The 72,089-nt window shown below is 38.0% G+C and overlaps 1 protein-coding gene across 2 annotated transcripts; it reads left to right on the top strand.

Moving 5' to 3' along the window:
• Positions 1–39,709: 39,709 nt before the first annotated feature.
• Positions 39,710–70,226, top strand: tmub1 (transmembrane and ubiquitin-like domain containing 1). 2 transcript variants are annotated; one of them, XM_088918867.1, is made up of 4 exons: positions 39,745–39,797; positions 60,603–60,659; positions 63,039–63,618; positions 69,286–70,226. In XM_088918867.1, exons 3-4 carry the CDS (start codon positions 63,080–63,082, stop codon positions 69,635–69,637), a joined length of 891 nt encoding a protein of 296 aa, XP_088774993.1. In that variant the 5' UTR covers positions 39,745–39,797; positions 60,603–60,659; positions 63,039–63,079; the 3' UTR covers positions 69,638–70,226. The 2 variants fall into 2 exon arrangements, with proteins under 2 accessions (XP_088774992.1, XP_088774993.1); XM_088918866.1 differs by lacking the exon at positions 60,603–60,659 and having other exon boundaries at positions 39,710–39,797.
• The last annotated feature ends 1,863 nt before the right edge of the window (positions 70,227–72,089 follow it).

Genomic DNA, 72,089 nt, shown 5'->3' with positions numbered 1-72,089 from the left:
GGATTGGATTTTATTTAGCCTTTTTTTAAAAAAAAACCTCCTTGCTTACTATGCTGTTAGACACGTTCTTGTGTTTTTCTTCCTTTAAATATCCAACTAAATCAAAAGAACAATTAAATTGGTTACTGAAGTCCAGTAAGTGTGGGTAGAAGGGGGATATTGTAAATGTTCCATAGTTGTATCAACGAAACCACCTTGTTATCATTAACAATGAAGAATCACACTTGACATTGGTCATAACCAGCACCAGGTAAAGGAAACACAAATCAGAGATTGAACTGCAATCTCTGGAGGTTTACTACAGTATCATTCTCTGCATTCATAAGGAACTTTAGAATCTCACAAATTGATTGTAATTTATAATTTATCATTAGGAACTGTACTAATACAGTTATTAATAATTCTAAAGCCTTTGCGATTAGGAATGTGACTAATATATTGCTTAACAAATGGTTACCTTACTTAGTTTCTAACAACCCTGGGCTCCTAAGACTGTCATGCTTTGAATGGCTAAAGAAAGTTAATCTTTTTACTTATGAGCAAAAGAGACTATGAGTATTACTCAAAATTGCTCCAATGGGCTTCTTTAGAATGAACTGTGAAAAAACACAAATGTAAACTAAGAGGAAGTTAATTGAAAACAGACAACAGGAGGCTTTCTTTTTAGACAAAGGGTATCAAACAAATTGTCAAAGCTGATACCATAACTTCCTCCAAGAAATGGCTGGGTGAGATCTTCAAATCAATTACCACTAAAACCCAAAGGAACCGGATGTGTCAAATGGCCTCCTCTCATTTGCAACCTTTTTATGCTCTTACATACCTGTGAGACTCACTAGGATATTTCGTTTCTGTTCAGTCAACAGTCAACAAATGTGGAATATTTTCCTCCTTTTTCCTGAACACTAGGTAAGCAAATATGTATTCCCTTCGTAAAAACACAGAATTGTCTAGGCTAATTCATATTCAAATATTCCTTCTGATTTTTATTTATTTGTAGTAAATAGTAAAAATCTAATAATAGAAATTATAAGGGACAATTGTTGACATTGTTCTATAAGCATTTTTATGGGATGTGGAAATTTGTATCCCAGGGTTGCCAAAGCAGGAAATGAAGTAAGGGACCACAGCATCACAATTTCAAAGATATGCACCAGAATACATTTTCTTTAGGAGAGGTGGTATTCTGAAATGACTCACTATCCAAGCACTTAGGAATGTGAGACTGTGATACTGTCTTATTATTCCAAAGCAAACTCCACTGAGTTTGCTCAGCTCGTGTATCTTCAGAAAATAAAGCCAAATATAGACCTCTTGAATAATACAGTGAATTAAAGAACTCTTCCATTTGGATTTGTCAGGAAAAACATGATCTGAAATGTGGTGAAATCAATGGACACTCCCCAATTTTCAATTATACTGATCTACAGTCTATTATTCTGTGGCGATAAATATTTTCTGAAGACCTGAAGCTGCTTGAGAGATGCTGTTATGTGTATGTACAGTACAGTATATCATTATGATGCTTTCCCAATTTTTGATATTTTATGAGAACCTTGCAATAAAATCTGATTCATTTCAAAAGTTATAAACAGCTAGTGTCATTTTATAGCACAGCTAATGCATTGTGACAGTAAATTGTGTTATAGTACTAGAAATGTGATTAAAATAATTCAGTTCTTGAAGTGCTGTGTTTTTTGTACAGACTATGGTGACACAAACATTAGTTCTCTAAAGGGTAAGTGTCTTCTGAAGTTATTTGCCCTTTATTATGCCTGGATCATGTCCAATTCACACTGGTTATAAATTGCTCTGCAAGACCCCCATCCCCACTGTGTGAATTATTTAAGGAAATTATTAATGGAAAATTCCCTGCCAGAGCTTTTGTGACACTTCCACGGGCTCCCTGAGGACCTCTGGAGCAGTGACAGTTATTTCAATAACACTGGCATACTGACTGTAAGACATTTTTTTTAAATCAAATAAGCTTCTTTTACCACATTCGGAGAGTCAATGCAAAAACTTTATTTAGAAATATAAAAAATAATATGAAAAGGCTTCTGTATTAAATGAGAAGGGAAAAAGTATGGAACAAAATGAAAACTGAAAAATGAGAAACAAAAAAAATATTATTGATAGCCTCAGACAACTGCTAACACAGGTGTCTGACCTTTCCAGATTCACAGAGCGGGGGCTTTGTGGGCAGCCATAGTAAGACACTGCCCATTTTACTCTGAGGAAACAACCGCCATGGAGACTGAATGTAGCAAAGATTGTATAACCCTTTTAATGCAAGAAAAAGAAGCATGATTACATCATTAAAAATGAAAAAATAGCAGAGGCAACAACAACTTTTTACAATGTTTTAAAGAAATCACAGATTAAAGATGGGAGATTCAGCCTCTTTGTAGACTTTCTACTCTACGAGGGTTTATGTGGCAAGCATTTCTATCAGAGGTATAAATTAAATCTTTTATGAAGGGTAATCAACAGGAAGATTAATTTGCAGTCAAATAAGACTGACTGCTGAAATATTCTCCTATTCAACCATTCGTGACATCCCCTCTCTAAATCTTAAAGCTCTTGGAGCAGATTCCAACTGTACAGAACGTTGTGCCTGTAAAAAGGTCTCAGTTTTCTGTATTCAAGTGATTTAAACGAATATGCATAGACTGCTTATTCTGTAGCAAATTGATTACAATGTCTTGACTCGTAATTGGGGGGACATGTGCACCAGAATACTAATCGGTATTGATTGAGGCTCATGTGCCACACTGTCATTCCAGCTCCTCCATTTTCTGTGATTCGCCCTGAGGGTTTGTTCCCCTATGCTCCTCACTTCAGGGAAGCCTCTCTGTAACCATAACTGGGCACATGCGGGCCATACACCACTGTATTCTTAAATAAAATATTATAATAAAACAAAAATCAAATATAATATTAAGCTCTCACATTTTTAAAGCGCCGAACACTTTACTTAACACTTACCTGTAGTTCCCTTACAGCTGCTATGATTTTGGAATCATAGATGCCTTCACTACTGTATGCTTCCTCTATATTTAGTTAGACAGTTTAGAGACGGTCTACCTAAACATCTGCTCCAGCTAAGTGCTATTGAGTGAAACAAAGTAATTGTCTTTGCGTTTTTCTAATACTCTAGACCAGTGGTGTCCAATCTTGGTACTGGAGGGCATATGTCTTCAGTTTTGTTAAAGTTTCATTAAAATTCCAGCACCTAAAGAGTTAAATTACACAATTTAAATTACACAAATTAAATTACACAAATTAAGTCAATAAAAATGATGAACCAATTTAGGTTGTTTAAAAATGCTTTGGAACACAAACATACAGAGAAACAGACCCTCCTGGAGTGAGAGTATATAAAATCACTTTATTGGCCATATACTGTATAATATCTTGTATTAGGAATTTGTCTTTTCGCATACCTCAACTTGCTCTCCATGAGACACACAGACAGGGAGAGAAGCTTGGGATCTGAACACAGGGTGTCACGATTGTAGTCCCTCCCCCTTAAGGGCGCTCCGTCTCGTTCACTTTTTAATTGATTTTGTGCACCTGCTCCCCGTTCCTGCCTCCCTACAAAAGCCAGATGCTCACTCTGTTCCAGGCTCTGCATTGGTTTCCTGAACCAGCCAAGTCCGGGACCTGGAGTGCCTGGTTCCGTTCTCCCTTTTGCCCCCGACTCTTCGCCGGATCCTGCTCCGGTTTTTAACTTTGTCATATCTGTCTACAACCCCTCACCGGATTCCACTCCGGCTTTTAACTTTGTTTTGTTCGTCTTGGATTTATCATCTGGCTCTGGACCTTTGCCTGCACTGGACTTCCCTTTGGACTCTCTTTTGGACTGTTTGCCTGGACCACGCCCCCCTGAGCACCTTCAGCACGCCCCCCCCACCATTTCCTCTACCAGCCCAGTTCGTCGTCTCCTCCCTGTGTGTGTTCACACCCTTCTGGATTGTGTCCTCTGCATAGGGTCCTAAAAGAACGCTTCGTAACATAGGGTCAGCCCTTTATACAGCACCCCTGGAGTACTTGGGGTTAAGGGCCTTGTCCAGGGGCCAAACGGAGCAGGATTCCTCTGCCGGCCGCGGGATACGAACCGGCAACCTTCCTAAATTTTATTGTTTTTAATCAGTATTGTTTGTAATATATCATCCTTTGCCCACTCAAGAGAGAGTGAGATTTGATGACATGTTTCTCTGACATGCTTATCTGCAGAATCATTCATCATTTGACAGGCTGCAAGTTACATAGTGCCTAACAGGAGACTTAATACCTTTTGGAGGAGTAACCTATCTGTCATTACAAGCCTGCAAGTACCTGGCGCATTACATGAGTCACTGTTTGCCCAAAAGCTGTGAAAGCCCTGGCAGATTAATCCCAACTGTACCCTGGCAAAGCTTTGTGAATTGTTCACTGCCACTTGGGGAATCCCAGTCACAGTTGGCTAGTGACGTGACTTGGCCTGTAACTGGCAAGAAGCATTTCTTGATCAATCCTGGAGCTAGTCTATGTCTCTATGCACAACACAGTCTGACTTTAGGACTAACTTGCAATTCATGTTCCCTGTTTGATTCATTTTTCTGTTTGAGTTTGAATTAGAGGTTAAGGGTGAAGAAAACTAATTATGCAAAACTCAGAAATCCTTCAGTCTTCTCATATCCCAAAGATAAGACAGTGGAAGGTCCCAGTAGAAAGCATAAAAATTAGGGAGATACAGATACAGTATGTCAATCTTTCAAACCTATGTAAGGAATGTGCATTTTAGTGTTACTCCATGCCCCCAGAGGACTCGTCATTCCACCTCGCATTCCAGCACTGTTCCCAATTAGCCCATTTACCCCAGCCTATTTAATGCTGCTTCACACTCTCCACTGTGCTCAGTATTAGGGTTCTTCCTGGCTGGAGCTACTTTGATTCTCGCGAAGTTTTTCGACTAAGTCTCCTGGTTTTCGGTTTTGGTACTTTGATTCTCGTTCTGGTTTCGACTCTCGGCTTCCTCACAGTTTACGGCTTCGCTTCTGGTTTGTACTTTTGCACCGGCTTGTCTACCTACGGCTTTCAGACCTCAGATTGTTCTATCGACTACACCTCTGGAGATTGCACTGGTTTTCTGTAAAGGGTCCTCACTACTAATTCCTAACATAGACTGTTAATTACTGTTAAGATTAGTGTTTCTTTACAGAAAGGGTTGTGGGTTTCTGTAACAAGCTTTCTAACCATTTTGCCAAAGCAGATTTTCTAAGATCCCTCAAGAAACAGCTGCTTAAGGTCTTCAGATCTTGCTTGCACCCAAACATGTCAAATAGACTTTTCTCATTTCTAACCTTTACATCCTTGTGTCCCTAAAACTTTAAAGAACTGAAAGAAATGCTGTCTTAGCTGTATTGCAGGACTGACTATAGATGGAATGTTCTGAATTTAAAGTGTAAATTTCCCAATTAATTTACCCTTAATCCCTAATTAAAATAATCAATTATTACTTATTTCCTCTAAAACATGGTTTGCTCTGAGAATGAGTCATCAAGCAATGTGTTCTTGTCACACTTCAAACCATAACAGAGAAGATTAAGTGCCATTTGGAGGACAGCATGGATTGCAGTTGTGCAGCATGATCCTGTTGGCATTTATACTGAGAACAAAAATGATTCCCCAGCCAAATTATCCAACCTGATCACAGACTTCCTTTATATAATCACATGTTCAGTATTATTAAGGACTGTTTAGCTCATAGTGTACAAATGCTCAAGGATTTTAATTTGAAAGCCCAAAGAATAATGCATGTTACATTAAACCAGCAAGCTTCAGTTTTTAAAATATTCTGATATAGAAAATAAAGCAACACTATTACTACAGTATATACACTGAATAGAAGGATTTGGGATAGTTTTATCATTATGACTAAGATAAATAAGCAGCAAAGTACAAATAAATTACCTTAATGTTTCAATAGGCTATCTGTAGAAGAGGAATGTATAAAACTAGAATAGCACTTTTTTAGTATTTTAGTCAAGTCCTTATGGTGGAACAATATTGTATAATACAAAGGTTGACATACAGCTATTCAGGAGAAAAAAAACTTCTTTCATGAATTAAGTAAATTTGATATTTAAAAAAGCTAATTGTGTCTGACCATAGTCCATTAATAAGAAAGGCTGAGAGCAGTGTTGCCTGATTTTTCAGAGACCAGATCTGCTGTCTTGGTCTGCTTGGTACAGGAATGGGAGACTTTTAAGGATAATGGAGGTGCTGCTATAGGTGGTCTTGGTGGATGATAAGGAGGTACTCTTCTCTTTGGACCTGTTAGGAATCCAAGTGAGGAAGTAGGAGGATGCTATGCAGATGAGAGAGAGAAAGAGAGAGAGAGTAGAGGCAGCAAAAACACAGGTGTCCAATCCAAATCCAAAAGAGGATGTTTGAAAGAGTATTCCACAAGGAGCTCTCTAGGAGAGAAATCAATACTGAGCAAAGAGCAGAGCGTTCAGAGAGTTTAAATAGCGATGAATGAAAACGGCACAGCGGGTGGTGATGATTAACAGGTGCGGTGGCCCTTGTTGTGATTAGTCAGCTGCAGTAACTGGTTAGCTCGTTTGTGGGTAGATCTCTGATAACTGACGGTCGTGACAGTACCACAAATTTCAGAATAATACCTCATTGTTTCAATGAGACAATAAGCTGAGTGTTACGGTTGCCAGGAAAGTAAAGGGGAATCCTATCAGAATATAATGCATAGTTAAAAACACAATCCTAAATCGTAACCCAGAAGTTCGTAAATCCGTGTATCCTAAAAAACAGTACACAGAGGAACAGAGACAACAAGCCAAACACGCAATCCAGAAAACTTAGGTCAGAAGGAGAAAGACTATTTGAAACCAGAAAAACACCAGACAAATAAAGAACACAGCGTATATGGAGGGAGAGCTTCCACAGTACTGAGCAGGGATTGAATTAACCAAGACTTCCTGAAATAGTGAAGTGCAGGGGGTGTGGTGACGATACGGGAGAGGTGAGTGGCTAGGTGCTCAAGGGAGATCTACGTCTTCTTAATATGAGGTGGTGGAGGTCGAGAGAGAGGACGTGAAAGAGAAGATCGATGGAATGGTTTCAGTAGAGAGACATGGAATGTGGGATGAATTCTGAGAGTGTGGGGTAGTGCTAAAAGATAGGTGACTGAGGTGATTTGTGCTAAGATACGAATAGGTCCAATGTAGCGGGGACCAAGTTTATACAAAGTCTTAGCAGAATGTTATGTGAAGACAACCAAACTATCTGCCCCCATCGGAGTTGAGGAATAGAACAACAAAGCCTTTTAGCACATTTTCTTTGCTTAATAGAAGTGTGTGTGAGAGCTCTCCTGTCCTTGTCCCAGTTTCTGGAGGTTCGCAATATATTCATTAACTGCGGGGATTGGAGTATCCTGAGGAATAGTGGGAAGAAGGGATGCTTGATAACCAAGTGCACACTTTGGCGATAAAGGGTGATAAAGCAGAGGTGGATAAAGAATTGTGAGCATATTCGGCCCAGAATAAGAAAGTAACCCAGTTATCCTGAGCAGAGGATATCTAGGCTCTGAGTAAGGTCTGGAGATCCTGATTAACATGCTCCATTTGGCCATTAGCCTGGGGATGATATGCTGATCTGAAATGATCTGAAATGCCATCTCTGGGAATTTCATGTAATCATGAATCACAAAGAGATCAGCCAGTACTTTAGCAGAAAGTAGAGCCGGTAGAGGGATGAAGTGAGCAGACTTGGAAAAATGATCCACAATGATGAGAATGGTGGTGTGTCCTTGCCATTCAGGGAGATTTGGTGATGAAATCTACCGAAATGTAAGACCACGGACGTTATGGTACTGGCAACGGTTGAAGGAGGCCAGCTATCTTTTGTCAAAGAGACTTAATTCGGGTACAGACACGACATGCTCTAACATGCCCAGAGATGTCTTCCTTAATAGTGGGCTGTTAAATGTTAATAGAAGTGTCTGTAGATAAACTTGGTGGTACAGTACGTTGAATCCCAGGATGCCCAGCAAATCGGGAGTCGTGGCCCCAACTAAGAATCAAGGATCTGACAGAATAAGGAACAAACCGTTTATCAGGAGGACACTGGGGGGGGACTGGGTGATTGTTCTGAGCATGCCTGATCTCTTCCTCAATGTCCCATCTGATGGCTGCTATGATTTTGCAAGGTGGTATAATGGGTTCCGGCTCCTGTGTCATTTCTGGAGGGTCAATTTGGCATTAGAGGGCATCCGCCTTGGAGTTCTTCGAATCGGGAATGTAAGTTGAATTGGAGCTGCTCCCAGTGAGTAGACCCAATCTGGTGGGAACGTACACAGGTTTGCCAAGAGATGAGTCCAGATGCCATGGTGGATCCATCAGAGTCCGAACTTGTAGAGGAGGATTGACAGGCAACAAAGGTATCTTCTTTCCCTGTGAGGGTGGTATCTAGGAAGTTACCGGCCACTCCTGAATCAATAAAAGCAGATTGGGGTAAACTATTACCAGACTAAAATAACACAGCCAGAAGATAAAGACCATTAGAATTCTTAATAGGGGTTGAGGGTTGACTTACCTGGCCTGGGGAGTGAACCTGTGATCTCTGAGGTCATAGGGCAGGAGGCTCGAAGATGTCCAAAACGTCCACAATAAAGACAGGACCCTCTCTCTGGCGTTTGACTTTCTTCAGGAGTAAGGCATGAGTGAGCTATCTCCATGGGTTGTTCAGTACTAGAAGGAAGGGCTGGAAGGGAGAGAGCCAATTGCGACCACGAAGTTTCTCCTCACGCTGTTGACAGATTCTGTTATCAAGTTTTGACTATCTGATCGATTACTTCATCCAGTGAATCCTCCTCCATGAGGAAAAATAGACAGATGATCTTTGAGTTCCTCTGAGAGTGTTTGTCGACATTTGAAGGATTGCCATCATACCCTTCCGGAGTTACTAGCGTCGGTACGAGGAGTGGGCGATGGAGTAGGAGCAGAAGCAACAGGAGTTGCAGGCGGGGTCAGAGCGTTTGAAGTGTTATGCAGGCTAGTTAGCTGTTCTGAAATCTGACTGAGAGAGGCCTATAATTGCATAAGAGCCTGTGACTACTGGTCCATTAGATTCTCCATGGCATCCAATTCTGCGGGATTCATATGCGGCTCAGTATTATGTTATAGTTGCCAGGAAAGTAAAGGGGAATCCTGTGCAAAATATAATGCAGAGTCCAAAACACAATCCTAAATCGTAAGCCAGAAGTTCATAAATCTGTAGACAAAAACCAGTAGACAAGGGAACCGAAAAACAACGAGCCAAACACGCAATCCAGAAAACTTAGGTCAGAAGGAGAAAGACTAGTTGAAACCAGGAAAACACCAGACAAATAACGTACACAGAGTATATGGAGGGAGAGCTTCAGACTTCCTGAAATAGTGAAGTGCAGGGGGTGTGGTGACGATACGGGAGAAGTGAGTGGCTAGGTGCTCAAGGGAGATCTACAGCTTCTTAAGGGGATAGTGCCTGATGTATCACTGAGCTCCTGACTACTTGGTTACTACATAACTATTAGTGTCTTCCTATAAGTAAAATATTCTTGAATTCTTTGGGATAAAGATAACTATATAAGTCAGTGTTGTATTGAAGTAGTTCTTCAAAAAGCACATAAATTCTTTTAAAAAATCCTTTTGAAGACATAAATAAATGCAGCAAACTTACTGTTGAATAATTCTGTGGCGTTCCTAATATTATCAATCAGGAAATTAGACCACCCCAGGAAGTCACATGTTCTTATTATACCCATGCGAGTGACACTGGTTTAAAATACATACTGTGTCTTTTATTTTATAATTTCTCATTTTCTATAATCCTAGATAATGAGTGTTAGGACGATGCCATTAGTCAGGCTAGTTGAACAGTTTCTCATGGTGGCCATAACACTGATTAGTAGTTGCTTAGCAATGATGGCACCCAGCAATGATATTGGATCAAGGAAATTCCAATTAGAAACATTAAAATGGTTCACATTTGCAGTTTAATTTACACAGGTTATCTGATGAATTTAAATACAGAACGGAAGCTCTTTTGTTCACATAAAGAACGAATCTGAAAGTGGTCCGAAGATTGCCAATGTGTACAATCCATTATACAATGAGTAGGATAGGTGATGAATAAACTATCCAAATTGCAATCAGTTTTAACATGGTGCATTACTGTATGAATGTAATTATTTCCTTAAAAAAAATGAAAGCCCAGCAATTATCATTTAAAAATGGTCAAGAATTAAGTGAACCATACTGACTCTATAGAATAAGATAGCTGACAGCTGCACTCAGTATCATGCAAATACAAATTTGTAAATATTCCACAAAATTCTGCATCAACATATGCCACTCATGAGCACCTCATTATTTTAAAACTAAAAGAACTGTTTATTGAATATTAAATCACTATAACAATCTTGTGCAATTCTAACCATAATACCCATATGTTACCTATAGTCCTGACAAAAATAGGTAAAAAATATCATGAGAGGAGATGCCATACTTCCAAGAAACAAAAGTTGTTCCTGTGATGTTTGACAGCATGTGTTATTTCCCACCAAGTATTTTTTATTTTTAATTCTAACATAAATAACAATTTATAGTACTCACTTATTAATAACAATTATACAATTTAGGTGGTAAGATTTTAAAGGTTTTGTGCTCCGTTGATGTGCATTTGGGTTTTTTATTATTGTTATTTTACAGTATGATACTCTCCTCCAAGACATTATGTTTAACCTATCTACTGTATATGATTAAAACAGTTTAATAATTTGTTCCTATGTACATGTGGAATGTAGTGCTCAACTCCAACACTAATGTAATGTGATGGAAAATCAAAAAAAGAATAAACTTTTAATAAAGTGGCCCACAAAAGCACAGTTCTATTAAACACTATTGCTGTACTATTAGCTTACAGCAGCATTTTATGGCGAAAAGATAAGTGTTAAACAAAATTTCTCTTATATTCTTCTTTAGAATTCTCATTTGTATTATAATATAACAAATGGATTTATGGAAATAAACATTCCTTTAGTAAATCCATTATTTGTTTTTTTTTTAATAAGAAGTATTCTCATAAAATCACAGTACAATTTTAGTTTTAAAAACAACCCTTTGGGATCTGTTTACTTACCTTCCTTACTGTTTACTCAGAGTGTGATTTGGGGAAGTTGTTAAAAGGATTATAAAGAAGTCAGGTGAGTCTTCTGTATTGTGTATAGATGGTGAAATTTAATGAATAAACACTGTTTTGTGTTGTACCAATTCTGCATGTGGAGATCTGCTGCAGCTGCATTTAGGTAAAGAACCAAATAAAAAATTTAAGTGGAAAACTACTTTTTTTTTTCTGGCATCGGATTATGCCTAGGCAGTGGTGAAACTGCAAAACCCTTGGCTTGAGAACAAAAACCAGTTGGAGGCCTGTCTCTTATTGAAAACAAAAACATGGAGGAGAAACCAAGGGCAAGCAGAAACAGATTGTGTGGCAGAGGCCAGTGACTGTGAGCAGACCCCCCTTTGTCCCAAAGCTGTCCATCACTAAAAAGCAGATCTTTCCAACTTCATCATGGCAAACATTACGTGTGTATGCCATGTACTTGCATAAATATTCTTTATATATTCTCCGAGATGCTCACTTACACTACATTCTTTATTTGTGTATAACTCACACCTTTCATACCTTATTTCCTTCATCAAAATTTAGGACAGTATATCCATCCATTTTCTAACCATTTCATCCAATTCAGAGTCACAGGGGAGCCAGAGCCTATCCTTGCTAGCAATGGGCACAAGGCAGGATACACCCTGGATATACAGATGCAGTGCAGACACAGACACAAACACAAATGCTCTCGCACCAGCGCCAATTTTCCCAGTAGTCAATTTACTTACCAGTCTGTCTTTGGACTGTTTAGAGACTGAAGCACCTGGAAGAAACCCACGCAAACAATGAGCGAACTCAGAAAGCCACCTACGACAGTAAATATTCACAGAAAATCCACATTTTCCTATTATTTAATCATGGTAATTTTCCTACCATTTATGTCAGTCTTCTTCATACCTCTTTGTGCTTTACCATCCTTTTCCCATGACATTGTTTTGTTGACAACCTCTGATGTTACCATGGTATGCCACGTTTTCAAGAAACAAATGATGCTACAAAAAAATTACCTCCAGTAGTGATTACAGGTGCTACACATAGCGGCATCAATTCCATATGATATTCACTGATGTACCTGGTTATATAGGACCTCTCAGGCAAATGGCAGTTGGCACAATTCTCTGTGAGGGTGTGGAGTTGCTCACTTGCTTCGAGTGGCATGAACATGTGCTTGGGGAGCTGAATTGGGAAGTGGAAATAATTGAAATGTGAGTATAGCAAGAGTGGTGATAGGCTCTCCTTAACTCAAAAGTCAGGACCAAATACTGTTAAGGTGTAAGCTAAAAAAGTGTCATTTAAATGTCAAAAACAGTACATTATGATGATTTGGTAGGAGTAATACTTGTACCAACACATTCTCTGGCATCACACCCATTGCAGGTTCCTTAGGCACAGGAAAACACCCATTTAGAAACACTTCAAATTGGAGGTTCTCATCATCTCAACCCAACAACAATGGTCTCATAAATCAATATGCAACGATGGCCTACGTCTATTATTGTGGGATCTTCCATCTTTAATTGTTAAGTACCTTTAACTAGGAGGTTAACGTTGTGAGAGGATGTTGGCATACATTGAGTTCTGCTTTTTACCATGTGTTTTACTTTTTTAGTCACTTTTATCTTTTCACATAATACTTCAGAACTCTGTATGGAAAAGAGTTTTTTTTTTTTGGGCTGGCCTAATCTTTCAATCTCCAGTGCTCTTATCTCTGGTAATTTGGTATTTGCAGATGTACAGTATGGTATGTGGAGCTAGGGCTACTCTCCATTTGGCTTTGTATATTCTGTTAATGGCCAAAGACTCTCACTGTTCAGCTAATTACTGCAGCCTGCTGTTCCTAGTGAACTGCAAGCAGCTGTCAGTTCGCATCTCTGGATTCTGGCAGACTCTGTGAGTGAAGTGAATACTAATCATCTTTAACATTGCTCAGGGGTCTCCAGGGCTAGACCAAGCAACATTTCCTGTAGTACCAGCTCATGCTTAACCACTTGAAGAAGGATACTGAATAGAAAAAAAAATATTTCAGGTACTGTAATTTTAGACTTGCAAGATATACCAAACATGGTGTTATAATATAGGTCAAATGCATTTAAGTAGAAAAGAAGAAACAATGAAAAAGGGGACTGATTTCCGGACATTTTCTATATCTGCCACTGTATTGTTAAGAATTAGAGATATAAAGCAAAAAATCCAGGGATGGGGAACAAAACTGTATTTCTCAGCAGCCAGAGACGAACAAAAGTGAAAAGCATTTAATTTAATTAATTGATGCATTTTTTCAAAACATCATCCATTTGTATCCTTATGTACTTATGTACCTTACTCAAGAGTATATAATAGTATCTCACTTGGGATCCAAGATTTGAATTTGCAAATTTCCAGCTCTGGAGCCAAAGCCCTGTCCACTCTTCCCCACAGCTGACATATATACTTTCTTCAGTAGTCAATCATAATGTTCTTCTCATAATGTTCAGAAAACTGAGCTATAGCACAAGCTTAGGTTTCTCTACAAATATGGTGAAGACTAATTACAGCTAAATTACCAGGTAGTTAGTCCAGGAGCTGTCACAGGAGTCATGAAAAATAAGCAGGACACAAAAACCCCAAAACCTTGACTATTTTCAGAGCTGTTATAAAGAGGAAAAAATCTTTATAACAGAGAAAACACAAAACATTTCACAAAAATAAACTGCTGTTTCTCCAGGAAATGTCCTATTGATTGTTTTAATGTGTCCAACCTACTATAAATCCAAGCACTACAACAGTATAATGCACAGACACAGATACACTTACAACAAAGATTAAAACTAGACTACATTGTTACACAATTAGTAGCAAGTTAAATACACCAAGCTCCACCTCCATGTGCCCTTGATGGAAAGGTAAAAAATTATTTAAACCAGAGGCGAGGCAGGGTCTGTCTCATAATCGTAATCCCTCCTCTTAAGGGTGCTGCGGCTCTTTTCTATTTTACCTGTATACATGCACCTGCCCCAAGTCCTGCCCCTCCTTATTTTTTCTACAAAATATACTTTATGCCCTAACAACATCTCAAAAGTGAACATTCTCACACAAAATAAAACATTGCATACAATAAAAACATTCTAAATGGCAGTGATTGTCCGTTATTAATCCATGCAAGTGGGGGTGGATTTGCGCCATTAAGAGAGTCCCTCCAAGCCCTACCACTTGCTATTGTCCATTAGTCCCTGTACAGGGCCCAAAGTCCTTTCCAGTGCTCCCTCGCTGTGGGGAAACCCCATTTGGCAACATCGCGCTTCATCCTCCTTCTGAGGTCCACCAGGATCCTCTCCTCCAGCTCCCTTGCTCCCCACTTTATGTTGTGCTGGATGAGAGTGTTCCTCTTGTCCCACAGGCCATTTTTTGTGAGGGACAGCAGCAGCCACAGTAGGAACTGCGTCCCCTTGTCTAATCCAGTTGGTGCCAGTCTCAGCAGAATGTACTGGTAACTGAGTACCGCTCCCGCTCCCAGGAGTTGCATAATGTTGTCCATTCTGCCCCACACCGCTTTGGCGAAGGGGCAGCTCCAGAACATGTGCTCCTGAGTCTTTTCGATGAAACACGTGTCCCGGGGGCAATGCGGGTTCCTGGTGAGCGAGTGTCTGTAGAGGACCTCTCTGGTAGCCAGTCTCTTGTGTATGGCCATCCAGTTGAGGTCCTTCAGTTGGTTGTCAAGTTCTTTTGGCTGTGTCCTTTCCCAGACTTGTCTGGGAACCTGCAGCCTTTCGTCAGCGACCAGTTGTCCCCTCACCTCCTTGTACAGGGCTCTGTGGTTGGTGCAGAGCTCTGGCTGTCTCGTGGCCTCGTACCCCCTGCTCCACTTGACAGTGTGGGTGTAGAACTCCGGTTGCCTCTCTGCCTTGGGCCCAGTGTTTGACCAATGGACCAAGTGCCCCATCAGGATGGAGAGCCACAGCCTGACAAAGTACTGGTACTTGTGTCCGATGGGCTCCCGCAGCGCCTGACAGAGGTTGCAGAAAAAGATGTAGTCGAGTTTCAGGGGGAAATGTGGAACATCTCTACCCCCTTCCTCGACCAGCTGGCACATCCGGTTCCTCATGATGTACTCATACCTGCAGCCCCAGATGAAGCCGAAGATCATCCCTTGCCCAGCTCGTCTGAGTCTGGCCGGAAGCGGGTACACCACCGCCAGGTAAACCAAAGCCGGCAGGATGTCTGCTTTCAACACCATCACTTTCCCTGTGTAGGACAGCGACCGCGTTTTCCACAGACCCAGCTTCGCGTTCACCCTGGCTATCCTCTTGGTCCAGTTGATGGTCTCATTGTTCTGGCTCCGAAACAAAACCCCCAGTATTTTGAGGGGCTTCTTGCAGAGCTCGAGACCCTCAGGCGCCGTCGTCCTGTCCTTCCAGGGCCCGAAGAACTTCAGTTTGCTCCCTCCTTGTGCCATTGCTGCACATTCTTGCAAAGTGATTTCTCTTTAGCAATACTTCTGAAAGCATTTTTGGGGAGCACAAATTGTTAACATTTGCACTAGCAAAACATAACCAGGTGGCATTGCTACAATTAATGTGCATTATATGGAACATAAACATATATTATATTCTCTGGCATGTTTATCATTATCAACCCACAAAATAAAGCACTTCCTATAAACCTTAACAACTAGGCACTAGATACAACTTTTATTTCCTTTAAAAGTGCTATATTAAATAAACTTGACTATGACCTGTCACGATCGTAACTCCTCCTCTTAAGGGTGCTCCAGCCCTTCCTCGTTCTGTCCCATTACCCACACCTGTTCTTTATTCCAGCCCCTCTTCTGTTCCACCTTATAAGCCAGATGCAGACGTCATCCGGGGCTTCTCATTGATTTCCGCATCGTGAGAGCCCGGGTCCTGCTGCGTCTGGCTCCGTTATGTTTTTAACCTTCAGTTCCTGATTCCCCTCCCTTTGCCGGTCCCGACCCGGTTCATGGTTTTTACCCCCGGATGGATTGCCTGGTTAAGGACTCTTGCTTTTGTGTTGGATTCCCCGTTTGGACTTTACATGGATTGTTTGCCTCGGCCACACCTCCCCGGATCACCAGCACTCCCCGGACATGCCCCCTGTCTCCAGACCCTTTTCCTGCATGACCATTTTTCCCCTTGTGTCTTCACAATTCTGGATCGTGTCGTCCGCATAGGGCCCGGAAAGAACCGGATCGTGACATGACCATGCAGTTAAAACTGCTACTTCAGTGGAGAGAGATACAGTATACACACAAAACTTTACTGGTGTCCCAAAAGTCTGTCAAATATTTACTGATGGTGACATAAATGTTTGAATGGACTGTTCTCCAGGTTAGGTCAGCCACGTTCACTTTCTTAGGTAATAGCTAAGCATAGTCCACTGTGAATGAAGAAGCAGCTGCTAATCAAAACAAGGTGTAGTGTCTTCATGAACATTTCTTGCTGATTTATTTGTTAAAATCTGCAAGTCATATTGAAGAAGTCAGGTCATATATAAGAAGGTAGCAGGACAAAGGCTCCCGGATTTCGAATCTTTTGCACTTGGCATCAGTTGTTCTTGAAATTGTGTAACTATTGTACATGTCTTCCTTATAATAATGTATAATTCAAAATCTGTTTCCCTAGATTTAAAACAATGTGGCACTTTCCCTCTTTTGTGTTTAATGTAAAGAATTTGCCAGTTTACCTAAACTGTGGCTTTCCATATAGTGACTTGCAGGATCACCTCAAATCATTCACGCAAGACCTGTGCGGTAAATTACATACATTAGTCTTTTATTCTACATGCTATACACATACAGTACACAATTACAATAAACATCTGTGTCTCTTAACCTAAAAAATTAACAAAAAGTTAATTGACAGACAGACAGAAGTAAAACAGCTGGAGGCTATTTGTGAAATTGACTGTACGCAGATTGCCAGGTGTCACGGTGCACCGTTCCCCTTGCTTTTTCTTCTGTCTTTCTTCTCTGTCCATGTGTTCATAGTCAAAGTCTGCTCAGCAACCCACACATCAGATCTCATCTCTGACAGTGTAAAAATTGATAGGTGTCTAGGCAAATGGTGTATCTCTCTATCTGTGATGATTGCTCTCTTCTGTAGTGTGTACACAAGGGTGGCATGTAGACCTTAAAAGGAGAAACAGGTGGAAACAAAAGAGGAAAAGAACACACCACATACCACTGAACAAAAACACTGGCCTTTGTACTGTATGTGTAACTCAGGTAAATACTGTATAACCCCCAGACTGTTGACCTGCTCCCACTTCTCTCACTTTGTGTTCATATTATAGGTTTATGTGTGTTATTTAATCTTGTGTTTACATTTATCCTGCAAATGGCAACAAACACTACTGTATATTTTCAATATTTCCTGTGATGCATTACATAGTGATGCTACCATTAAAGAGTCTTTAAATAACTGTTGTGCATTATCCACTAGTGTAACATTAGATTACTTCCCAAATACCAAAATAAAAAACGTTATTTGATTCAGAGTGGTCAAAAGAACAGAAATCTATAACAAAAAGTGGAAAGGTTGATCATCATGTATTCTGCACCCTGTGTGGCTGTGATGTGGACATTAGCAAACAGGGAAAGAATGTTTTTCACCAACACATGCGCAAATTGAACAATCAAAGTATAGATACATCATCTATGTTCTCTTTTAAATCCTCTGTGACGACCAAATTTGCTGCTGTTGGATTTTGAAAAGTCTACCATGCTGAGAAGCATCACCAATCCTATAGAAGTGTGGACTGCAATGTGAAAGTTACAGTGACTATTGTGAAAAATTTTATCAAAAGCTTTGTGGGAGAGCATTCTTGACAATTTTCTGTCCAAAAGCGCTTGGATTAGATCAAATGTAATCCACTGACCTGATAACCTGTTTTTATTTTGGCAACTGATGCCTCTAATGAAAGTGCATCAATATGTTTCCCTATACTTTTTTGAACATTTTCACTTTGAGATGGAAGTTCAACAAGAGCCTTTGGGTTTTACAGTGACAGTCAGAAGACCTCAGATGAAAACATAACATCTGGAGAGGAATATATTTTCAGCATACTGCATGCAGCAGACATTGCAAGTGTTAATTATGGAAAGCAGTGTGAAGTGTGGTACCATGATAACCTAGGATGTGTGTTACTGTATATATTAATTTAAGCAATGGGTATCTGTTTATCTGTTCCTGTTTTTTCCATTAAATGTTTTTTGGGGGGGATTTGGAATGCACCAGTGCAAAATGCTGACAGGCATTTTTTTAAACCAGCATGTATAGCAAAAAACGTATAACTGACGCAATATTATGATCTTTCTGTTTTGTCAGCAATAGAACCAAATTCAATTTTAATACAATGTTCTTCACTTTCATAGCTGAACAATTCACTGACACTAGACATGGCAGTTTACTCAGAGATCCCAGAAAGCTTTTCATACATTTGCTACAGCATTTTCTGCTTTTTTTCTTTATATAATCCTTTTCCCAATTTTTGTATTCAGCAAAATGTCACCTCGCTATTAGTTCTGAAATACAAGTTTGTCATTCGCTTCCGGATTTTAACATGACTTTCATTCAGATGCTGTTGTTGTATTTTTGTTAGTGTCGTCATTTTGCACTTTTTTCTTGCCTTATGAGTATTACAGTATATTTACAGTGTGGTGAAAAGTAAGTATACCCGCTTAAGATTTGACATTTACCTAGATCTCACCCATTGAATACTGTTGGCCACATCTGGGTTCCCTCTAATTTGTTAGTGCTGCTAAAATCTAGTGATAGTGGACCATAAAGGAGCTAGAGATCTGTTGCAATCGTTGTGTCAACAATATTCCCAAACTATTTTTATTTCCAAAATATTAATTTTTTACAATGTTTTCGCATAGTCCATCAACATTGTTTGCCTTTATGCGACACACAACCTCTGAACTTGATAACTCACAGGTGCCCAGTACATACAGTGTGGTGAAAAAATAAGCATTTCCCCTGAAGATTTTACGGTTTAACATATTTACACTTGTTTGACCTTCATCTAGTCCTCACCAAGTCCTAATAGTAGGTAAAACTAACCTCATTTGAAAAATAACTCACAAAAATTCAGATTTTCCATTATTTATATTAAACAATCAGCCAGCATTCAATATCTTTGTGTGAAAAAATTAATTCAATTCAATTCAATTAAGAGGATTCTTATGTAGAATTAGGAGTACCAAATGTACAAATGATTGGGTGATCATCAGAAAATGATTCCACCTGTACATACAATCCTCAAAATTGTTAGGTTGGTCTTAAGCACTCCAGTTTGTGATAACACATCATGCCCAGATCAAAAGAAATCTGTGACAGTCTTAGAACTACCACCTGAAGAACAATCAACAGCTGAAATGTAGAGTTTCACCTTTGTACTTTTCAGCACAGAATTAACATTTGCTTGTTCCTTTGCAGTCAGTGCATAGTTATACAGTTCTCCACTCAACCCACATATGTCAATTAATAAGGAACAAGTAATAGGTTTATTCCATGCTGAAAAAAAGAAGAAACAGAACACAACGTTTCGGCCGTGGAGCCTTCTTCAGGCCGAAACGTTGTGTTCTCTTTCTTCTTTTTTTCAGCATGGAATAAACCTATTACTTGTTCCTTTGCAGCCTACGCATGCTGACGCAGCTACCCACCTGAACTATGTCAATTAATGACCAGTAAATTGAACAGCATGTTGAATATCCCCATGCAAAGTCTGACAATAACAACCAGGGTGTAATCCCACCCTTACCAGGAAGAAGCAGCTTTTTGATAATGGATTGATATTCATGCTATGAAATAGGACAACTCTGCCTGTCATGTCTGTGAATTCGTTAAGGAGACTATCTCAATTATGATTTCAGGAAATATGTAATTTCACCATAACTGAAGAGTTAAAAATGTGTTGCATTCCTGAATGGCTGTGACAGGTAGTTGCGCCAGAGGACCTTTTCTGCTCTTCTTACTTCTCCCTGAGCTAAACAGAAATCCTTGCTTTAAGCAGACAAGTACAGAAAAACTGTGTGGGCATAAAATAAAAAATCTAAAGATGTAATAATAAAGAATCTAGTTTTGATTGTGGGCTGTAAATCCCAAGCCTGTTATATTTATTGGAGGTAGATTATATTTCTGTCAAATAAACTCAATTTACTTACTCAATGAGATCATTACTTTTTTTCTTTCCCTTTCCCTTTGAACTTTGATCTTTAGGTTATGTGCTTTAAACCAGGGCTTTACAGACACCTTTCTTAGATAACTGCCTTTCATATTTTTTGTGAGGCACTCCATGCAGGTAAAACTGCAATTATGATGTTCTTAAATAATGTTTAATAATGACATTGAAATATATCAGTATATTATATTTTAAAAACTGTTTGCTCGAATTAAATGAAAAAGCAATGATATTCCTTGTAGAAGACAGGTTTGAAAAAAGACTTTAAACTCCGAGGCAGGTTCAAAAATTACTTTCAACATTGAGCAAAGAAAAGGGTGAGTATATATGTCTGAAGATGTTAAAATATTCAAAGTTAAAAGTTTAGTCCTCTCATCCCTTGGTCATTTAGTATTTTTCATCAAAGGGAGAAACAGTGGAGTTAAACCTTTGACATGATTCAGGACAGAAGGTAGAACAGATAACTTTCCTGTACTGAAAAGAGCTTAACATGTCCTGAGCCACACTATGCAGTAGTTGGATTTAATTCCATTACCTTTGACTGTTTTTTTTAGTAATTACTAAATTTTTTAGTACTGCAGGTAATCTAATTGTAAGATATGGGACGTTTATCAAAACAGATTTAAGAATCTTTACTTTGCCCTACGCCTACTTTAGGAAAAACCCTGGCCATTTCTTGTGAACCATATATAAATATATAAATATTCCTACATTCAGGTTTAGAAAGTATGGAGTTCCAAAATCCATGTTAAATCTTATTTACTGATAATGAAAACAAAATTTGTTGAGGTAAGTAGACTTAGAAATACTAATTAAACTTAAAAGCAAAAACACAAAAATCTTTTCACACCATACAGATCCCAACAAAATATAATGTTCATGAATCCAAAAATATTTCTTCTGTACCTGTGATCTGAATTTGATGTTACACTTAAATGTTACACCTTATCCCACATTTTACCTCGGTCATTTTATTCTAATAAGCGCTTAAGAAACTGAAGGCGTTTTTTTACCTCAGGAAAAAAGATTATGATCTGAGGCTTTGATATAAGATAAAAAGACTTTTTGAAGGGGCAGGCAGTTCACTAGATACTAGATGGATGGAGGAAAATAATGGACAAGATTTCACACCTGCATTACAAGGACATTTTAATAATATGTACACTCACTGTTTATTGAAACAGATCTTCAAGCATAATTCTTTTTTGCCCTTTAATTCTAGGTAGTGCAAAACTCTTATTTATTGTTTTTAATCAGAATTACATTTTTAAATTTTTGCTTATTTTTTTATTTTTAAGTGTTTTAAATATGACTTACACATGTACAGTATATTACTATATATTATATATGATATAAAAAATAAACTTAGCACTGTGAGAATTCACATAGGAATATATGCACAGTAATACATGGTTAATTCCCTGGGGCCTATGTGTGTGGACGTCTCCCATGTTCATGTGGGTTTCCTCCAGTGCTGGTAGGTTAATTGGCCTTAGCAAAATCAGCCCTGGTGTGAGTGTGTGGGTGTTTGTACCTGCGCTGTGATGGACTGGCATCCAATCCACGGTGCACCTCATCTTGCTCCCATTGCTTGATGGGTCATGTTAGATAATTAATGGATGTGTTATCAAATATATTTGATAACGGTCACACTTGGGAGTGGAAAATGCAGTCATCTATCTGCTACACAGAGCTAACTCTCACCTAGAGAAGACGGGGAGCATTGTGAGAGTTATGTTCTTTGACTTCTCCAGTGCCTTTAACACCATCCATCCACCATTACTGAGAGATAAGATAAGGACAGCGCAGGTGGACACTCCCCTGGTGTCCTGGATTATAGACTATCTGACCTGCAGGCCACAGTATGTACGGCTACAGAGCTGTGTGTCTGAACATGAAATGGTCATGGACTTCCGAAGGAATAAGTCTCCGCTGATCCCTGTTTCCATCCAGGGTGAGGACATAGAGGGGGTGCAGTCCTACAAGTACTTAGGGGAACACCTGGATGATAAGCTGGAGTAGTCTGGTAACACTGACGCCCTGTACAAGAAAGGTCAGAGTCGACTCTATTTTCTTAGGAGGCTCAGGTCCTTTGGTGTGTGTGGAACACTGCTTCACATTTCTTATGAATCAGTGGTGGCAGCGGCCATCTTCTACACTGTTGTGTGCTGGGGCAGCAGCATCATGACAAGAGATGCAAATAGGCTCAATAAACTTATCAAGAAGGCTGGCTCTGTGTTGGGGCTGAGCCTTGACCCCCTGGAGGTGGTGGCTGAGAGGAGAATGCTGACCAAGCTCACAGCCATCATGAACAACGCCACTCATCCGCCTCATGGGACTGTTATTGGGCAGCGGAGCACTTTTAGCAACAGACTATTCCAGCTGCAGTGTTCAAGGGAATGTTTCTGCAGGCCTTTCCTCCCGACAGCTGTCAGAGTGTATAACCCTGCCCTAGGCTAGGACTATTAGCCCTTCATGTGCTCGTCTATGGACAGCTTGTTGCTCCATTGTACATTTTTTTGGACACTCACTCTGTATATACCTATGTACATTTTGCACATATTGTATTGTTTTTACAGTGACTATGAGCATATTTTGAACACATCTATGTATTTATTTTTATTTATTTATTTTGTATTACTGTACGTATTCTAATTTTTCGTCTATTCTGATGTCTGTTTTTTGCTTGTCTTGGGATGGACTGCTGTAACACACCAATTTTCCTTCGGGAGCAATAAAGTCTTATCTATCTGTTTTAGAAAAAAAAATAAAGATGAGCTATTTGGCTTTAGTTTTTGATTAATACGTTAACCGTGATTCACCATGACAATGTCAAGTGACTTAGCTGCATGAGTACTAAATACCTTCATTAGTAAGAAGGCTTGAGTGGGGAGATATGTCAGTGTGCGTTGGCTGCAAAGGAATAAGTAAAGGCTAATTCCACTCTGTTCTTTCTTCTACTTTTCAGCTTTGACATAAACTGTACTTGTTCCTCCGTGAGTGAGAAAGTTGATTGGGCGCTGCAACCTAGTAAAAAACACAGATTTGTACCAATGTGCACATCTTTAGTAGTTATTTGTTCCATCAGTGTTTTGAAGACTGGACTAATAAGTGTATTGTTGCTTTCTGTCTGGAGCATTCACAACCAGTAAATTCTAACCTGGCAAAATGTTACAGCTGGACAAAGTTCATCAATGCCAGAACATCTCATCAAAATGGATGTCAAGGTCCTAGTGTAATGGTCTAACCAGGTGTCACTACAAAATTCCACCCATATTTATTGATACCTAGGACTTAGATATCCTAGGACCTTTTTATTGCATGATAGGAATGTCATTATTATGCTGTGAATGCTTTACTCACCAGACCAGAGCTCAATTGTACATTTGTGGAGTGGGCAGTGATAAAGTCTGTGATTTAGGATGCAGAGACCAAAGAACAGCCACATGTTTGTCCAGGCTCTCTGAGAAGAATGGACCTGGTGCAAAAGCACATTATATCTGAGTCATAACTGTACAGCTTGCATTGCTTCCAACAGCGACTTTATTTCCCAGAAAGCTGTGAGGAAGGACTTTCTGTATTTTGTTACCTGACCAGACAGAATAAGATTGGTCAGGTGATGGTTTAAAAGAAATGCAAGAAGCACAGGCTTCCAGAGTCCTGCTTTTGATGTCTGGGAACAAGAATTAGGTCCACTGAGATGCACTTCATCATTTAATGAAAGAGCAAAACAGAAAAGCCAAACAAGTTCTGAGGTTTTGAAGTCTGGAACTTTGAGCTCTGAGAGCTGAAATTGCAAAATGCACAAGGTAGAAGCTTTTTCAGAGTCATCAAATAGCTAAGCCATCTGACTACTACTAAGAGTCTGCAGAAGAGTCTAAATGGGTGTTGTTTCTGTTTGTATATTTCATTGTCACTAAATAAAATGAGGATTTTACCTTTACTGTGTCTGTGATCCAGGACCATCCTGTTTAAAGATCCTGCTTCTGTACCATTTTTCTCATTAGTGTTACCACCCATGTTAATCAGTATAATTAATTTAACTATGTCACGTCAGTTCAATAAGATATCTATACACCGGATATGAAATTCAGAATTTTTACTGGTAAATTTGTTTTTTTTTTGCAATTGTAAGTGATACATTATGTACACTGGACATTAAAAGAAACAGTAGTTCAGGTGGGTAGCTGCATCAGCATGCGTAGGCTGCAAAGGAACAAGTAATAGGTTTATTCCATGCTGAAAAAAAGAAGAAAGAGAACACAACGTTTCGGCCGTGGAGCCTTCTTCAGGTGTCACACCTTAAGAAGGCTCCACAGCCGAAACGTGGTGTTCTCTTTCTTCTTTTTTTCAGCATGGAATAAACCTATTACTTGTTCCATTAAAAGAAACATTCTAGTTGATGTTAGTTATTGTATTAAAGACCTCTTTAGGAATTGAAATACTACCCAAATGCTGGAAAGATGTTTTCATTTATGTATTAAGAACATAAAATTGTAAGTGTTACCCAGAGAATACCAATGTTTTACTGTTTTATAAATGTCATCTTGAGCTCAAAACCAAGTACTGGACCTGGACAGCAAAAACATTTCAGATACAGTATATTATGTATTTAATGTTCCTACTTCCTACAGAAACTTCAGTTCACTCCCCATAGAAAGCAAGAACAGCTTTATAGATACAAAAAATGACTGTAAGTGCTCTCAGAATCCAGATTAAATGACCAAATACACAGAGGTATACAGTACATGTACTTTTAAAACTAAAAGTATTTTTGTCTCATCAGGATTTTCAGAAACTTTGCAATTCAAGTTAAATCAGCAGCAAGCAGAAATTAGCTTAGAGTTGGATAGAAATTCTTATATTCACAGAGATTTTTAATCAATGTTTTCATTAAGTGAGAGCTGAATGTGATCTATTCTTCACCTAAAATGTGTGCTTTTTCACTGACGTTGTAAGAATGCGATTACATGAATTGGTAACATGAAACCAAGCTCCACTATATGCTACACATTGTGTGAAAGTACAACAGAAAGACCCACAACCTTGTTTTATCACCAATGGGGATGAAATATCCTAACAGTCAGGACTCATAAAGCACAGTGCAAGGAGTGCTACTGAATTCAAGTTGAGAATTAACAGCCTGGATCATCAATGTGCCTTAACATCAATGCCTTGGGGAGCTTCTCCATTCCTCAATGAACAACCGCTGCAAGGGGAATGTTGATTCTTAGAGTCAAAGAGGTTCACCCATGTTCACCTCCTGAAACTCCTCCAGACCCATTGTACCTTCTGGCCCACTCCCGCATAGAATGTTAGCCACCACATTATGTACTTGTACATATGCCTCTGGGGTCTAGGTTGTCTATGGGGCATATGCCCTCTATCTCAACATGGGTAGGAAATGGCAGGCCACACACTCTGCAATTCTGGGATGTTTTTGTGGGCAGACAACCATAAGTAAATCAGTAGTCGGGACCTCTCTCCTAATGATCTGCCCTACAGCCATGCCAGAGGCAAATCAGTCTAGGTCTTGCCACTTCTACAAAGCCTGGAGACATGACTCTGACACATCAAGGCACCGTGAACCATCCTTGTGGGAGCCCAGTGCCCAGGAACCGAATTTGCACTGCAGGGAACACGTGCATAGGAGGCTGCTTCTGTAAGGCCCAGCTGCTGGGAGACAGGTGAGGCAGGGAAGGACACATCTACTGAAAACTATGTCAGGAGTGAAAACTGTAGGCAGTATCCCTGATATCAAGCACAAGACCCATTGGACCAGCACGGCATAAGGTGACCAGTGGGCTTACACTAGCCTGCCACAATAGGTTGCAGGGGTCCAACACTTGGCAGAAAAACTCCTTTAATCTCTGGGATCTACTAACTAGGTCATTAAAGTTAGTCTGAATCTGCATCCTGATTCAGGGTACAGACTGGGTACACTGAACCCTTGTCCACATCTCCCATCTTACTCTGGCAGATTGTAGGCACGCTGTGATCAGTGTACCCAGTGTGCCCCATACAGTAGTTCACCCATCTTTGTTCAGACCCAGAGACACAGAGTCTTGATAAGGGCCAAGATAGTGGAGCACTGGCCCTGGGTCACCTCTGAGCTGCCAAGGGGCAGGAATGGAGAAGGTCCTGAGCATCCTCATGTACCATCTGAATTTATTCAGTCACCTGGTAAGACCAAAGTTTCCAAGAGCAAGAAAGGGGTAGTAATGGTTGATGTAGTTCAGGTGGGTAGCTGCGTCAGTATGCGTAGGCTGCAAAGAAACAAATTATAGGTTTATAACCTGGTAGTTGGGGAACCTACAGGAATTTCTCAGTCGGCAAAGTAGAACATCTTTATTGAATGTGATGTGTAAATGTGATGTGATGTGTGTTTTAGATGTGAAACATCTTTAGACGGTTTCTGTCGCATACCACATTATTTTATTTACTGTATAAAGGTTGGGAAATCATAGCAGTTTGATTGTCCACTGCATTGCAGTATATACTGAGCTCAGTAAAAGTAGAAACTGCACAAGACTATCTCCTGTTTCTCCCTTAAAGAATTTTCCATATGCTTATAACAAGACAAAGAACATGCATAAAATACAATATTAGAAGTGTAAATCTCATCAGTGCTGAGGCTAAAAAGGCATAGAATTGCCCTGTCAACCTGATTTCAATAGCAGAGAACACGTGCACAAGATGACATGGGATGACACGAGTATGACTCTGCACTGTGCCACACCAAACAGTGTATTACCATAGTTCAGGTGGGTAGCTGCGTCAGCATGCGTAGCCTGCAAAGGAACAAGTAATAGGTTTATTCCATGCTGAAAAAAAGAAGAAAGAAAACACATTTCGGCCGTGGAGCCTTATTCAGGTGTGAGCTTTTTTTCAGCATGGAATAAACCTATTACTTGTTCCTTTGCAGTATATTACCATGGCAATTTAACCAACACTTTAATTCCTAGATTGTTTTAATAGTAACCATGACCTGGGGCAGCACAGACTTGATTTACAGGTTTACTTTAGATTGGGTGTTTTGACTTTTTTAAAAATGGGTTTTGCATAGAACAACAATGTATTTCATCTGAAGCAGTGTTGGCTTTTGCTAAGATCTTAGGAAAAAGTATTAACATTGTTAAGAATAGAAGTCTTGGTATGGTGATATGAATGACTGGAAAGGACATAAGCAATAAGGATTACTTCGGACGAAGTTCTGTGTCCACTGTTACAGTACGATTAATACGTTTAGGTTGTTTGTTTAGTTTTACGTTTCACGGGAGTTGATTCATGAAATAAGACTTTATGGAATGTCATGCTTGGTCACACGGCATCTTTGTTCCTGAGACAGCATAGTTTTGTTTGAGTTAATAAAAAAATAATATTAATCCATGCTGATTGCACTTAAATTATAATTACGATGGACATCAGGCATGACTTAGCTCTGTGCAATGCTATTAGGATTACAGCATGAAATGCTTTAGAGTTTTTAAACAGGGCACATTTTCTGTAAATCTTCCTGTTATATAATGTTTTTTTGTTCCTACATCTGATTGGTACTGTGTATCTTTTAGTAATGTTTTAACTCGGGTGAAAAAACAGGTATGTATTAATATCCTACAATCAGTGCAACCCATCTTACCTGCAGATCCAGGAGGAATTTGACACCAATGGGTGTCTTCTGAAATGTGTTGCAATGCTGATGTAAGATTCAGTTCAGGGTAAGATTAGTTCCCACCGGTATTATATAACCAATTGATGCAGAGCAAGTACTAAATACAACAGCAACCTGTAATTGACCCAATCCCACTAGCACTTTGCAGACTGACAGTAGAGACACTCAGTGAGTCATACATGGGATGTGACACAGTCTAAAAAGGAAACTGTGGTTTTTGTACCTTAAGGACACATCCTGTACACTGGACACAAAAACACATATGAACATACATTAAGAATGTTTAAAAATCAGATGATGCTATGAGACCTATCGAGTTAATTTTCTTTTAATTAGCTAATTGATTGAAGGTTCTCATATAGATATTTTTGAAAGAAGCTATGCTATCAGATTAAATAAAACAGCTGTGTAACTTGGTCCACAAACCCAAACTTTACCAAGCAAGGCACCAACCCCGTCAACCCCCACGGCTCCTTGAATTAAATTCTTAAAGAATTGTCTCTTAACTTAGAATATGGGACTTTGGAATATTTGTATGATATCTAGCACAAACGATGAAATACAGATCTAATGAGCAAGTACTGTATTTTTTAATTATCATAGTACGTGACATACAATAATTTCCCTAGCTTGGCAGCTCATTGATTTATAATCCTGGGCTGTGATTCATGCTCAGAGAGAATCCCAACATGTAGCATGCTTGAGCTTTTTAAATTACTGTGAAAATATTATTATTTCCATGTCAGTTAAGGTCTTCCCTTCTCATCTTAGGAGAACAAGGATTTTATTTAGATGTGAAAATGTCAGCTGTGAGACTCGTTTATTTTTAGTTTATTTGCTGGGAGAACAGAAAACAAGGAATGTTGCTGTAGTTAATGTTATCTTTTTTTCCCTGCAAGTTAATATAGAGAATGATAATAACCACATGGTTCTAACACACAGCCAACCCTATAGTTTCTTCGAATGACAGTTTATTACGTTAAACAGGTAAAGACAAATATCATGAAAATCAAAATCCTCGATAATATTTTAATACAGAATTAGAATTAACTCTAATAAATATAAAATAAGGTCACTCTCAAAACAGAATACCAATATCCCAATTCTTTCTAAATAATTATCTACCAAAAATGTATTGTATAAGCATTTTTACCAGACCTGTATAGAGAAACATTTACACTCTTTAAAATGAAAAGAAGACGCATCAAGTTCCAGTGCTAAAATTTGCAAATGACAGGAAACTATTCAGCCTATTACGTTTGCTTAGTTCCTACAGTACTAGCTGAATGACCAGATATTCTCATCCAGCTATTCCACAAAAGAAGAGCTTTAGCTTTGGCTATATGTCTGGGAAGCTTGCCCCAGCTTCCTACAGCCATTTGCGTAAAAATTACTCAGATCCGTGCACTTGGAAATGATCCATTCAGATATTCTCCATTTTTAAAATGCGTATTGTTCCATCAGGCTTTCATTTTCATATCTGTCCCCTTTGATGGGGATATTTCAATGATTGCAGGTGCAGAGGCCCTCTGATCTTAACAATGAAATATTATCATGCCTTTTTGCTCTGAGAAATAATTACAATATAATTATCATTGAAATTATTTTTATATGATTCTTTAACAAAAGTCAATTAAACTATACTTTAGAGCTCATTTACAATATTTACAATAGAGTCCATAATTAAACCAGCTCATATTTCATTTTAAAATGTATTTTCCTATCAATGGAGCATTTTAAGATCTGCATCAGATTCAGATCACAACCAGATTTTAGTTACAATTATAGCCAGCAGGTATAAGCAACCAAGTGAAAACGTCCATTTTAGTGCTTTCATGCATAAACCCATCTAATTAAACACATTGGAATTTCTGTCTAGTTCTACCAATTTTGTAGAATTATTCTATATCAGTATATAATTATAAATAATGCTCATTAATTTCACAATCTAGTGGGGTCTTCATAATGAAAGGGCAGATTTCCCTTACTAGATTAAACACCAATGAATACTTTTGTAGTATTTAGTGTATTACATCTATGTTTGAGCACTGCTGAAGAATATAAAATACAGTATTAACAGAGCTATTTCCTTATTATTTTAGAAAACTCTGGCTACAATACTGTAGATTGTAGCAAGGAATACTAGACCTTGTCTACTGCATGTACAGCAGCAGTCGATTGTTGCTTTTTACTACTGTATTTTGTTTTTTTCTCCATTTCATGATGACCACTTTCTCTCCCACAGGCGGGTGTCCTTTTGCTCATGCATTTATTTAGAATAGATTACAGCAGAGACCTATTTCCTTGTCAATTCCATTCCAAAAATTATAATAGAAAGAGTAAAATATTTCAAATACACAACATATCATCTCTGCAGCCTTCTATAGACACAGTGTGTGACTGATGGAAGGAATCAGTGGTTGAAATGTCTGGCAGGAAAAGTAAAAGAAGAGGTGAAAATGACTGGAGGTTAATGTGAAGGAACAAGGAGACAAAATCCAAAGGGAAATGTGAAAGGTAGAAGTCTGTGAATTGAAGGGACTAAAAAGGAAGCAGGTTACCAAGCACTAGGAGAATGTGTGAAACCAGTCTAATGATAATACTGACCTCTGGTGTCTTTCTTGCACAGGAATCATTGAGCACCTGTGAAAAAACATACATACAGAGGTCAGAGTAATCATGAGGAATCAATTAAGGGATTATGTTGGACAATTGGCCTGTACATGTCTTTGATTTTCATTGCTTTGACATGTTCCCAGGCTGCCAGTATTCTTCATGCTTTCCCTATATAAATGTCAGGACAGTTTGTACAAGCACAAAGTCCTCTGGGTGACCCTGCAGTGGCTAGTTGGATCATGTACAGTATATATTTTCTGTTGTATTTGCAGGGCATAGAGCTACATCTGTTGCAGCACCAGGTGTCTGGAAAAGACAGTGTCTGTTGGTGGTTAAAGATACTTTAGATGAGAATGGTGTATACATCAGATAGTCTGCATTGCAAATGGAAAACATCCTTTTCAAAGGGTCAGCCTATAAAATGAAGAAGTTTTTTTTACCCTAGGAATGGATTGGGTTTTGCTGTTTGAAGTTCAATGAAAGGGTTGCACTAACCACCTGCCACTTGACACCATCACAAACTCCCCCAAAGATGTTTCAAAACAATATCACCTGAGATATACTGTAATTAAGTCACTGATTATATATATATAATACGTGTGTATATGTAGGTGCGTTGGTCTTGTATAAATTAATATATTATGGCAGAGATGGTGTTTAATGGGGAGAGGTGTTCAGAGTTTGCATAAAAGTAAGCAGTTTAATTTTGGAGTTTGTTGCAGGACGTGCTTGAATCATTGAGCATGCTGGACTGGTTTTACATAACCATTACAATGTCTTAGCTTCCATTACCATTTTGTTCCCTGGAAACAAGATAGCCAGCCTTGCACAAAGAGAATTCCAGATGTTCTGAACATTCTGTAACAAGAACAGAATTGGAATCAAAAGATTGCAAGGGACATGCATTCTGTGGCAAAAGAATCTGTATACATACACAAAATTTCTTTTTTTAATAAATGAAGAATTACCTCCTGCTGATAATCATCTTATTGAACACTTTCCATAATTTTCAATTCAGCTGCAATTCAGCTGAAGATTCACAAATCTGACTCATGTCTTCTCTTTCCTTGCTAGCTTAATGCAACCAGTTGCAGAGGGTCTGCCTTCATATATAAATGATAATAGACATACATTCCAGCTGTGTGTCATACTGTACCTTCATTGTGGATAATCGTATATCTCTGTAAACCCTCATTCCTCATGATGATGGTCTCACAGCTCTGAAACACAGGATATCCCACCTTACATCCATATTAGATGTCACCCTAAATGCTTTTAATTGTATTAGTTTCTACTACAAGATCAGGGAGTCACCATGGGTGCCAAGACAGGACAAAACAATGTTAACTCCTTTACTGGCTGGTTAGAAGAATGTTTCTAGTCCTTTTGTGATGCTTGCTTTGTTTTTACAGCTGTAATTAATCAATTCATTGATGAATGTGAAGGTATTGCCACCTGCTGTAGCAATCAACTACCAGAATTTCCATATCTCCACAACTTCCTTCTATCTCTTAAGTTCATAGTAGATGTACCTTCCTCCACTCTGGAGTTAGAGTTGGACATTCCTTTGAGTCCAAGAATGTATTTGGTTGCTCTTCTCTGAACTGATTCCAATTACTTAAACTGTTTACAGTATTACAAATGAGCTTTTACTAATACATTGTTTACTTTTAACATAACCCCTTGATTAAAGTCCTGACCTTTTAATGATATACTCTAATGTTGTTTGCCTTGTGTTTTACATTTAAATACACCATATTGCCTGGATAGTGAAAGTGACGTGTCTACAAAGATACTTAAACTCCTCCCTGCACTTGTCTCCAGTTGCCATGGAAACCAAATAACAGGAGACCCAGATCACCTGGATGCAATTATCATCTTGCCTGCTTGGGTGTTTTGGGGAAATATTTAAGGGCTGCTCGGACTCTGCTCAGGGCTCCATCATAGAGTTCTGTTTTTGAGTCCCTAAGAGCTTTGTACTCCCTAGTCTCTAGCTTTGTTTTGTCTTCTGTGCTTTGTTTTCTGACCTTAATACATGCTTTTGACCCTGATACCTTGATGTCCCCTTGGCTGTGTTTATGCCTCCCTGTGTATATCTGGATCGCCCAATTTCTGAATCAGTGCTATGACTACATGCCCGCCTGACCATCCCACTTGATTTTCCCCCAAAGTGCTTTTACTTGTCTCCACCTCAGTAGTGTGGCTGACTGGCTGTGCAACTTGGAGTGCCTGCCTGTTACACCACCATCCCACCCCTGGCTTTGAACCTCTGCCTGTGTGCAGCATCTGTCTGGTCTCCATTACTCTTGCAGCTGCCTAAGGGCACCCTGGACTACACAGTCACGGGCAGAGCTCCCAGACGGAGCCCGGGAACAGGGAAGGCTCTGCTGAGAAACAGGAAGGTGGTGCTGGAGAGAAAGGAAAACAAAGGTGAAGCGCTGCTCAGGAATGGAGCTGGGTAGCAGTAAGGAAGAGACAGCAGGAGAGATGTCTGGGGTTCCAGGTGGAATTGAACTGCTTGGAGTTAGAGCTGACTCGGCAGGTGTACTGAGGCAGTCCACCATGAGTGCCGGTGCTCCTGGCCAAATGGTATTTCCAGCTGGACGGGACTGCATGAAAGGAAGGCCAAGTTAGCTGATTACATGGGGAGTTCAAGTTAAGCACTGGGTTCCCGGAAGAGTAACACTGCACAAAGTGAAGGCTGCTTCAGTAGCAGAGAGAGGGCAGTCCTAGACAAGCCTTTGGAAACCGGGCAAATGATACTACTCAGGAAAAAAAGCTGAGCAGCGACGAGGATGAGATAGTCAAGGAGAAATCTAAGGTTTCAGGCGCAGATGGCCTGCATGGACTGAAGACTGATTCAGTAGCTGTTCAGAGGGAGTTCATTCTGAGTGCTAGAATATGTGGCAGGACACCACTACACAGAAAGATGAATGCTTAGTAACAAAATAGAGACTGTCCAAAGTGAGTTCTAGAAATCCAGGTAATTAAAGCTGCTTAGGAGCTGGGTAGGTAGCAAGAATGAAGCAGGTGAGATGGTATGAAGTCCGGGGTTCCAGGTGGATTTGGACTGCAAAAAGTGAAGGCCGCTTTGATGGCTAAATGAGGACAGTCTGAGATGAACCCTGGGATTTGGGATGAATGATGCTACTCAGGAAAATACCTGGGTAATGGCAAGAGTAAGACAGCAGGGGAGAGGGCAGAGGTTTCAGGCAAAAATGGATTGCTTGGAGAAAAACCACTGAAGAGTGAGTTCGAGAGAAAAAGCCGTAGGGTGGGGTGGAAGGGTGTGTCGGCAGTACAACCAGTGAACTGTAATGATGAAGCACTGCAACAGAGGCACTTCTGAACTATGCATGGAAAAGAGGTAATGGAATCATTGGAGTCCTCATTAGTGTTAATAGAGAACAGGCTGAAAGAATGTCCAGATTCTGGTAGGCCATGGAAAACTGATCCCTTGTGAGAACGCTCAGTTTCTCAGGGCAGCCACAGGCTGCAGGACAGTGGTTGTAATATACCATATCATTTGCTGTTCTTCAAAATGATGTGCTACATGTATATTTGCAGTAAGGCCCTCTATTGAAAATCAGACAATTTTGAGAAAATACAGCTACATAGACAGCTACTGTATGGTCCTTTGTACCACAAAAGTACGTACAATATGTGTCTGGAGGACAGGGACCCCTGTATAGTTAAATCCTATGCTGTGATTAAGGAGGCTAAAAAAGACTTTTCAAATGTCAGAGAAAAATGATTTGTGACTGAATTGCATCACATAGGCAATTTTTTTGCTTGACTGAAAATTCTTGCTGGGGAATTAGAACACCACTTTGGACAGAAAAACAACGTCATACTTCATGTCAGAGTTCTCAGACCTCCCAGGGTGTTAGGAATAAGTGATGGGAAGTGAAAATTAAATTGATTTGAAATTGAAATTGAATCCTGAAGGTTTGTGAACTATTATATATCTAGTGTGCTGTCAACTAAAATTATAACAAGCGCTGCTGAAATTGCCTACACAGTAGAAAGTGAACAAGTAAAAGTTTTAACAGTCAAGAGCGTAATAAGAACTTAAAATAAAGCTAATTGTGAAACATACCATAATTTATTGGGATCTCTAAATTAATGTTAACACAGAATTCAACTCTTCCCCAGCACTGTAGACATCTGATGAAGTGCTTTTTTAAGCGGCCTGTTAAAAGTCTCCAGACATTCAAATTTATGTAAATTACTTCACGAAAAAGCAATCAAAAGTTTGAACTTTGCATTTAAAAAGCTAGATTGTTTTACTCTTAAAATACAGTATATGTATATGAGGAATTCAATTATTAAGAGACAGCCAGCAGCTCATGCAAATTGAGAAATATAATTATTCAGAACTTTAATAAAGGCAGCAAATTAGGAAAGTTTTGTATGGAAGTAATTTATTCCCGCATTGCAGTCAGTCTCAAAGTCTCAGAGACTTGTATAGCAGAGTATGAATCCTACTCTTTTAGATTACTTTGGTCTGGAATTAACTTCATAGCCATCAAGAAATTCTGAATAGTTGTTCCATCTTATAGTAATATAAGATAAGAACACATCTGTGAATATTCTTAATACAATATTGGCAATATTCCATGTACTTAATGTGGAATTTCCACTTGTTATTCTGCTTATTAGGAATACCACCTCATTACAATTCTAGTATTTTGTAGCTTTGTGATTTGTTCTTGACTTTTAAAAACCACCACGCACACTTCTTGTGGTAAGCAGCATAGTTTTGATCGTCATGAAAGGCAACTTATTTTCAACAGTTGAGCAGTGTATAAATGGACCAAAATGAAACATCTTGGACTATAGAGTAGTAATGTCATGATAGCGTTCTTTCAGGACCCTATGCAGACAACACAATTCGGGGAGGAGTGAGAAAACACGGGGAGAAAAGCATGCAAAGGGGCTGGAAGGAAAACAGGGGGCGTGTTCATGGTGCGCTGGTGTTCGGGGGAGGTGTGGGCGAGGCAAACAGTCCAAGGGAGTCCGAGGCAAATCCATGAGTGTAGCAAAAGTCCAAGACCAGGTAATCCATCCTGACAGACAAACAGAGTTAAAAGCCGGAGAGGGACGGGGAAATAAAAGGGGGGTCACAGGACCAGATGCTCCCTAATCCGGACTCAGAAGGTCAGGACGCCGTGATGAAGCCTGTGCTGCAAGTTGCTCCTGGACTCGCAGATAGGCGGGCTTCCGGGCGTCCATCTTTCAAAGCTTAGCCAACACCAGGACCCCGCAGACGGCACTCCGGAAGCCCGGGACTCCATCTGGTTTTATTTTTCCTTGTTTTTTGTTTAGGGCTTTGGAGCAACCCTGGAAAGGAGGGGGGTACTGTCACGATCGTAAACCCCTCCTCTTAAGGACGCTCCAGCCCTTCCTTGTTCTGTACTCATCCCCTGCACCTGCCTCCAGTTCCTGCCCCTCGTCCTATAAACGCCAGGCGTTTCTGCCAATCTGGGCTCAGCTTTGGAAGATGGATGCCTGGAAGCCTGCCTATCCGCAAGTCCAGGAGCGACTCGACGGCACAGGCTTCATCACGGCGTCCTGACCTTCTGAGTCCGGGATTAGGGAGCGTCTGGTCCCGTTATCCCCTTTTATACCCCCGACCCTCTGCCGGATCCCACTCTGGCTTTTAACTCTGTTTGTCTGTCAGGATGGATTACCCGGTCTTGGACTTTTGCTACACTCATGGATTTGCCTCGGACTCCCTTGGACTGTTTGCCTCGCCCACACCTCCCCCGAATACCAGAGCACCATGAACATGCCCCTTGTTGTCCTTCCAGCCCCTTTGCATGCTTTTCTCCCCGTGTTTTCCTCACTCCTCCCTGGATTGTGTTGTCTGCATAGGGTCCTGAAAGAACGCTATCGTGACAAGTTAGGCTTCAACATCCTTTCTTCAGTTATTGAATCTTGACAGACATTGACAATTTGCAACACATACAATTTTTGGAGTGCATCATTACATCATTTCATCACTTTTAAGTTCCTGTTTCTAAGAAAGATACTGTGGTGAGAGCATAATATTTATAGGGAGATGTTTCAATTTTGTACAGCCATAGTGATCTCCATTCTCGGAGATTCACTTTTCTATACTGTATGTAGTTGAATCTAGATGCCTTCAGATTATATCTAGTTGCTCTTTCAGGATCACATATTGTATATTATTAAACACAAGTAAGCAGTGTTATAGGATGAGTACCCTAATCACCATGTTTTAACAGTGTTGATGCTGACGGGGTGGGGCTATATGTTCCTTTAATATTTTAAATATGTTATTTTTAGCCCATGGGTAGCATGGTGGTGCAGTAACTAACATTTCTGTCCTGCAGATTCGGGACCCTGGTTTCAGTTCCAAACCTGGGGTGCTATCTCCAGGGAAATTTTATGTTTTTCCCATGTTTATGTGGGTTTCCTTCAGGTGCTTCAGATTCCCCCCACAGTCCAAAGACATACTGGTAGGTTAACTGGCTTCTGGGAAAAAAGCCCTGGTGTGAGTATGTGTTTGTCTGTGTTTGCCATGCAGTAGACTGGTGTCTCATCCAGGGAGCATCCTGTCTTGTGCCCATTGCTTGCTGGGATAGGCTTTGGTTCCCCAATGACCCTCTATTCAATAAAGTGATAAGAAAATGGATCAAGTCAAGTCAAAGTTTATTTATCAAATGCACAACAATTCGGCGTGCAGCAGTAGTTGCTGGCAATGAAATGACTTTGCTGGCAATGAAATGGAATTTAAAAAATATTAAAGTCAATTGTCATAGTTCTGATTGTCATAGATCTGTTTTGTATACTGTCAGAACAATACAAATACCTGATTTTGTAACAAGTGATCAAAGCTATATTTTAGGTGTATTGCACAACATTAAATTTACTTTTGAAATACTGCTGTGATTATTGATCTGTGCCATTAAGTATATGTACTTGCATTCTGTTTGCCTTTTTCCATTTATTTTTATTGTTATTCCATTACGTAGAAAATAGAAATGAATTGTCCACATAAACTAATAACATTGAGAAACACAGAGTTTAAAGAAGCTAGCTATGAAAAAGAACTAGTTGTTCATGTTTTCGTAACTGCATTTAATAGTCTGCATTTGTCTCTGTTGTCTTCTTACAGACATTTGCTCAGTCATCCACTCCATCTAAATCTTTTTGAAGTTCCTTTGCAGCTTCTGCAGCATTTGCTAATCCACTGATTTGGTATAATCCGTGAACCTGACTAGTATACCAATTATTAGAATTACATTTACAATCTTTTTTATCTATTAAAGGTATCATTACACATTATATATGGCACATTTATTACAAATTCTAAGACATGAGAAAATTATTCTTCTCTTTTGCATTCCACATTTATTTATTTTGATGGAGAAATCATAAATAAAACTAGAAGTGAATAGCATTAGGTATCCACTGACCTGCCTGAAATGAGCTGACTGACTTAATCTTTTCTTTAAATTCAATTATTAAAAAACATAGTTAACCACTTGATTCAAGAGAGACAGAAATTGGGTCAGAACCTTTACTACATCCTCAATAGACAAAAACAATTAAACTTCATACGGCTTACACCTGAAGAAGGCTCCACAGTCGAAATGTTGTGTTTTCTTTCTTCTCTTTTCAGCATGGAATAAACCTATTACTTGTTCCTTTGCAGCCTACACATGCTGACACAGCTACCCACCTGAACTACTTAATATGGTGATGTTTTAGACTCAGGGCTAGTATGACATATGACAATGTACTTCAACTAAATACAATGTACTAAATGAACACAATAGATATTGTAAGTAAGTATTTCAAATTACTGTAACTTGTAAGATGGTAAAGGCATTTAAATAGACAATCATTATTCTGTACAGTGTAATAAAAGCAGCAGTCATGTTGTATAATAGATTTAGTTGAAGACAGTGAAATTTTCTAATAAATATTTGACCTGTCAGTGGGATAAAGTGGTCAATGACACCAAATGGAAAGAAGTTTGCAAGAGAAACAACAGATAATGTAGCATGTAAGCATTCAGTTAAAGAATGTTAAAGTTAAAGATCATGTTTTTCTGTTTTATCTTGAGAAGTTATTTAGAAAGTTATTTAGAAATAAATATTCTCATGTACGGCTATGTACATGGCCATTCAGTTTTAAAATTGTCCTGTTTGGGGCAAAGCCCTATATTCATGAAATAAAGCAAAAGAAAATGTCTCCCATTCAGGGTTCATCTCCTTTCAAACAATTCCTCCAACCACAGAGATTAACAGAAACACGAAGTCTTAACATAGTAATGATAAAGCCCAGCTGACTATAGACACAAGAGATAAAATTCCATTGTTATCACCATCACTTTCAATAAACTGCTTTTCCAGCTCATGGTTGATAGATGAGATCAATGTACAAGCATCATGATTACTCAATCTCCCTGTTGTGTAAATGTGAACTTCCTAATTGCCCACGAAGATAAAGCTTTGTGATGTCTGCTTGGAGGTTTTATGTTCTCCCTGTGTTTGCATGGGTTTCCTCCAAGTGCTCTGGTTTCCTCCCACAGTCCATAGACATACTGGGAGGTTAATTGGCTTCTGGGAAAACTGGTCCTAGGTGTGAGTGTGAACATGTCTGTGTGTGCCCTGCAATGGACTGGTGTCTTGTACAGGGTGTATCCTGCCTTGCTTGCTGGAATAGGCTCTAGCTCCCCTGTCCCCTGCCAGTTCCCCTAAACCATGCTAATTTACACATAGACCCTAATTTACCCCTAAATCTAAGCTTTGCTTGTATATTTAGTTTTGTTTTTAATTCATGCATTCAAAATGAATATGAAATATCATATTCATATGGAAATATCTCAAAACCAATTTCAAAGATAATTAGTTAAAAAAATAAAGTGAATACAATATTTCGATATTAAATTAAAAAAAAACACCAGACTGAAAAAAAACCATACATTTCAAATTTCAGATTGAAAGTGGTAACTCGTGAGAGCACTACAACTCCCAGAATGCTCAAGAACTCTGAGTCACATCCTGCTCGACTTGCACTCAGGAAGTGTGAAAGTGGAGCGGAGTGAGAATTGTTTGCGATGGAGTCGAAAACATTACCAGTAAGTTTACATTAATTATAGTAATTTATGCTGTAGTATTTAGTATGTATTGTTGCGTGTTAAATGCAATACTGTTACTAACAGTAATGCAGTAGAGAGTCGTTAGAGTAAAAGTGTTCATGGTTACTTTTTATGAGAGATGCATCTTATTTGGTTGTACGTGGAGTTGCTAAAACAATCTAAATTTATTGTATTCAGCATAAAATACGTCCCTGTTGGAGTTCTGTTCATTTTATATATTATCTTCGCATCACTGTTTTTCTTTTACGGCCTGTCTTTTTTCTGTGTTGGGTGACTGTTCTCAAATATAAATCATGGCATGTGAACGTGAAGGGCCTCTTGAAATCAGGTTTTCTGTTCTAAGGGCGATATTTCCGATAAGCACGAATCGAGTAGATGTCTCCAGATTTCTGTTTTGACGTGTCCATAAACCGTCGTTTTGTATGCCGCTTAAAAAACACTGCAATTTTCCGTGCGGTCCATTCGAGTATTATTCTCCACTCTTTCCGGAATGTAACCAGTGTCAGATTAATAGTGTTGCATTTAAATGTCATAAAAGTATTTTAAAAATAGAATTTCAAATTAATACAGTTTGTTGCACATCTATATTTAAGTGGCTCGATAAGCTCACGTAGCTGTTCAGCAGGTTAATTATACTATATACTTTACATATTGTAGAGAGCAGATACCTTACAATAGTTAAGTAAATTCTTTTCACTGAGTTTGAGTTTACTCGTTTGCCCAGTATTGTTTTTTATTTTTCTTTACAACGTGTGTAGTGTTTGTTAGCTCTCTTCTTTTATTATCTTTTGTGAAAGTGATTCGTTTGCTGATTTTACCCGAATTTAGGCCAGATCATTTATATCAGTAAAAAGAGCAGTGCTCCCAACAGAGATCCTTGAAGTATTCCACTTCTTACCTGAATTTTAGCATCCAATCTGATCTGTTTCCTATGCAATAACCTGTTCTCTGTCAAAATGCATGCATTGGTTTGAAGGCCAACTACCTGCAAATTAATAATCGAAATGTAATAATTGGAAATGTAAGAATACTCTATTTTATAATCAGTGTGTATCATTTCCTCCTGTAGCATATTGAAAGATCTGCGTTTTCTTAATTCATGATCACCACCCCTTGGAAATGACTCCCACATAGATGATTCTCTAGCAATCTTTATATTTTGGGTTTCATAACTTTACATGAAATAGAAGTAAGTGGAATAGAAAATCATAGTTTCCTTTAGAAGAAATGGTAGAATGCAATTGGGCCCTGGTGATTTATCTTAAGTGTTTCTAGTATCTGTAACACTTCTCTCTATTGTTATAATATTGTATGACAGAAAACTAGACTTGAGTTAGACTTAGATCCCACGGTTTCTCTGTATCTTTCAGGTCCACAATTTAAGGACAGTATTTCAGTTCTGATGTGTGCATGGTGCATGTGTGAACTGACATGGGTTAAAGTCTGCCTGTCTTCATGGCTGGAGCTCTGCAGGGGAAGATTGTATGATTGCAGATATTTTTTGCTTGACTTTGGCATCAGAGATTCAAAATGCATGAGTCACAATGCGGTGCTGAAATATCCTGGGTATGAACTCCATGTTTTAATAACTTTCACCTATCAGCCATCCATGAGAGTTTGTATTTTATGCTGATCATTAGAAAAATCATCATTCATCCTAATGTTTGTCCTCATCCTCAAAAGCAGAATAAATAGACCATTCCTGTGTTTCTGGATCTAATTACCCATGTTCCTGTGCTTCAGCTTTCTGGTATTTAATTGATATAAAATGTCATTCTTATGTTTTTGCTGTTTTAAGCTGGACATGTTTGCTTTTGTAATTAATTTAGACATGTGTATATTATGGATGTTTAGGCTCTCATAATTTGAACTTTACAGTTGTTCCAAGAAATGGCCATAATAATGACTGTACTGAATTTGTTATTCAAAGCTGCAGTCTTAGACTAAGAATACACTAGTTTATTTTTTCTAGCTTGTATTTACTTTTTTTTATTTCCATGCAATTTTATGATTTGTTGTCAATTATGACTGTATGAAATAGAGTAGGGAATGGAAGGTAAATAGTAGTGTGTCCACCTTCTAGCCTGATCTTGTCAGATCTCAGAAGTTAAGCAAAGCTGGGCCTAGGACAGGATCTGGGACATCTCTAAGGCAGGTGTCCTCAGATCCTTTCCTTGAGGTACACATACCTAAAGTTTTCCAGCCAAGTTCTTTACTTCAGCTCTTTACTGAACTAAGAGTTTGCTTGAATGGACCTTTTCAAAAGTTGGAGATCTTAAATTACTTATAAGCCTATAGCATGTTTAGAAATGGTTAACAAGGACTTCTTATATAATATTATAATCATTTCAATTAATGGTACAGTTTGGTAACTGAGCTGATCTGGAATAAAGCACAGCAGATCTGTAGGTCCCCAGGGCCAGGTTTGGGATCTCCCGCTCTAAGGAGAAATAGGTCCTGCTTTCAGTGGTGTTGGTGGATTAGTAAGTGGCACTCTCTCATCTGTCAAAATTTCTCATTCTTTTTCTCAGATGGTACTCCAGTACTGTGACTGGGGATACTGTGCAGTAGGAGGTGTTGGCCTTTGGAAGAGAAGTTAAGTCAAGGTCCTGACTACTTAGTTAGGAAAGATCCCACAGTAATGCTCACTAGAGAAGTCTTAACCTTGGTATCCTGGCTCGTTGCACTCTGGGTTTGCACAAGCCGCATGAAATTAATCTAACTGAAGAATATAGCATACTAGCTGATACTTGAGAAGGCACCACTTCTTTCCATGTTATGTAGGGCTGTAAATGTAATAAGCATCAATAACAACAAAATAGATGCTCAAAACTGGAGGATAAATATTTCACAGGTACTATCTAAATCTAACTGTTGATAGAGATCATAAACTAAATTGTACACTTTCATCAAATACAGTATGCTTTTATAAATGTTTGTGAAGCTAATATGTTGCTAGATTAACCTAGTGTAGTAACCATCTGTTCTTATAATGAATTATTGCAGTGCTTTGCAAAGAAAGTGTTTGACTATTTCACTTCTTCTTGGTTTATATAGCCTACTGTGGCATATATGACAGGGCTCTATAAATCCAATCTTTGTGCATTGTAGCGTCTTCTAAATCCCACCCCCAACAACTGTGATAAGAAAGTTGAGACATTTTTAAAACTAAATGTTTTGAAGCCTGGTCAGTGTGTCATTTTTTATTAATAAACTACAAATTGACATTGAGGTAGTAATGGTGGGTGTATCAGAATGAAGATTTTGTGTTTGAAGTCAGCATCTGGAACGACCTTATTGAATGCATTTGAATGAGGGTCTTTCAGTTGAACTAATGGGAAAAACATTTAAAGCCTTCACTTGCGGTAATATTGGAGCTTTCATACCTGCTGTGTGCACATGATTTCACCTCCTGCAATTGTCTCTGAAGTAGGCCTAGGATCTTGATTTTTGTGTGAGGCAGACTGCACCAGTTTGGACTGATTTCTCAGTAAGCTTATTTTTTTATGCATTATTTTCTAATATGGGACTCATCACTAAAAGTAATTACTGTATTTGGCATTGTATTTCCCTCCAGACCTCTGTGCTGCATCTGTAAGCTTTGTAAGAGTTTAAGATTAATAATTAACATGACCCGTTTTACTCATCTACACAAATTTAAACCATACTGTAGATACCTAGAGTTTTGAACACGTTTCTAAAAGCAGAGTAAAAAAGAATCATTAGAAGTAGTTTATAATACAGTATAGTATATGAACTTACTGTTTCATGTTCTACATTTGATCCTGCTGTCCGGTAGTGGTGTATAATATCACCACTACACCTGAGCAGTAGAACTTGGACAGTTTGTTCCTAGGCTGTGTTTCTTTGACTTTTCACATCTTTGATTGGGTGTTTTGTTTTGTAGGCAGATTAGTTGTTTTACATTGTTGCCTTGGGCTTTATAGTAACCTAACATTCAGTGGGTGTGACTCAGAAAGCAGCATAAATACTGGGAAGTTGTTGAACTGATGTGTGGTACCAGATAAGCCGGTTCTCTTTACAAAAACAACCAATGCAGTCTTGAGTTACCCCATGTCTTTGGGGTCTTGTGACAAGTACAAAAATCATTCTTATGTCATGTATTTAAAACATTATTACACAAAGAAACATTTATCAGATCTTCTCCATGTTTTGCTGCTGTACCTGTCTCATTGTGATAAATGAGTGCATGTAATAGTGATTAGTTAAAAAACAAATCGATCTGGTTGTTACAGTTGTGTATATGAATTCCAGCATGGCAAATTGTCAGGCCTTGTCAGAATCAGTCAGAACCCCAAAAAATGGGTCATATCTGGATGATATAAATAGACTGTGCAGCTGTATTCTTTTCTCTCTTGAACAGTCATGGTTACAGAAAACTAAAGGAAGGGAGGAGACCAGAGTTGTGAGCATCAGTATCAGTGGTTTTGAAACCCCCTTAAAAGCGTGTAGAGCACAATTTCCTACCTTTTTGATAATGCCCCCCCTTCTGGGTTTTACCAAACCTGCATGCCTCCCCCAGTTTCTTACTTAAAGAAATTTAACCCTTTGCATGTGGACGTATTTACAAGTTATTTTGTACAATATTTCATTGTCTGTTTTTATATTAATATATTTAATGTTGTCATACATGATCAACTAATTTTACCCTTGTATCTGTGCTTCAGTATAATGTGCTGAAAAACAACTGAAAATTTCAAAATGAACAGTCAATATATATGTTAATTAACACTTGTGTAGTTGTAGTAATGCTAATAAAACTTACGACTAAAATATTTAAGATTCAAACCTAACTGAAACTGCAGTAAGCAATGAATTTTTTTGCAGTCATTTACTTGTCTTGACATTGAATTTGTCTTGAATCAATTGAGTTTAATTAACAGATGGTTTTCTCTCAGAGCTCAGAAAATGTAGGTTTGAAGGATGAAAGAATGCAGTTCAAGTCACTGTCCATTTTAATCTGATTGTTGTTTTGTTGAAAAGCTCTGGTAGTGCCCAGCTTCTTTCAATCCTTTTGGCTTTTTTTTAAATTCCTTCTGGTTTGCATTCAGATGTCATTCCCAATGGCCAGGTCTAATGGCGTCATTGCTGAGAGCTGTGTAGTTCAAGAATTCAAGAAATTTGCTGTTTTTGAACTGTCATTTCAGTGAAACCAATAAATCAAATCTCTTTTCTCCTGGTGATTTGTTTGATTCAAGCCATTCTGTTCAGGGAGACAAGACTCAGGCCACACATGGCAGCTCGGAAAAGTATTCGGTTCCCATCTCAGCGCTCAGAGAATGAAAGGAGGAACTTGGAAACTTGCATTGAAAGTGCTACAGTAAACATTAAGCAGTCATAAATTGTCAATTTCCTCAAAAATGCACATTTCTCACACATAAGTAAAACATGGGCATTTGAGGGCTGTGTGTGAAGACTGTATTTTGCTGGTTATATCAAGCTCTTATTAGGGCATACTTTTGATACCACTTATGTTTTGCTAATTTTTATTTTGCAAATGCCAACTGTGCATGATAGGCTAAGCTCTCATCAGAAAGAAGTGTATACACACAATACAGTTTAAGTATTATTACAACCTGTAAGTGTGACAAAATCTGTGTGCAAAAATTGCATTTCACATCTTATTGAAAGCCCTTAACAAAGAGCCTGGGAACAATGAGTAGAATTGGAGGTGTTTGTCTAGCTACAGGTGATGCTTACAGGTGATTAAATGGAGCAGTTTTCCAGTGTACCTGAATCTTCTACTTGATAAAATATAGATGTTTCAAACACATAAACCAGAAAGGTACAAAGCGATAAAAGACTAGGGGAAAAAATAGCAAGAGGAAACTGCAGTAAGATAAGAAGGAAACAGAGTGAGACAGAAGAAGATAGATCTTTGCCCATCTTTTCCTCTAAGCTTGTGCTATGGTAGAGGTCCTTGGCGTTATCAGTCCTTGTCCTTTTTTGAATTTGAATGAGTCTGGCCTTGTTACAGAGAACTTCGAGTCCTATTTATTTAAGGAAATTCTCATAACATTTGTTGAAGGTTAAATATGTTCTTTTTGAGTTGGTGATGATTTTTTAGAATACAGGGATATGCCCCAATTAACCAGTTTAATTCTTATACAGTGCCTTTCAATCAGCATATTCTCAAGGCACTGTACATAAATTCTGCATAAATTAAAGGAAAGTGTACAGAAGCAAAAATAATCCAACAATGTAGAAATTATGAAAGTAAAAGAAAGAATTATGTTAGGATTTGAAGGCCAATGAGAACAAGTAACTTTTTTTATCTAAACAGGAAGTGTATTCCATAGATGGGGAGCTATAGCTGAAAATCTTGGTACCCTAACATGTGATGAGAAGTCCTTGGAACAGTTTGGAGCCTAGATCAGGCAAATGAAGTGAGCGAACTGGAACTTGCGGATAGGTACTCCTGAAGATACATGGGAGACTGTGTAGCAACTGGTAGGCCGCCGAGGAATTAAAATCAGTCCAGTAAGTGGCTGGTAGCCAGTGTAGGTTTTCACCACAGGAGAAATATGTTCAGATTTTTTTAGACTTGGCACTCAAGTGCCATGGTTTTGGACATACTGTAGTTCCTGAAGTAATTTTTTGGATGATCCATCTAGTACTCTCACCACACATCAGTGGAGAGTAGTCAGAGTAATGATGCCAACTGATAGATGGGGATTATAAGGAGGCCAAGGCTGGTCTCCTAGTAATCAAGGTTTGTTCGCTTAACAGAGTTGAATCAAATGAATCCTCTAACAATAAATTGAGCTGCTCAGCTCTTCTCGGAATATCTAGACATAGTAGCCCAGTGAGGGACCTACCCTTGAACTTTCACTTGCTGACTGATTCAACGCTCTTGGAAAACTGAGGAGCAGTTTTATCAAATTTCTGTAGTCTTGTTGGTTTTTGTTGAAACTAATCTAGAAGCAAGGAACTCTCTCCCATGAAGGAAATGGAAATGACTACAACATGTATATCGTCAGTACGTGTTTATATAAGCATAACCAGAAGACTGGGTGGAGGAGAAGTTATCTTTAGAATCTACTGTATTCTTTTTTAACATTTGGATGAACAGTTCTGACAGGTGCTAACAAAAGAGATGTTTTTTCTCATGCCCCACCCCCCCTAGTTTGAGAATTTCTGCTGTAAAGCGTTTGTCATCAGGATGTCCGTAGTCCTGAACTACTGCACTGTTTTGTATCTGTCCTGCAAGAAGACAGCTGTTTTTCTCAAGTTATGGCTTGAAAGACTTGTACCTGACAGGGATCAAAGATGACAAAAGGTTCACTTTCTGGGGTACATTTCTTTAGTTATATATAGTAGAACTTGTGAAGTATCCCAAAAGGAAAAGAGAGATGTATAGGGTGTGGTCAAGATTTTGGTGCTGTAACAACAGTACTTTATCTCTCTTGCACTCTATACATACACCTTGCAATAAATGGTGAGGCAATTGAAATGCCCCTTTACATACTTGCTTGAAAATTCTTTAGCTTTGTAGTTAGAGAGTGATTAATTGCTGTTATACTAAAATCTCTATTATTCTGTTTCCAGTCAATTACATACAGACAGGTTGATAGGAAAAATAGGCTTTTGTTTAAAATGTTATCTGGTAAGTGGCTTACTTATACGGTGTAATGGACTAGTCGGAGACTGTGGGAAGTGATGCAGAAACTGCTTATTTAAATTTACAGTAGTTTTGCTTTATGTCAAGAGAGCAGTGGATAAGTAATCATGTAAATCGGAGAGTGCTGTACTTTAAAAATTGCATGTATTACTCTTGCAATAGAATATATGAATATATCTTAGTATGTTGCATTCTAGAGTTTTTGAATATTTATTGTTTTCATCTGACAAAGTTTGTACTTGAGAAGCACAAGCACTCCCAAAAGTGTGCATTAATTGTTATTAAATGTCCTTTTCACTCAAAAGTGACATCCTGTACTTCATGTCTCTTCCTCAGAACAGTCTTTTCCAGATCAGATGTTCCCTCAATTAAAGCAGGGAGTTTTTTGATCCAGCATTATATAACGGACAGTTTGTTCTGTTTAAAGAACTGTTAAGAAGCAGAAGAGCTAGACTTGAATATACTTTGTGTGAAGTGAGTTAGGTGTTCTGCTCTCTTCTGTATCATCCATCTCCTATGCAGAGAACACCTGAATCTCAATCTGAAACTAAATTTGTAGTCTACCTAACTTACTCCTTAGGTAAAACTATACAATATTTAACATTCAAAGATAGACAACCCAAGCTTACATTTTTGAATGTCTAACTAATTTTATACTGGAGTGAATCCTTTTTTTGTCTTTGATTTTAGTTTGTCTAGAGATGTTTTGCAGTGGTTTTGATGTGTTGGGAAAAAGTCACTGCAATCTGTCCATGGTTCAGGAGGCTGAGAGGATCCGTTTGTGAGATTGGTAACGTGACATTACAGAGACGTTTTGGAATCTGTGATGTATTACGCAATGATGTAAGATGCACTGCAATTTATTGTGATTTATGTTTTAAACCTAATTAATTTGCAAACTCTTAACATATAGTAAGAAATTAATCCAAAATAAACTAAAAAGTGTGGTAAGTTAATTTGTTCCAGCTAAATCGAGTAGTTTGTTAGAAACGAAGAGAAGAAATCACGCAGGCGTACTAAGACATTGGACCTCATTTCACAATTGAAAGCTTCCCGCATGTTTCAATTATCATACACAGTCAGCTTGATCATTTTCAATTACATTCTAGACAAAAAGATCATCAGAAGTAAGCTTTCAAGTCTGCAAGCCCAGCCGCATTTATGACATTTCTTCAAGTTCCAGTACTCCACACCAGTTCTGTTGTAGGTGGTTTTTAACAATTTTTCATACCTGGTGTTATCTTGTCCTAGAAAATGATTTATTCCATATTGTTAGGGGAGTGGTTCTGCATCTGTTTTGAAACCTCTTGGAGACTGTAGCATTGAAGGGGTTAGTGAGCCTATGGGAGGTGTAATATTATTGATTTTTAATGCTGCTGCATTACTCATGAAAATTGTTTTTTAATGAGATTTTTGATTGCTGCTCTTAATGTTTTGAGGTCAGAGAGCAATGCTTATTTAGTTTTTACTTCCTCTCTAAAAATGCACTTGTAGGTTGGTACTAATTTTAGACCTACATCAAACAAATTCAGTCTCAAAGGATGAGGATCAAAGCAGGATATTTAAAAATACATCCCCATTACCTTTCAGTTTTGAAAATTTGAGAAGGTGGTATTGTGAAAGATGAATAGGTTCATAGAAAAAATCTGTAAAGATTTATAGATCTATATCTAGAACAGATGTTTCAAAGATGTAGAAAATGTGTTTTCATAGCTTCATTGTGTATGCTGGCACTGAATGCTAGGCCATTCTGAAATAAGAATTTTATACCCTTAGGCTGTCTGTTGTATTTTTTTTTTACCACATTCGTCATAAAAGATTGTGAGAAATATCTTGCACTAAAATCTTAGCATCTTGCTTTTACTTGACTTTAGTCCACACTTACAGTAATTGTTAATATGCAGCTGTTGTCCTACAAGTTTATGATCCCATGGCCGAACAGCTTGTCATTCTGTTTGACGTGCCATGCAGTCTGAAATGTTTAATCTTTTCAACAATATGAATTCCTTTTCCTTTTGCACTTTTCACCTTTGTACAATCTTGATTTAATGAGCATGAGATAATGTAATTCCACCAATAGAGAAAATCTGGATTGAGTGGATTATGCTAATACTGTGCCGTTATACTGTCTCATATTGCTGCAGTCTGTCTCTACAGCTGGATAAGCCTTTGCGTAGCTAATCGCTGCCAGATATTTGCAGCACGGCCAGGAAACCCTGCACTACTGTTCAGCCTACAATCAGCATTCCAAATGCATCAAGTGTTGGGCGTTATTAAAAGCAAATAGATCTTCTAAACCAGAGGTATAAAATAATTTGCTATGGTCAGAAGGATTTCATTTAAATCTGTTTCAAGCAGGCCATATATATATATAGTACGTTATCAAAATACTTGGCACAGCAATCGTATTTGATCTATAGCAGTTTTTGCATCTTCAGTAGCATCTTTTGCATCATTTGCATCCAGATTTTCTGCCAGGGTAGAAAAACTGTTTAAACTATGTGCATGGGATGTTTTTAGCTTTAGCCATACTTAAAATATGATAGTTGTGATCATTGTACACTATGTAAGTCTTTATTCAGTTGAAAGTAACATTGCTGGACTTTTTGTTGAAGAATTGGCAGAAATATGCAATGCCCACCCCATCCTATACAGACCCTCAATTTATGACTTTTTGCTACATAGACAATTCTTTAAGGTAAATCACAAGGGAAGCAGCCAAATTCTTATGGTTGCACACCCTCCTTTTTTAACATGTTGGCATTGCTCTGGATGTTAGGAGGGCAGAGAAAGATAAGAAAGCCCTTACTTCCCCCTGAATATACTGTAAAACGTAAAGTGATAAAAAAAAACATTTAAGGAGGTGGATAGAAAGACACTGGTATTGCCTTGAAGCTAGATGCACTTTGCAAAAGTTAAGATTTTTGCTAATGTTATTTATCTTGATAACTCCTATACTGTGTTAAATCGGGATTGGTGATTAGCAGTAATCTTAGCTTTAGTGTTTTTAACTTGTAAATGTAATTGGCAAAAGTCAACGTTTAAGCGTTGTCGTATGAAAAATTAACATTGAAAATGCAGAATAGTACTTTTTAGATATTCGCAATATAAAAAATGTCAAAGAAATAACTTTTAAAACTTCTATTTGTTTTTTGCAAAGTACCTGTTGTATGAAACAAGAATTTTGGTTTTCCATTCACTTCTACAAAAAATGAAATTTCTCCACTTGCAATATTTTCTTCTCATTGCTTAATTATAAAACCCTTATCACTATTTAATAGGACCCTTATTACTAAAAAATATCCTACACTGTAGTTTCAATGAGAGCGATGATACAGTAGTTCCATTACTGCGCTAGCTTCAGATTTTGGAGAAATTAAAGAAGAGGTTTGTTCTTAGATCTCGTGGGAAGGCCTTCCCCTGCTGTTTTCTTGCAAAGATGCTCCCCGGTCAAACTCTTATCTGTGGCAAATGAAACAGGCGTGTTATCGCATCGTGGAAGAGAACCACAGGGAACATGTTTGTGAGATTGCTACAGTAACATCACCAAGGTGCGATGTGTGTGGGGTGTGCAGGGTCAAGCAAGATGCAGATAGAATCCTGGCTGATGGCTCTGACTGCAACTTCCACACGGGCCAAATGGATTTTGCAGGCCTGTCTGTGGGGCAGATTTTGTACACACCTGTTGTAGACACGTGGCAAAAACAAATCAATTTTAATAACACAAGTTTGAATAATTATTCGAATAGTATTTCAAAATTGAAAACTTTATTTTACGGTATTTTAAGACTTGGACGAATAAAGACATTTCTTGCCATTAAAAGGGGGTGTAAATAAACACTATGTATAGGTATTTTTTCTATCAAAGAGACAGATACAAGTTTTCTTTCTTTTTTGGGCTGTTAAAGGAGACATTAAAATCCCTCTGCAATAAAATACGCTGTTTGTAACATTCAGACACGATAGTGCAGCATTTGTGGTAATTATCAAAATGCTCACAAATACCTAAGGAATTTCTAAAGGTAAGGCCTTTTTTCTAAATATAAATTAAATCATCTCTGTTTGAATATCTGTTTGTTTAAATTGTTCATTGTAAAGTCACCATGCAAAATTCATTTGCCTAATGAATGAATGAATTACATTTGAAATGTGAGCATACAGAGACGATGCTAGTGAACACTGGGAATTTGGGCAATTACAGATGGTGAAGATTATTAAAATAGTCCAGCTGCTCAGGTACCCAGGGTAGAGTAAGTTATCTGCAATATTTACTTTTTTGTGTTTTTTTTAATTGACAGAAGACATGGTGAAGCCCCACATAAGACACCTGTTTGGATAAATCCCTCACTCCTGAGGTTTCAAAATATGCGTGCTCTGTAAGTTTTTAAAAGTATATGTGTGGCATTGGAATAAATCAAATAATTTATCGAGTCCTTGCAATTATTCTTATATAACGGCTATTTGTATGGTGTCTGAGTACTTGGGTACATGCATTCACAGACTGTATTACACATTAGCCTACCTTTTGAGGCTTTCATGTAGCTAGCTACAGTGGTGTGAAAAAGTGTTTGCCCCCTTCCTGATTTCTTATTTTTTTGCATATTTGTCACACTGAAATGTTTCAGATCATCAAACAAATTGAAATATTAGACAAAGATAACACAAGTAAACACAAAATGCAGTTTTAAAATGAAGGTTTTTATTATTAAGGGAAAAAAAATTCCAAACCTACATGGCCCTGTGTGAAAAAGTGATTGCCCCCTAAACCTAATAACTGGTTGGGCCACCCTTAGCAGCAACAACTGCAATCAAGCGTTTGCGATAACTGGCAATGAGTGGAGGAATTTTGGCCCACTCATCTTTGCAGAATTGTTGTAATTCAGCCACATTGGAGGGTTTTCGAGCCTTAACCGCTTTTTTAAGGTCATGCCACAACATCTCAATCGGATTCAGGTCAGGACTTTGACTAGGCCACTCCAAAGTCTTCATTTTGTTTTTCTTAAGCAATTCAGAGGTGGACTTGCTGGTGTGTTTTGGATCATTGTCCTGCTGCAGAACCCAAGTGCGCTTCAGCTTGAGGTCACGAACAGATGGCCGGACATTCTCCTTCAGGATTTTTTGGTAGACAGCAGAATTCATGGTTCCATTTACCACAGCAAGTCTTCCAGGTCCTGAAGCAGCAAAACACCCCCAGACCATCACACTACCACCACCATATTTTACTGTTGGTATGATGTTCCTTTTCTGAAATGCTGTGTTACTTTTACGCCAGATGAAATGGGACACACACCTTCCAAAATGTTCAACTTTTGTCTCGTCAGTCCACAGAGTATTTTCCCAAAAGTCTTGGGGATCATCAAGATGTTTTCTGGCAAAACTGAGACGAGCCTTTATGTTCTTTTTGCTCAGCAGTGGTTTTCGTCTTGGAACTCTGCCATGCAGGCCATTTTTGCCCAGTCTCTTTCTTATGGTGGAGTCATGAACACTGACCTTAACTGAGGCAAGTGAAGCCTGCAGTTCTTTGGATGTTGTTGTGGGGTTTTTTCTGACCTCTTGGATGAGTCGTTGCTGCACTCTTGGGGTAATTTTGGTCGGCCGGCCACTCCTGGGAAGGTTCACCACTGTTCCATGTTTTTGCCATTTGTGGATAATGGCTCTCACTGTGGTTTGCTGGAGTCCCAAAGCTTTAGAAATGGCTTTATAACCTTTTCCAGACTGATAAATCTCACTCTGTTTCTCATTTGTTCCTGAATTTCTTTGGATCGCAGCATGATGTCTAGCTTTTGAGGATCTTTTGGTCTACTTCACTTTGTCAGGCAGGTCCTATTTAAGTGATTTCTTGATTGAGAACAGGTGTGGCAGTAATCATGCCTGGGTGTGGCTAGAGAAATTGAACTCAGCTTTCCAAAGATGTGATAAACCACAGTTGATTTATGTTTTAACAGGGGGGGCAATCACTTTTTCACACAGGGCCATGTAGGTTTGGATTTTTTTTTTCCCTTAATAATAAAAACTTTCATTTAAAAACTGCATTTTGTGTTTACTTGTGTTATCTTTGTCTAATATTTCAATTTGTTTGATGATCTGAAACATTTCAGTGTGACAAACATGCAAAAAAATAAGAAATCAGGAAGGGGGCAAACACTTTTTCACACCACTGTATGTGTCATGCCTGCAGTTTGGTATAATTTGCGATCATGAAGCACAAAGAATAAATAATAAATCATAAAGAAGTTAGACTGCTATCGATAGTTAATTAGGCGATAATTAGGAAGGATGCTTGAGACGACATTTTGCCCTTCCAGCAGCCAGGCATGTGTTGATTGACTTTTGAGAGGAAGAATACTGCCGCATCCCTTGTGCAGAATTCCAGATGCCGGAAGACTCTGTGCCACAGCACATGCAGCTCGTGTTTGGTAGCCTATTAAGTGATATACTGTTGGAGTTTCTAATTTTTAGCCACTTCTTGTACGGACAGAAGCTATGAGTATATTTTTGAAGTTTGTGACGTGTGTATTGTAACTGATTGTGTGTATTGAAACTGAGAGGTTTATGGTTACATCCATAGGTGTTATTGACAAATAGAGGGCGGTAATATTTAAATGTTTAATGATAAGTCTATACCGGCCCTGAATGAGGTCATGTGATTCTTTAATTTAATGGTATAAAAATTAATTTGAAGCATCATTACGTAACTAATATCCTGTATACCCAAGACACAAAACTAACTTATATTTGTACTATTTGTACTAATATTTGTACTAGTTGTAAATTAACTATTTACATAAGGGGTGAATTTCTCAAGTCAAATACCTAAATCCTAACCATTCCCCTACATCTGTAACATGATAATGTAACCTGGAAGGTTAGGTAGAACTGCTTTCATAAACTAAAAAATATAGTATTTACAGGTGAGTTATTTCCTAACTTTACTTCCCACTCCTTCAATATCTCATAGCTTTCAATTCATCATGGAGGAATCCAGTGGTGGATGAGTACAATAGGCTGTAACTTGCTGTTACAGCTGTTACATAACTCCTTTCCCTTCTCTCTGAAAACGATATAAGTGTTCCTTGCTGTTTGTAGTTTTGAGGATTTCACATGGCACCCTGAGCAGATGGTCATCTTCTGGAAAATTACAACCTGATACATGGTCCAGCCGCCCGTCTCCACTGGGATCAGGCTTGATGACTAGATACAATTGCAGCTGTGCAAACACCTTAATACTCTTTTTATCTAGTGTTCCCAGATGCGCTGGAGCCTGGAGTAGTGGAAATCCTACGTGAAAATTAGTGGCAAGAGACCTCCTGGCATACAACAATATTCAAACCAACATGCTGCAAGGTTATAAAATAACAAACATCAATCTCCTTTTAATATTTTCTTTAACCCAGTAAATGTTGTCTAACTGAAATTTAGATATTAGAATGGTAACTGACAGGCTGCATCCAGTTATTACTTCTAGATGTTGGTTTCATTTTACATTTATTTAGTTTTGGGTACTTTTGAATTGTGAATATTGGCATATTTTAACATGACTTTTTAAGAAACATTTACAGATGCTTGAGAATTTGATGGTTTTAAATGAAAGTATCTATACTGTTATCAAAATAAAGTTACTCTGACACTAAATATACCAATATACATTATTTTTATAAGATGCTTATAGGAAAACATTCTAACTTACTACTATCTGTAATATCTGGGGAATTACTTTTATTTTCGGACTGATAGTTTATCGGAGTGGGCACTGAGAAAATTGGTTTATGGCTTATGATGGGAGCAAGGAAATTATATCTGCATTGCAGTGCCTTTCCCCAGAAAACCTGATTTATTTAACTTCCTGGAGAAAATATGGAGGTGTAATCATATCTGCTGCAATACATTATACAGAATACCAAGGAACTAATGTATGCCTGATTTCTGAAACAAAAAAGAAAGCTTATGGGGATCCACATGAATTTTTCAGATGAGGTTTGTTGTAATGGCATATAGATTGTTATAAAAGGTTACTAGTGCTATAGAGATATTAGAGCAAATGCATGTTTTGTGCAATAAAGTGTTAACAACGAACTAGATTTAGGCCAAAATATACTGTACTATAAGCACAGCTAACCTCAAGACTTAACTATTTAGATAGCACATTTGATAGCTTTCACACTGTCATGCACTTGCCACCAAATATTACTGCACTCTGCTCAGTGGTATTCCTTCTTTACTATGATCAATTGTTTTTACCTCTAAATAGACATTCTTTATTTCACTTAATGCACTAACTGCACTTTTTTTTCACTGATTTTGTTTTTCTTGTCATTTGTATTATTTTTTTATTTTTGTAGGTTTTGAAAATGTTCTTGGATAAGGGCATCTGTGAAGCAGACAGTATTGTATATTATTTATATATAATACTACGACAGTGTCAGTGAAGATTTACAGCAATGCATAATATTGTTACAGTATCTTTATCTGCAGTACAGAAAGAATACCATTTCTATAATGAAGCAAAAAAATCAAATACAACCATGATAGTCTATTTTGATCCATGAAATCTTAATCCTAGATGTTTCCCTGACAACAACAGTCATATTGGCACAGTTGTTATATAAATAAGTACACTGAAATTATAAATACTGTAACTAATTTTGAAGCTTATTTTAATGTTTGAGAAGTTTGCCATGTACTATTTAGTTTGATTTATTATGTAGTGTGCCTCTGACCTAATATCTGTAGTAAATCCATGTACATTCACAGTGTATTAATCTGCAGTGTATTGCCTACATTAACAATTCATTCCACCATGTACATTTGTAGTAGTCATTTGTAGGCAGTCTCCTGTGAGTGAAGCTGGAGCTCCACTGTTTCTTCCACGGAGAATGCAGATCTTTTAGATGTCTGAAAACATGAGCTATTCAAAAAAATGTAAGAAACACGTATTTAAAACGGTTATTGTTTCTGACTCAGATGAAAGCCTGTTTCTGAACAGGAGGCTGCACAAACCATAGCCATTCAGACAAAATTCATGAGCACTCGCTGGTTGAAATGTACCCAGAGATCTTGGCTTGCATTTCTGCTATGGCATCTCCAGATGCAGCTCACCTAAGAAGCAGCTGCCCTGAAACTAATACATCAAGATTCATCCTTTGTAAAAGCTGACTAAGCCTCATAGGGATGAACACAGTTTTGCTTCAATGTTGTAATCTGGCGATTTAAGGTTTAAACTTGTTTTGGCATCCAAATGTTTCTTTTTTTCTATTACAGTGCTTCAGTTTATTCAAGTTCTCATTAAAAACCCTGCTGTTTCAGAAAATTTTAAAAATTACTTTAATTAGTGTTTAAGATCAGAAATGTTGGCAGAAGGTGAAGAAATTCAGAAGCACTTAAAACATTTTTAGGTTCCAGGAACTGGGGTAGGGGTCCCCCCACTTGTAACTTAGTCATTTTGTAGGCTTGGAGTCTTAACTTTTTAATTTCATTTTGGGGCTTTCACAATATTTTACCTTAGTCTTTTTTTCCCCAGAATTAGTCTTTGTAGGAAAACACTAAAGTTTGCATAGTTCAAATTTAAAAAATGGGCAGTTTTTACATTTGCCCTAAACACAAAACAATTATGAAGGGTTTCACATTAATTCATTAACGTTTGAAATACATAAAAAATAAGGAAGGCAATAAAAATTTAGAATACTTGTTGTTGAAAATCAGCAAACCTGATAATTTCATGGATCAGAAGTAGCACTTGTTCAGTGTAAAATGTTTTAGATGGCTTTATGATAGATCGTTGTCCTGTTTCAAAGACATGAGTAACATGTAGGTTATACTGTATATTAATATTCCTAAGATATGTGCCTACCACATTATATTTCTGAATTACAGAAAGTATATTTTCACAAGATCTAGCTAAACAATTAGTCTTTTATACCTCACAGCCTATGAAACTTACTGCTTACGGTTTACTGCAAAACATTTCAAGTCAGGTTTTCTTATAAACGCTTTTTATTTTTTAGTCTCAAAGTAGTTTTTTTCCCATGTTCAGTTCCTGCCATGTTGTAAATGTAATCTAAAACATGCGACACATTGCATCTATACCTCTCTTGGGGAAACTTTTGCCTGGAGTGTTTAATTAAATATGACGTAAAACTGGACTGCTTCAGACCTGTTTCGGACCTGTCCGTGTACAGACCAGCCTCTAGCCCAGATGGTCCTATTGAGGTGCTTCTCAACTTGGACTGATGGGGGGAAAAAAGCAGTAGAGATGCAACAGGGTGGAAAAATGAAGTCTATAAAGGCTATAGGCTTTGAACACAGCAGCTGTTTCACAGCTTGCAGGACCAGCTCCTGGGTAAGATTATGATATGGTAAACATGATTTCTTCGTGTATTATGAATAAGGCATTCTTGAGACTTGGCAAATCACTACCCAAGGAATACGGTTTGTGTTACAGAATTAGCTTTTAAATATGAAACAATTCAAGGATTTTATCATGAAATTCACTCAAGCAGAACACTTTTGAATTTGGATATTGGAAAAGACTTGATAAAGTATGAAATATACAGTGTACACAGTCAAAGTTAAAAAAATATTCAGCATCTTTTAATGTTAGTTTCTAATGACAACTTATTTTTTTTTAATTGTGGGAGGATAGGTATGAAGTGTTATCACTTGGGGGAACAAAATTATCTATGTTAGAATTTCTATATTCCGTTACAGAAAAAGCAACTCAAATTTTAAAACAAACTTCAGCTTGTCATCAGTGCATTGTCTTATTATAAGCTGCTGACATTAAATGGTAGTAATATCATTAATGCCACATTAATTGTTTTAAATATTACAGTATGGTAGCAGGTCAGAGCAATATTGAGTTTATCGCAGCTTCTGGAACATTCTAAATGAGTCAGAGAAGCAGATTTATTCTTGCTTGGATAATTATGTTTGACAGTGACTTTTGAGTCTCTTAAAGAACCTTCATTATAAAATCTGTGCACTGAATGTAAGAATTTGGTTTAGAATTAAAAGTTAAGAAGCGTGAGATGAGGAACATTGTGTGGAAGCCATGTGGTTTATCAGTGCAAAAAATGAAATGGTTGTATTTAAGAAATAAGATGAATCTCCAGTTTTGTTTTTCTCTATACACCCATGAAATTACAGCAATGCATGGCTAACACTAATGGGCTTTTATTTGAATTTAAGAGCTTATGATTTTTAGGATCAACATAAAAACAAGTTTTCCATCATTATTTTAGAAGCCGGCATAAACATTTTTAAAGGGTTCAGTCCCACATTTATAGTGCTGTACTGGAATTTTTTCACCTTAGATTAATGGTTTACATGGCTGTGCAATCCCCAGACAGCAGAGACTTTAGTTGCAGAATCCATGTAAACATCCTTGTCACCACTGCACTGGCAAGATAAATACCATAAGAAACATCATTTTGTTTGGAACCTTATCAAATGATAACATTTGCAGCTGAAGCAGAAAACACACATGTAAGATGATTTCTGCTTGAATGTTTTGCCAGTAGAAAAGCTCTGAACCTGGGCTTCTGGTCTGGCAGGACTGCAAAGTAATGTCAAAAGATACTGCAGAATTGAGGCAGACACTGGCCAGAGGCTCCCAAAGAGCCAGATGTGAATTAAGTCCCACTAAAAAAAAAAGAATCTTGGCAATATTCAAAGTTCACACTTGTCAAAATTTTCCTTTCCATGAATGGAAAAAAAACTTGAAATTTTTGGGGGAATCAAATAATATTCAGCACTCAAGACTTCTAAGTGCCGCTGCCTGTCCAGTGCATTGTAAAAGTAATCAGACCCTTGCAAATATGACACTTTGAAGTAGCATTTAATTAAGCAACCTAAATTAATTTAAGTGCAAATTGGGGGCAGTAATATTGGAATTCATTATTTCAGAACTAGGGTCCTTGGTATGGTAGTGAATTTCAAGCAAAGACACAACCATGAAGACTTAGGTCCTATCAAAGCAAGATTACAATAAAGTAATTGAAAAGCACAGATTAGATTAAAAATATGAAGTCTCTGAATATCACTGTGAGCAGAGTCTACTCACCAGGCAGGGGGGAAACTGGCAAGAGATGCCAATAACAACCGTGAAAGAATGAAACAGTTCAGTGGCAGAGATAAGAGAGAATGTGAATCTCTCAACATTATCCCAGTCACTCAAAGGTGAATTGTATGGCGCAACACCCATCTTATATCCTGCCATATCCTGGAGTTTGCAACAAAGCATGATCCTGCAAAAAAGTGACAAAAGGTTTTTTTGGTCTACATGTCAAGCATTGTATCTGGTGTTGATCCCAACGCCAGCCAACACAATCCCTTATGTAAAGCAGGTTATGGGGATGCTTCTTCTAATAGAGACTGTAAAGCAGGTGTGCCCAACCTTTTTTAATGTAAGATCTACTTTTTTCATTTGCCAGTCCAGCGCGATCTACAAGTGTGCATTTGAAACTCTGATATAGGAAAAACAGACTGTGGGCACATCAGTACAATAACGATACCCATCATTAAAATGACAGCAAATAAAAGAAAGTGACTCATACTACAGTGAACAAGTAATTTTCCCCATTTTAGAAAAAAGAATATTGTACCTTAATGTGAGCATTGGCACTGAGAAGCTTACTTGAGAACACTTGTCATTTTTTTTAACGTTGACACTGCTGATCATGTTGATGACATTTTTATTTTGTACCTCCAGCTCGATATTCAGCTCATTCAGCAGTTCAGTCAAGTCTGTGAGGAATGCTAAATCCAGAAGCCACTGGTCATCCTCTAATTGGGCATATTCACCATGTTTAGACGACTTGAGAAACTCTTTGATTTCAGGCAAGAGCTGTCTGAACCTCGCCAAAAATGTTTCTGAAATCTCCAAACAGCCTCAGAAAACACTTTTTTTATTACTTCTCAAACCCTAAATGACTTGTTGTGTTTAGCCAGGACGTGGCTCACATGGAACGATGCGATGATCGCCGCTTTCCTTCTTGTGTGAGGCCTCGTGAAAACTGACTGCTGCTAGTTGAGATTTTAATTTTTCCACTTTTCTTTTCCGTAACTCACTATTAGCGGGAAAGTCCACATCAAACGTTTTGTGTGCAGTTTTGAAATGTTGTTCTATATTTCCCTTTTTCACGTAGATGCTAGCATTGCAGATTTGACAGTACAAAAAAATAATCATGCTCCCATTCCTTGTGGTAAGTTTTCGGTCTCTTTGCTTCATCATTTTCACTCAAACACTACAACTATCAAATAGGCAATCAAACGTATCAAACTGTTGGCGATTAGTCACGGCCAGTCTGTTTCACTCCACTATGCACTATAGCGAATGTGGGGTTAATGCAGCAATAACCAAGAGAATGTTCCTGGGTAGCAAACAAAACACTTTATTTACGGAGCTCCTGTAGCTTTTTTTTCCAGTGTCAGCCAGCACTTAGAGAAGACACTTTTACAACCCATTCAACAACGGTTAAACACACAAGAGCAGTAAAATATATGACATAACATGCACAGATCTGAATAGTTTTTAGGCTATTGAAAAAAAGAAATAGTCAAATAGTCCATTTACTTTTGGCCAAACATTCTTGAGATCGATCGACTGGTCGATCGCGATTGACTGGTCGGCCACCCCTGCTATAAAGCATGTAGGAATTGTTGGGAAAATGGACAAAGCAAAGTACAGGCAAATACTAGAGGAAAACTGGTTTCAGTTTGCTAAAGATTTAAAACTAGGTTGAAAATTCACTTTTTTGTCAGACAGTGATCCAAAGCACAAGGTCACAGCTACAGTGGAGTGAAAAAAATAATCAGAAAGTGATTGTCTTTGAGTGGTTCAGTAAAAGTCCTTATTTGTATTATATTTAGAATCTATGGAAAGATTTGAAAATTGTTGTCAATAAGTGATCCTGCAGCAACATGAAAGCACTTGAGCAAATCTGCCTAGAAGAATGGATAAAAATTGCACCAAGCTAGTATGCGGAGATGGTAGAGACTTACCCGAAAATACTTGCACCTATAATTGCAACCAAAGGTGCTTTCACCACATGTTAAGTTCATGGTTCTGAATACATATGCAATCAACTTATGTCATTTTTTTTCTCCTTTGCTGACATGTACTGTAACTTAACCCTTAGAAGCCTTCAGTTTGAGCATTTAAGTTTTTAAAAATGTGAATGCATTAATTTACAATCGCAGAAAGGGACACTTTAGGAAGGATCTGGATATCTTTTACAAGGCACTGTAAATAGCTTTAGAACATTATTGTTTTAGTTAGTATTCTTTCAGAGAAGTGTTTCTATAATATGAAGGGCATGAAGAGTTAGACTACATTAGGTTAGGGTTGTTGTTAAATAGATGTATTTGCATCAAGTTAAAATACCTGCTTCTTAAAGCTATTTCAAATGATCCTTCAAGGCACTGTTGTTTTTCTGTATTGAATGTCTGAACTCAGGTTTTAATCTATTTGTCCAAGCAGGTTCCAAAGGATTTACAAAAAATTGTATATCTCTAACTGCAACATTGCTGTTTAAAGCCAAAATTAAAAGATAAAGCAGTTCTCAGTTTATCCCTGATTTTAATAAAAAGATTAATCTTTTACTAATGTTCTTCCAGATATTAGCTTAGCCACCTGTAAGTGACAGGTGTTAATAAGGCTTTTTGGTACTGAGCAGCTACATACTTTTCAATACGCTGATTTCACCTAATCCATTATTAATGTACCAGAAGCTTTCTATAGCAACAGTGGTCCGTCTTTCTTGCCTTAATTAGTTTGCTTTCATGTACTGTATTGTGTAATCACCTGCTTCCCACTTGTCTCCTGCCAAAGTTAAAGTCATCACTAATCTAACCAAGGAAATGCCTTGGACTTCTAAAAAAAAAAAAACTAGGTTACCCAAGCATAATTTTCATGATGTTATGGCTCAGAAAGCCTGTGCCAAGTTTTTTCACAATGTGCTTTTTAAGAGAGAGATAAAAATGGAAATATGACATATGTAGCTGTGCCTAGAGGATACCCCCTGTCGCTTGAGGAAATGTTTCCCTCTCGGAAGCTGGTGGCAGTTCTGATGATGAATGAGGTGGAACTCAAAGATCTTGTATTTAGTTCCACTGCACTATAAATTCCTTATCACTTCATTAAAATCCGATTTATTGTTGCATTTTTAATGGGATTATTGCTTTATTTCACCTTTCCCTACCCTTTTGTAAGATAGAGAAATGAACATTCTTTAGGCAGAAGGCAAATGGCAAACATTTAGTCTTAATGCTTTCCGTACATTTCTGAAAATCAGGTGTAAATCTTGCCCTGGAAAAGATCATTAGTGGAAATAGTCAACTGTTGTTTCATATATAAATTTAATCTGTTACTAAGAACAGTCCTTTGCAGGGTGTATCCACATCTTTATTAGTAACAGTTCTTTCACAACAAAGAATGACCATGTTTTTGATCCTTATCAAGCTAATGAAATAATGAGATATTGTACAGCTTTATTATGTGGCAGTTACAGTAATGCAATGCTCAGTAGTAAAATTTACTCTTATTGCCTGATGATGTGACAGCACTTTTCTACTCCCTCTAGGTGCCTAGCTGAACATTGCCTTGGTCCCGGACACACCCAGGATGGCTCTGATTGAAGGTGTAGGGGACGAGGTGACTGTGCTCTTTGGAGTGGTGTTTCTAGTGCTGGTGCTGGTGCTGGCCTGGGCCTCCACTCATACTGCTGACCGCTCTGAGCAGCTTTTCACCTCAGACCCGACAACCTCCACAGTCCCCCAGCACAGGACTGGACCCCAGAGCACACTGGGAGCAACAGCACCATCCAGCACAGACCCCCAGGAAACCACTCCAGCCACTGACAGCCAGGAGGATGAGGGAAAGATGCCCCCATCAGAGGCAGGGGGGGAGGAGGGCTCAGAGAGAGCGAGCCATGATGGTGGGGTGTTTAGAGAAGGTCTGCGACACAGAGAGACAGCAGGAAGTCACCTGATCAGTCCTAGCCCCTCCGACTTCCCTCAGCCCAGTGCTTCAAATGCCGATGCCCAGCCCTCCCAAGATGATTCCAGTGACCAGAGGAACATGGTGCTCCGGCTTAAATTCTTAAATGATACTGAAAGAGTGGCACAAGTCAAGCCTGAGGACACCATTGGCTATATAAAAAGGTATGTCATTATATTTTCAGGATAATCCTAAAATGTTGGTTACTGGGTTATAATTTAAATATAAACCCATGGAATTGATTTTTCACTACATGAAGCTTACACTTTTATTCACTTCACAACAAAAATTCTTTTGAAATTGCATATTAAGTCTTTTTTGTTTATATACCCAATTTTCTGTCTGCAGTGTTGATAAAGGAAAATAAAAAGAATGATGTGTCTTGTAAATTGTACTTTCCAGTTTTGAATGTTAACATTAAAAGTCTTGATTTCTCTTTCTGGAGTTTTTAAATTGTTAAAATACAATTATGCATTATTCATGATTGACCCTCTCTAGAGACTCTACTTATGTGATTGTCATTTTCAACAATAAATCAGCTTCTTGCACAAAACAAACCCTTCATTTTGAAGCAATGCAGAATAGGGACTTAGACTTAATAGTAATTGCAAACAGTTTGTTCAAGTTATATTTGTAGTCTTGATTAAATAAGAACAAAAACATATCAGAGATTTACAGATTGCATAATGTATTCCTTTAAAATAATTCTAAAATTGTTATACCTCCATTACCGAGGTTACTTAAGGGTCCAGTTCTGCAAGTTTTTATGTAATCCAGGTCTTCTGTAAGTCAGAAATAACGATTTCTTACCCATTACCCGAATACATATAGAGAATTACTATTCATGATATTGTGCTATTCCTCCCTTTTTTCACCTGGCTGTGAATGTAAATAGAATTGCCTTTTAATGAATTATAAATACTGTACATTTCATTACACTACTCTGTACTCCTCAGTAACTAAAAAAAAATACAGTTAATAAAAATTACTTGGGTGCTTCCCTGACATGCACATAATTTTCAATGAAAAACGGTAGTAATAGACACAGGATTCCTCACATGTGTGAAAGCAAAGTGACACTGAAGTGTAAAACTGCTCTGGTTGATGCTGGCGGAGATTGCATTACTCTTACTCCATGATATTCTTCCGCAAAAGGAACCTGCTGCACTACTTGTTGTTTATGCATGTAAATTTGACAAATTCTCAATTTTTGAGACATATAATTTTATTATGTGCACCACAGAAGTATTTTTACGTAAAGCCAAATTTGCATCGAGTGTCATCTAACATGGGGAGAAGTTGTACTTGTAACAGTTTTGCCCATCACAGTGCTATTAACATTGCTATGATTTCTTTTGTTTTTTTTTAGCAGGACACATCATCCTTTAAGTGAATCTTTTAGTTATATGTGAATCTTTCACTTATATGATATTTTGACCCTATATCAGCAGGGTTATCAATACATTTATACTTTTGCAGTGCACAATGAATACCTGCCTTTGCCAAAGACTAGTCCCTATAACGTTAAGCTCAGAAACTCAGCTATGTTGTTTTTTTCTGTAATGATGTTACAGTGAAACGTACAATTTTCTGCAGATAAAACCGATACTGACACAGTTATAATGTGAATGTCGAATATAGTATTGATTACGCCCCATTTTAATCTGAATGTTATGCATTAATGTTCTTCCATGTTTTGGTGTTTGTCATTGCCTGTGCTTGGGAATGACACTAGGGGAATCTCACAGCAGCAGTAAGAAAAATCTAGAAACACTTCTGTCAAAGGCATCGGTACACAATTTTTTGTAATCCTGATGTCAGACTTTCATTTAATAGACATGGTTCCACGTAGTTCTTTTGTTTATTACTGCAGTATAACAGTTATGCATTTTAGTCACTCAAACTCTGAGGAAATAACTGCATCCTTTTGTCTATACACTTGAAATATTAAGAAAATCATGGAAACATTGTTTTTTCCCAGAAAAAAAAATTCTTATTGATATCTCCTTTGTGAAGAGCTCAGTGATACTTTCTGGTGACCCGTTGTGTAATCTTTGATAATGCAGTTAATGATAAAAAGCAAAGGTTTTGAAGTTAGGGTAAAGTGATGTTTTAAATTAAGAGAAAAAGCACTATATAATCCAATGCCTGTTAAATCTGTTACCATAACCTTAACCATAGACCATAACCTTATTATTTATACACAGATTTTAACAAAATATAAAATCTGATAAGTCTTGCATGAATATTTACAAAAACACAGGGCATCTTAGTCTTCAGTCTTGATATTAGTATTATTGTTGTTGTATTAGTGGAATTATTTTAAGTAACCTTTTCTTAGATGGCAGGAAGTTCTAAATGTCCAATACAATGCCAACGTTGTATTCCATATGAAATTACATTGGAATTCGTTAGGCTTAGATCACCTTCATGTTGATAGGTAACATGTAACAGTTTCCACTATGTAAATGGTATAATGCAGTGGTTCTCAAACTTTTTGGACCAAGTACCACCCCTAATCCAACCAAAGCATCCAAGTACCACCTACAAGTCATCATCTCATAGGAACCCCAGAAATTCTCAATGACCAACATGAGTGTACGTGCACACACACTCACACATACATATAATAAATATTATAATAATAAACTTTATTTGATATAGTGCCTTTAAAGGTGGCTTCTCAAAGTGTTTTACAGAAAAAAAAACATTAACAACAACTAATAAAAAAGCACCATTTCAGTGAGAGTGGTGAGCCTGTTTAGTTGAGCAAAGCAGATGTGAATTAATTTTTCGAGCCTTGATACAATTCACAACAGAGTCTAACAGATTTTAAATCGTCAGGCATTTTCTTGAGGGCAAAGGTCACGCGGTGGATGTTGTAATGCGTACATTAATTTCTGGAGCAACCTTTCTAATTCGTGCAACTACACCGTTATGTCGGCTTGTCATTGCTCTAGCACCGTCTGTACAAACTCAGACGCATTTTATCCAGTCGAGGCCATTCTCTACGATAAATTCATTCAGAAGCTGAAATATGTGCTCTCCTGTAGTTCATGTTGGTAGCGGTTTACAGAACAGAAAGTCTTCATGGGACATGCCCTCAAACTCGTATCTAACGTTAATGAGCAAATTGGCCAAATCTACTACAGACTCATCTAATTGCAGTGAAAAACATCTGCTCATCTTAACGTGCTCTATCAGTGTACTTTTGATATAATCCTTCATTTCAATAATTCTATGAATGACTGTGTCTTTCAGGGGGGGGCAGCAGGTCGAGCTGTTTAGCAGCTTTTTCTCTACACATAATACGTGTCAGCTCTTTTGCCAACGGTAAATAAGGTTCTTCAAAAATAGTGTAGCTTACCTGCTTTAGCAATACGCAAGCTTGCATTTATCCGCGTTTCCGTTTTTATTTCCGTATTTATTTAAAGTTTTTATTTCATGCGCATGGGAGCGAAACACAGAGACGCTCGGTGTATTTTTCTCAAATTAGAACAGTTCTTAAATATTTTTCTGTTATCACGCTTTCGTGTGGTCACAAGATTACCTGCGTTCGTAGCACGTATTTCTATGCATTCCTGTGTTTACAACGTTGGCATTGTTCCAAAATCACGCACATTCTCCTTTCTCCCTATTTGCTGGAGATACAGTAGCTTTTCTTAAATACAATTGGTCACTTGCATCCGTAGCACGCATTCCTATAGAGTTGTATAGAATTACAGAGTATCTCTTGTGTCCACTGAAGTATTAGCATGCACTGTATCGTCGTAAGTAGGCTGCGTATTCGACACGTATTAAAATACAAAATATGAAAACCCGTCCCGATTTTTCAGCGCACACGACACAGTTCCAGGGTCATTTGGCGTACCACTTGGCGGCACTCCACGTACCACTGCCGGTACGCGTACCACAGTTTGAGAACCACTGGTATAATGAAATGCCTGATGAAACTACTTATTGAGTAAGAGTGCTTACAAATAGTGAGTTTGTAAGAGGCTTAGTGGGGAGGTATGGTGATACTTTATTTGAATTAGATCACATTTTAAGAAAGGTCTGGTAGCCACACTGTTTTATGGATGTCAGATAGAGTAAAATAAACCTGGGATGAAAATAGCAATCCCATTCTGTGCCTTTGTCCTTGTTAGTTCTTCTTTCAATATGAGTTTGTCATGGTGAAATACCAGTTGCTTATACAGATCTTATGTTTTAGTTAGTTTTTGTCAGTAATCATCTCTGGGAAAGCCTACGTGGTGGATTTGTTTGTGAATGTTCTTTTTGGTTCCTCTTGTCACAGCGGGAGGGCACAGAGAGCAGTGTAGATGGAGTACAGCTCTACCTCTTTCTTTGACGATGTGACAGACACAACTGCTCCAAAGAGTCTGCCTGCTCAGTTAGATATAGCCAATTAGATAAAAAGGCAACTTAGTGTGGGGAAAAAAAAATCCAAAAAAAGCAGAATTTTGAAATAACCCCATGTCAGTAGCACTTCAGTAACAATGTCAGGTCATAATTGCATTCTATATACAGGTATGTGCTGTACTGAACAGTTCAAAGTCTTCTTTTAAGGGCTGAAAAACCTAAACCAAACTAATATGGGACTTCATATCTTAAACCAGTCCTAATATAGGACTGACAAATGAAAGGGTACTCAGGCCATCTTTCTTGTTTGGTCATAAGTAGCTTAAGGTTGGCTTCAGTGACATTATATATTTAGCAGATGCCCTTATCGAGAGCAACTTTCAAACTAAACATATTTAGACATAAAAATGAACTACATCCAGTCGTCAAAGTTGGTTCTAGACTAACAATATTCTGCATACAGAAGAATCTACTGTTTTCTGTCCTAAATGACACACAGATGTAGAAGCTGGAGTCTCCTCAGCTGACCTGGTCAGTGCCTTTCAGGAATTTGAATACCCAAATCAAATTCCCATTTGATCTTTCCAGGCTAAAAAAAATACCTTAGTCTGTCCATGACACTCCATGCAAGAGGTATTTTTTTTCTTCTGTACCGCCTGTAAAGGTGTTGTGACTGAAGAGAATTGAAGATATTGTATGTTAATACCCATAGAATTGTTGGAGTAGCCTCCAGCAAAAGGACTCACCAGAGACTTACAGAATAAAGAGTACCACATTTTCTTGGTTCAAATGTAACTATTACTTATGGTAGTGTACATCAGAATCTGTTAGAGCTTTGTGAATGACAAGTAGTTTAAACCTACATGTTCTCTGCAGACAATCCATACCAATATGCTTTAGAAATGCTGTACTTGTATCTGGTAATAAGAGCCAGTTTTCTTATGTATTTTTTTTTAGATATAAATGTTTACAATTGTAATTTGCACCCCATTGCATTAGTCTTGTCATTATATTGCAAAAATCTAGTTTCTTCTTTATTTTTTTAAACAAATTATAATGAATAATAATTCAGTAAAAAGCAGCCTTAGTTTCACATTGCTTCAGATTTGTACTATAACAGTACCACCTAGTGGTAATTACATAATGGTGTAACTGGATAAAATTGAAACACCCATTTTGCACTCCGTTTTCTGAGCTATGGTCAAACGCTGTGAGCAGGAAGGACAGTGTAACTGTGAAATATCATATCAGATGCCCTTATCCAGGGCACTTCACAATAAATGAATGAAATGTACTTGTCCATGAACACTTCATATGTGATTTTTCAATAAGCAATGTACATAAATTAAGCAAAGGTTAATTGTTATAGGTTATCCCAGTGTATACCTATTGTGTTGTTACAGGTAGACCCAAAACAGTAACTGATATTTGTTCCTTCTCTCTCTTTTTTATTTTTTATTTATTGGCAGAACTTACTTTGCAGGCCAGGAGCACCAGGTGCGGTTGATATACCAGGGACAGCTTTTGCGAGATGATGCCCAGACCCTTGCTTCATTAAACCTGCCTGACAACTGTGTCCTGCACTGCCACATATCTCAGCATGCCACGCCACAGGTGCCTGCAGGGGCACGGGCAGCTGACCAGGTTCATGTGGCCCTTAACATGGGTAGCCTGATGGTACCCTTGTTTGTGCTCATGCTTTCAGTTCTGTGGTACTTCCAGATCCAGTATCGCCAGTTCTTCACCGCCCCTGCCACCGCCTCCCTTGTGGGCATCACCATCTTCTTCAGCTTTGCTGCATTTGGAGTCTATCGTCGATAGACTGACTGACTCTGCCACCGTGTCCCTCACTTACTGTGTCCTCTCACTCCGTTCGTGAGCAGTCCGTGATTTATTCTGAGATGGCCATCGGTCGTCTTTCTGATTTGAGCGAGGCAGGGGAAAATGTATTTAAAGGAGCTGTAAAATGTTGGAATGGGAATCTAATCATTGATAGAACATGCCTTCCTACCTGTTAAAATCACCCTCTGAAAATATAATGAAATTGGATATATGTTGTATTTTTTAAAATTAATAACTAAATGGTTGGCTTATTTTGTCTACCTGTAGAGTTGGGCCCATCTTTTCTCCTTTCATTTGTGCTGCAGAGGAATTCAGTCTGAATCCGGTGGGCTGCCTGTGATTGGCAGATGTGCAAAGTTAATGAGAGGAGTAGTACAATGGTATATTGAAATGCACTGCAGGATTTTCAAGAATTCACCAACCAGCCCAGCAGTGCCTCTTATTTGCTGTTTATTTTCACTTTAGTGGAGAAGGCATTATTGCTGTTATAAGTCTGGACTTGAAGCATAAGTTGTGTAAAATAGGGCTTTTAAAGCATTGGAAATCTATTAAAGCATTCTTTTATTTACTGGTGACGTCTCTGTGTTATTTTCTTTAAAATCTTCTTTTAAATTAATTTAAAGATTTTCAATATGATTTTTATTTATTCTTTATTTCTGAAGATCTCTAAAATGTGGAGCAGAAAAATAATTTTGGAAGTTTTGTAAGTTGTGACCTCGGTAATAGATTCCAAAGGTGAAAAGTAATAGTAGCATCTAGGGTAAATTCAATTGCATAATATAATAATGTGACTATTATAGGAGTGGTTTTTAATAGAATGCTCCTAGCTTTGCTTGGAGCCCATAATTGGTTAAATTCATTGAAACTTGTTTGTCCTTGAGCAAATCTGTTTATCTGATCTGTTCTGTTATGGGTGGGTGAATTAGAAGTGCTGTCTGTGTCACTTGAATTGATTCTACCTTTAAAGGATTTTGCAGACTTCCTCACTGTTCAGTGGTAATGTAATTGCTCTGCATGAAATGTTTACTTTATCTGTATTAAGAGAGAAATGTAGTAATGAGATTTCTTAAATCTGTATACATTCCTCAGTTGAATAGCTGGTCTCCTTTTACACCTTGCTAACAAATAAAACATCCTTTCATCAAAATTCCATCAAAAAATATAATTCTGGAGAATTTCCTCTAGAGACTACAACTGTCTCAATGCTAATTTCCCATCAGTGTGGGAATAATTGTTGGCTTCCTCTCATAAGATATTTACAGATGAGAGGAGACCAATCACTCCATCTAGCTAGTATGATTTTTACTACAAGTTAGTAAAGAAATAGCTAAACATATGAATCACGTATTTCTTGAATAATGGTATTGTTTTGACAACATGGCTGGGTAATATGTTTCAGACTCGCACAACCCTTTGTGTGCCTCATGGACTCCGTTTGTAATGCACGTCCCTTTAGTTTACTAAGTAACTTAAGTAACTTTCTTTTGTAACTTGTGGTGTTTCACTGTTGATTCTGAAGGAGCCCTTTGGGATAACGTCTGCCTTTTAGGATTTTGAATACTTTAACCAAGTCCTTTAGCAGTCTTCTTTGATCAGTTGTAAACATACTTATTTTAGTTTGTAAGTGTAGGACATTCCTCTGAGTATAGAGTTCCATAGTAGTAACATCTTGTATTGTGATAACTAATATTGTGGACATTCTCACTAGTCATTCTGTGGACAGCCTCACTAGTTCATTGTACCATTCTAAGGTATCATGCTTAATTTTAATTGTTTTATTTATTGCACCCCTACAGCTAGAAAATGATGCTGACACACTTGTCTTTTTTAACGTCTTCAAGCTCAGTGTTTTCCCTTTTGTATTTATACATTTTGTTTTTGCTACCTGCATAGGTGTCTTTCGTAGCTGAAGGTGACGTACTATCCTCAGGTTCCACAGTGCATTTGTTTTTAGTGTTTGTTTACATTTTGTATATCTTAAGTAAGGCAAATGTTGGAATTAAGAGTAAGCAGGCAATTTTTTTACTTTGATTCAGTGCGGTGTTGGGATAAAAATAAGTAATATACTCATCCCTTAAATTAAGAACTGCCAGTTTTCCAATTTTTTCCTATAAGAAATAGATACATTTTTATACCTGTTTTTCTTAGCTATGAAGAGATTTTTACTGTTAAAAAGGTGTGTCCTTTGTAGCCAAATGGAAGATGCCCTCCTCATAGCAACAAAAGTCCTCAGCGCCTCAGCACCTACACAGTTTATTTTGACTATTTGTCTTGCCAACTCCGGTACTACAGTAAATAGAGTAATTAGCTATATAGCTATCATAAACATGTCCCAGTGTACTTTGACAGTTCAGGTAAAAACAGGTAATAATGGGTTATTTTCCAAACCCTGGGAAGTTTTAACATCTAATGTAATGGACATTGTTTTTGG

Source organism: Atractosteus spatula, chromosome 6 (assembly GCF_055471065.1).
Source record: "Atractosteus spatula isolate fAtrSpa1 chromosome 6, fAtrSpa1.hap1, whole genome shotgun sequence".
NCBI classification, from domain to species: Eukaryota; Metazoa; Chordata; class Actinopteri; order Semionotiformes; family Lepisosteidae; genus Atractosteus; species Atractosteus spatula.
This window is presented reverse-complemented; position numbering and strand designations above follow the sequence as displayed.

Bases quoted from the DNA above. Each gene is read 5' to 3' on its own strand.
- tmub1 (XM_088918866.1), top strand. From the start codon at position 63,080: ATGGCTCTGATTGAAGGTGTAGGGGACGAGGTGACTGTGCTCTTTGGA. The intron at 63,619-69,285 runs GTATGTCATTAT...ATTTATTGGCAG, and splicing joins ACCATTGGCTATATAAAAAG to AACTTACTTTGCAGGCCAGG.